Source organism: Vigna unguiculata, chromosome 1, assembly GCF_037176805.1.
Source record: "Vigna unguiculata cultivar grain cowpea cultivar isolate G323 ecotype 2 chromosome 1, ASM3717680v1, whole genome shotgun sequence".
NCBI lineage: Eukaryota > Viridiplantae > Streptophyta > Magnoliopsida > Fabales > Fabaceae > Vigna > Vigna unguiculata.
In genome coordinates this window covers 31,281,041-31,353,129 of record NC_140792.1, presented here as the reverse complement: position 1 = coordinate 31,353,129, position 72,089 = coordinate 31,281,041, and the positions used below count along the sequence as shown (strand labels likewise).

Sequence of the window (72,089 nt, the reverse complement as noted above, 5' to 3'; positions counted from 1 at the left end):
TTTACAAAATTTACATATCACTATTTAATATTATATCAAGAATCTAGAGACATTTTTATGTACACTTCTTTATAAATGTCATCATGCAAGAAGACTTGATAAACATATGATAATCATCTTTGTCACAAAAAATGAATGTATATGTATATTCTAGTTAAACTTTTAAGGTTAAACTACTTTTTTAGTCCTTCTATTTGTCAAGTAATGTCAATTTAGTCCTCAAGTTTTTTTTTTGTCTCAATTTGGTCCTCATTTTCTTAAAAATGATTCAATTTGATCATTACCATTAGTTTGACCAGACAATGTTAAAGTCAACGCCACATGTCAATTTATGGTTTTTTGAATTTTTTAAATTTTGTACACGTGTCACTTCACAGTTTTGCCATGTGTCAAAATGATTCAATTTGGTCTCTATATTTGCTTTTAGTTTCAATTTAGTCCCAATTTTGGTAAAAATAAAGCAATATTGTCCATCCTTAAATTGTCACTCAATTTACTTTTTGTATAAATATTGTGATTATATTCTTACTAAAATTGACATTTTTATTAAATATTTGTAGAAATATTTAAAATTAACTTTAAATTCTATACAAAACATTAAACTTTGATTTTTTTTTTGAACTTGAAATTTAGTTCCTAAACTTATGTGTGACAAGTTATTTGATTTTCAATCTTCACTAAGTTTGTATAATATGGTACACTTGATGCTTTTATATATGATGACAAAATTGTTAACTATTGAATTTAAGTTTGGGATTTAACTTTGTTTAATAATAAAACTAAAAAAAAAACTTGTTTAAAAATATTTTTACAAATATTTAATACAAATGTCAACTTTAGTAAAAATATCATCATAAAATGTATACAAAAAGTAAATTGAGTATCAATTTAAGGAGGGACAATATTGCTTCATTTTTACAAAAATTGGGACTAAATTGAAACTAAAAATAAATATATGGACCAAATTGAATCATTTTGACTCATGGAGCAACTGTAAAGTGACTCGTGTAAAAAATAAAAATAAAATTCAAAAAATTTAAAAAAACAATATATTAACACATGGCGTTGACTTTAACCCCTTTTGGTCAAAATTAATGGTAAAGACCAAATTGAATCATTTTTACAAAAACAAGAACCAAATTGAGACAGTGAAAAATTGAAGGACCAATTTGACACTACTTGACAAATACAATGACCAAAAGAGTAATTTAACCAAAATACAAAGTTATCAATAAAAGTAATATTTATCATATTTTGAATCTACTAGAAAATAAATAAAATTAAAAATATGAAAGAGGAAGAATGTCAAATGTAAGTCATAGTTTCAACCTTACAAGAAAAAAATAATTTCCATATTTCAATAATTTCTTATTTATATTATTATTTGGGAAAAAAATTGTTATGAATTGATTTTGATATTAATTATAAGAATAGAAAAAAAAAACACCAAGTATTTTTCTTTCTTATATTCTTATGATTTTTCTTTTTCCACTTTCACTAGTGCATTTTAGAATTTTTACATCACAATATATGTCTTAGTTCTCGAGCAACCAAAGCATATAAATATATGGTGGCATTTTTGAAATTAAAGTCAACTTTTATGTCTTGGTTGTATTTTAACCGAGGCATATAGCTTCAAAAATTTTTACGATTCCTGTTGTTTTGAATTTGAAAATTATAAGATAGCTTTATGCCTCGGGTACTCTTCAATCGCGGCAAAATACGTTTTCCGCTTCAGTCACTCTTCACTCGATGTAGTTAAGTTGTAGTATTTTAATATTTTTTTCATTTACCTCACTGAATATGCCTCGGTTCTAATTGAACCAAGGCAGTAAAGCCTTTACGCTTCGGTCAAGCTGCCAACCAAGGCATATCAGCTTCCTAATAATAAAAAAAATTAACAAGGCAATATGTAGTAGGGCTTCGTAGGGTTAAAAAACCCCAAACCATTTCACTCTACAACATTGTCCCTTCTTCTTCTTTGAGAATTCAGCCACTGTGCGTCGTCCCATTCTGCCTACATCTTTGTTGCACCGCTGTCGCACCATTGTTGCACCGTCGAAGAGGCATTTCCAGCGCCAGGTGCTGAAGATCTGGGTCGAAGTCGAGGTTGTTGCACACAATGTGGTGCGCGTTGTGGTGCCAGAAAGGATCTGCGCGGCGTGGTTGAGGCGACGGTTGAGCATGATGTTGTAGTGGCCAGAGTCATGGCCAATCCAGCCGCTCTGAATCCAGAGGAAGCCGATAATGGCATCAGAGAGCAAGTGAACGAACATGCTGTGGAGAATACAGGGAGGAGGGCCGCAGCGAACTATAACCACGTCTTCCTGCATCTTGCTGCTCCAACAATGGATGCACCAGCCTTTATTATTTCTTATCTATTGTTGTCTGCACAAATTGAAGGGCCTTAGGTTGATGCCTCGTCATCCTTGTCGAGCTCGAGCTTCTGCTGGAGGAGGGACTCGAGAGCGGCGAGAGCGGAAGGGATTAGGGTTTACACATATTTAATTTTTTTTTTCTTTCTGATACGCAATAGGCCTCGGTTTGACAGAAACCGAGGCAGTAACAACTTAATATGTCTCAGGTTCATAACCGAGGCATAAAGAACTAGCTTTTTACCTCGGCAGTATATGTCTTGGTTGTTCACCCGAAGCCAAAAGGTGAAAATAATCGCATTCATTTCCATTTCCTACACTAGTGTTTCTAACATATTATTCCTAATTCAAAACCTCGTTTCCTATTTTCAATTATGCTAAAATATAATAATTTTGTAGATTAATCTTCCTAATATATTATAGAATATGTCAAAATACAACAACTTCCCATATCAACATGTATGTTAAATTTAGCATTAATTACTCTTTTGGTCTATGTTTTTGTTCAAAAATATCAAGTTGCTCCTCCTATTTTTTTCAAGTCTCAATTTAGTTCTATTTTTTCAAACATTGATGCAATTTGGTCAATTTTGTTAAATTTATTGAAGCGACTGAGGATTTTTCATCAAAATGTGCATTAGGATTATGTTAATAATACTAACAAAGCAAACAATCCTAAAATATAACTTCAATTTTAACAAAAAATTCTTTATCTGTTTTAAAAAAATTAAGAAAAATGACTCAATTGCATCAACTTTTAAAAAATCGGGACCAAATTAAAATTAAAAGAACTGGAATACCAACTTAATATTTTTTAAACGAAATCAAGCACCAAAAGAGCAATTAAATCTTAAATTTATATTAGTGTTAATGTAATTCAATTTAAATTTATTTTTGTAGATTTTATCAATACCAATATTCTTAACATAACATAATGACTTATAATAAATATTTAATTACAATAAAATAAAATAGATTCATAATTTATATAAACTAAAATTAGTAGAATTTAACTCAAATTCATTTTCTAAACAAGTTTGAGAAAGATTCAATAAACATTTATATTTTATATTATACTACAATAATTTCTAAATATAATAGTAATATATTGTAAATAGAATATAAAAATATATTAATATTTAACTTTTTGGGAAAGTAAAAGGACAAAAAGTAGGTCTGATTTTGTTTTTTCATTAAAATTTAATAGTGGCATAAGTGGTGTGACTTCGGACTCCTATTAGGCAATTTGGTTTTAATAAAATCAATCAAACATGACTAATTAGTTGCTATTTAAAAAATTGGTTAAATCCATATATTTCCATTTTTGTAGCGAAATCTCAAGTAGGTCCCCCCATTTTTATTTAACTCAATTGAGTCTTTATTTTCGAAAATTCGTTGCAATTGGTTCCTTTCTGTTAGTTGACCAGTAAGGGTGCTAGTTATGTGCCACGTGTCAGCACGTGGTTTTTTTTACTTTTTATTTTATTTTATTTTATTTTTTTAATTTTTAATTTTTTTTTAAATTTTTTAAAAAAAATTAAAATTGCCACGTGTCAATCTGACATTGTGCCACGTGACAGAGACAGTGTGATGTGGCAGTGACAGTGCCACGTGTCAATATTGGATGTGAAAAGTCTCAATGTAGTCCCTGTATTTATTATTTTGTCTCAATTTGGTCCCAATTTTTTTAAAACTGAATCAATTTTATCCCTATATCATATTTAATTTTTATATAAATTTACAATGGTATTTTTATTATAATTGATATTTTTAACAAAATTAAGTTTATTTAAATGTATATTTTGCATTGAACTTTATTTAAATATTGTTTCAAATATTTATATATCAATAATTTATAGACAAATGTTAGAATTGTTATAATTTTTTTTTAAAATTTTATATTTGAATTTATAAAGTTTTTATTTTTAAAACAACTCTAACATTTATCTATAAATTATGGATATATAAATATTCAAAATAAAATTTAAATAAATATTAGTGCAAAATATACATTTAAATAAATTTAATTTTGTTAAAAATATCAACTATAATAAAAATACCATTTTGAAATTTATATAAAATTTAAATTTGATACAGGATGAAATTGATTCAGTTTTAATAAAATTGGGACCAAATTGAGACAAAATAACAAATATAGGGACTACATTGAGACTTTTCACATCTAATAGTGACACGTGGCACTGTCACTGCCACATCACATTGTCTTTGCCACGTGGCACAATGTCAGATTGACACGTGACAATTTTAATTTTTTTTAAAAAAATTATAAAAAGAAAATTAAAAATTAAAAAAAAAGTCAAAAAAACCATGTGCTGACACGTGACACATAATTAGCACCGTTACTGGTCAACTAACGGAAAGGAATTAATTGCAACGAATTTTTGAAAATAGGGACTCAATTGAGTCAAATAAAAATCGGGGGACCTACTTGAGATTTCGCTACAAAAATGGGGACCTATGGAATGATTTAACCTAAAAAATTCTAAACTAGGTTACACATATGAAATCTTTGCCTACGAAGGACAAAAGTAGGGGATAAATTCGGACCGATCAGGCGGGTGGGTAAGGGGATAAATTTGTTGGCCCGTACAAATTTACCCCTCACATCTTGTACAAGCTAAAGACAGGGTGGGACGGGCTGGCCCGCTGGCCTATTTACAAAATTAAATATTCTTTTTTTAATTTTTTTATCATTCATCATATTGTTTCTGTAAATTTCTTTTATTATTATTATTGTTATTATTATTATAATAATTGTATATAAGATAATGATTTTAGTTTTCAAATATGAAATATTTTTTTATGCATTTTTAAATTAACAAATTTGTACATGTCTTGTAAGGTGACATGCTATTGTATTTTAACTATTATCTCCATTGCTATTGTTTATTATTTTTAATTAGTTAGACTAATTGAAATTATTTTGATAGGAAATGAATATCAATTATTATGAAAAAATAAAAAAAGTTTTTATTTTACTTATCACAAAAAAAAATTTATTTTGCGTCACAAATGTGGACCAACCTGCGAACTCGCGGGATGGGGTGGGTAAGTAAAGTAAACCCATTTTTGACCTACGTGATGGACCAACCTAACATGCACTTTGCAGGGCAAAATGGGCTGAGTTGGTCCAATTTGTCATCCCTAGACAAAAGTATATAAATATGGAAAATGCTAACCAGTGCCCTTATGGCACTTGTTAAGGAATAATAATTGTACTTTGGTATCATCAATTTTACATTGAAGCTGAAAGAATTAAATACACTAATTAAAATAGTATAAATGCACATAATAAATTTTATACAGACAAAAATACCCTTTTAAATTTTTAGACAATAACTTACTGTTGTTACATATCAAGGACTTTGGAATTTTTAAGATCTCTACTAAAAAAGAAAAAAAATTCAGTTAAGTTTCAAATTGACACTTTAATTGTTTTCTTTTTGTAATATTTTTAGATGTTTAACACTAATTTTTTTGTTGGTTTTTCTGTTAATTTAAATTTTCTTATATTTCATTATATTTAATTTTTACAAACATTAAATATAGTTATTTTATTATTTAATTAGTTTTTAAATTTTATTTGTGAACATTAAATAAAATATTAAATACATACACATGTACAATATTTATGGGTATTTTGGTCTCTTAAAGAAAATAAAGTTGAATTAATAATTATTACGTCAGATTTTATTTAATATTACACTTATCTATATACTTTTGTAGGATCCAATGTATACTAATTATCCTTAACCAGTGCTCTAGGGGCACTGGTTAGCAAGTTATTGTCTAAAAATTAAAAGGATATTTTTGTTTGTATAAAATTTATATGTGCATTTATACTATTTTAATTATTGTATTTAATTCTTTCAGTTTCAATGTAAAAATGATGATACCAAAATACAATTATTATTCTTTAACGAGTGCTCTCAGAGCACTGATTAACATTCTCCATAAATATAATATAAATAAATATAATATAAATAGATAACATTATTCATTAGATCCAATTATTATAGGATTTGTTGACTATTATATATTTTTGACTTGAGTGTTAAGAATAATTTTTGTGAGAAAAATAATATATTTCAATCTTGTAAGTACAAATATATATATATATATTATTTTTCAGATAACTTCAAAATTTTTGAAAACGTATACTATAATTCATAAAGTATAATAATGCATAACTCCAAATTTAATTAGATAATGATATTATATACGTTACTAAAGTTTTGTGGGCTTTAAAAAACGGGTAAATGATGAGATGGCTTTTTTTACATTAGAAAGAGGGATCGGAATGCGAGTTTACGCGTCGAAGGAGAATGACGCGGCTTGACCGTCAACCGTTACGTTTCAACACTCTCCTCTCCCATGCCCAACCACCACATGCAACCTCTCACACCCTTTTCCGTTTTCCGTTATCTTCTTTTCTTTAAACAATGCGTTACTCTACCCCTAATTTCTCACTCTTCTTTTACACCAATTTAGAACACAAAAAACTACCAACAATTTCTGTCACTGCACTCAGATTGACCATAGTTTCACTTCATTCATTCAATCTCATTGGGTCTTTCTCGTCAATGTACTTCATTAAATACTCTATTTTTCAACTCAAAAGAGTAAATAAAATCTTTAAACGGTTTAGTATCTGACGGTTTATTTCATGTAAAATTAATATGTGATAATTTCATTAATGAAGGAAGACAGTTATTGGCAGTAGTAATGAGAAAAAAACATTAATAAAAGAATTGATTAAAAACATTATTAATTGTTGATAGATGAATTTAAATTAGATTGTAATGATTAATTATTGTAGTAGAAGGAGTGATAAAGTAAAGGAAGCGAAGAAAAGAAGAGGGTTAAGTTACGTGGGGGAGTGGAGTGAAGTGGAGTGAAGTGAAATAAACCATGGTTAGTGAGTGGCTAAGTTTAGCAATAGTATGAGCATAAGCTTAGGTCACAGTGGCGTACGGACAAGGTGACGCGTGTGATCTCATCCCCCGAACAACGCGCTTTCCCACTCCACTTCTCCAAAATACCCTCCACCGCCCTATTTATCATTCAATTCCCTTCCTCCATTTCACTTCCTCCTTCTCTTCACTCACTTCTTCTTCTTCCTCTGCAAGCCAAACCAAACCTAACCAAACCATTCTTCACTCTTACTCTTCCCTTTTTATCCTTTTCACCCTTTTCATGGCATCATCTCAGAACGTCGCTAGCATTGAGCCCTGGATGATGTTTCGTCCATCCGTCTCCGATTCCTTGCTGGCTGAGTTCTTCAACCGCGACACCGATTCCATCACCAGGGCCCTTCAGAAGTCTCTCTCCGCCGCCGCCGTCTTCCCGGAAGACAACGACTTTACTCCCTTTGTCGCCACTCCCGACACTGCCGCCGCCGCCGCCACTCCCACCGTCTCCAGCCTCTCCGGCTCCGACCAGGACTCTGCTCCCCGACGCCGAGGCCCGCAGCCCACAGGCAAGATCTCCAAGCGGAAGTCGCGCGCCTCCAAGCGCTCCCAGACCACCTTCATCACGGCGGACCCGGCCAACTTCCGCCAGATGGTGCAGCAGGTCACCGGCGTCAGATTCGGCGCTGCCGCGCCGATTGCGCCCTCGGTTCTGAAACCCGAGCCGCAGCGTCCGGCGGGGAACCTGGCGAGGTTTTCCGGCGGCGCAGGTTGTCTGCCGACGCTGGACACCTCGGCGTTTCTGTTGGACCATCATCAGCAGGTGGTGGGTCCCACCTCGGCAGGATCCGGGCCTGCCAGCGGGCTTTCTGGGCCCGGTCAACTCCCTTTCGCCCCGCCCCTGGCAGGCTTAGATTCTCACGCTGCCTCCTTCGGTTCCGCAGGCTTAGATTTTGACACCTTCTCCTCCTTTCCCACTCTGGAGTCGTGGAAAGTGATGTGAGGCAAAAAATTCAGATTCTCAGAAAAATTTTCACTTTCCCCCTTTTTGCCCCTCTCGCGGGTTAATCAATCGGGCCGGGTAGCCAGCTAGCTAGCTAGGATGACGATGACGATCTTGTGTAAATTTGGGATGGGAATGAATGGATATCAGGATATGCATGTAGTATTTTTTCTCTTTCTCTCTCTGTAATTTGTCACATAGTTCCTTTATTATTACTGTTATTAAGGAGGTGTAATGGAGATATGGTAGCCATGTTTAGTTTAATTAACCTTAATCAATTAAATTCCAAGTTTATGTATGAACAATGTGGTGGCCCTGGACCACATTATGTTATTGGTATACATATTTTTTGGCTTGATTTGTTCTCGGAAACCGCCATAACTAATGTCGGAAATTACTTGGTGTTTATTGTTTTGGAAAAAGAGAGATGAATTATGAAAGAATATAGATAGATTAGGTGTGGTAGGAGACAGCATGGATGCGCATGTGCAGCGTGTCAACCTTGTTATGCTGCTTGTCTAAGGATCTAGTGGTTCGGTCTAAGAACTCTGACTTGGTCTTGGAAAGTTATGGTACGCTTATTTGTTTTGAGTGTGTGGGTTTGGCTGAATTTGGGTGCTGAAGTAACTCTCTTGCATTGTGGGTTTTCATGTGCATTCAAGGGTACGTGACTAGGTGGTGGTCCTGGTTAAAAAAGCACAGAAGCGCGCTTTTATGGTTTGAGTTTAGATAGCTAATTATACGCATATCTTTCACTTTCGTTGAAACAGAGCCCGGGCCACTGTTCATTTTGGGGGTTTATGTTCATTTGCATTTTCGACACCCATGTCCGTTTCTTCTTAATCATTTCCGTAGCTTTCATATCACCGAATCCTTTAGTCAAAATCAATTTAAAAAACCAAAGTTTCTCCATCAACATCTCCACTATAAACCAAAATCACATGAATGTGTTACCACTGTGAATAATAATAATGTGCGTGATTAGGTGCCAAATTTTAATCACTAAACTTATCCACTTCTTTCACTTTTGACTCTTTCTTTTCCCATTTTTTGCAAGAAACTCAGAAGAAGGAACTCAGCAACTTGGGCATCAAGTCACGAAAAGTGTTGTTAACATGAAGTTGTGGACTCACTGTACGGTGTTTGACTATTTCGATTTGTCTGGGCGAACATATCCATGTGACCATGTGATCACTTCATTACTTCATTAACGCTTAGGCTCTAAAACATTTACCTGTTAACGTGTTCCTATTTAATAATAATATTCCGCATAGAAATCTAGAACATGAACGACCAAGTCCGAGAATGCAAGGGGTGCTTTTTATTTAATTTAACATGATATGTATAAAAATAATAAGAATGTAATGAACCAGTTGGTATTAAGTTAATCGAAAGCATGTTGGGTTTACTCGAGTCAAGGGGTTTAATATAAGATTCAAATATCTGTTAGGTAGGAGAATAGTCTGACTTGGGGTCTTGAGGTGTCTCTACAACCATTTTCTATCACACATTTCACAGAACTTGGATCCTTTCTTCTCTCAAGAATGTCAAGTGTGTCAATCCACTAGGCATATAAAAATGCAAAAAATATACATTTGACTCTCATGGCTGTGGATATGTTTATCTAGGTATGTGTGAGAAACTTGAAACAGTGATTAGGGTTTTGTGATTAGGGTTTTGGAAGGTATAAAAGAAAACTAGGCCAGGTTTTTCTTCTACAAAACACATATCCTAAAATTATATGCTTAAATTATTGAATCAATGCAAATCATGTCTTCCATCTCCCATTGTGTTGTTAAAACAATTTTTCTCTGAATTTCAGTCATTCATCAAAATGACATATTTCTCCACAGCATTCCAATCAGAAAGAAAACTACAATCATATGGTCCTACTTCTAAACAAGTCAAATTGATAGAGGTTAATTGTGTTTTTTATTTCTTGTTTTTATTTATTTATTACAAAATTGACATATTGTTTTGACTTGTTTCAAAATATTTGTACAGAAAATACTAAAGACATTTTTATTCAAATATTTAAAAAAGTGAGAATCAATTGAAAATTTAACGCGACAATTTTTGTAGTTAAAAAGGTGAAAATGAAAATAAAATACATAAGTAAACACCCCTAAAGAGATATGAATTTATGCGAATATAAAATCACCTTAAATTTTACATTTTAACGTATATTAATTATAATATATTTTTTCTTATCTTTTTTTGCAAGCCTTTCGTGGATTCGAACTTAGTTTAATTAGGCTTTTTGTGTGAGTCCTTGAATCTAAGTACATGAAGATTACTTTGGTCTTACTTACATGACGAGAGACAAGGGATTTTTATCCAATTAAGTATCTAGGATTTTTAACTTTGGATGTTTTAAGGAAAGTAATCAAACAAGGATCTCAAATGTATTAATTTGTTTGACGGAGAGCCACCTAACACATCACGTTCTATATCTTGATTGGTTTCAAAGATAATCTGATCATACAAGCAAGCAAGAACCAACTATAGGACTTCACTTTTGGGTGTTGTTCTATAAAGATGAATAATCAAGTAGAGATCCAGAATAATGTTTTATTACTTACATATGTAGTTAACAACATAAATTTTGTCGCAATAATAATATAAGTTTTACAATATGATTATTTTGTTTTTATATATACTATTTGTTCTTACAGAGACAATATACAGGAACAATATATATTATGCGAAATCTCCTAAGTGATCTTCTCATGTTCTAAGGTCTTCACTTCAAAGGTATCTCATCCTCAACTTCCGAATACAGGATGAGAGGGTACTTACAAAAGACACTCTGATACTAAAGTCACTTTGAGATACTTGGGTCAATTGCCAAAATAATATCGTAAACATATACTTTGTACAATGTGCCTTTTACAATAGGGTTTATGGTTCTTACATGGTTGGGCTTGAATTTGGTAGTCTAAATTACCTGCTAATCTTGATTAACGACGTAATCCAGGGTTATTTTCCTTTGAGATGATTAGGTACTTAACTAGTTTGAGTACATGTCGTCCTACTGGGCTGACATATACCCGACCAAACTATATACTTGGATGATATCTCTGGACAGATAAGCTGGGCATATGAGTTTCAATGACTCTCCTGAGTTTTAGTGTCCCAGGAGGGGCGAGGACGAGTAGTCCCTTGTGCAGGTTGAGAACCACTAGTCCCTTGTCTGAGAGGAGGATAATAGTCTCTTACATTTTGCTTCTTAGGACTAAGTACCTTAAAGGGCGATGATAGGTAGTCCATTGGCTTTGCAATCTTGATGTGTTTGCACATTAAAGACTGCCAAGCGATTGTATAGGTCTCGAATGCTGACTCTTAGGCTTGTGTATCCTAGAATATGAGTAGAGGAAGCCAACTGTTATTTTAGTATTACATATTTAAACTATTTTATGTTACTCACAAAATCTTTAATCTTTAAACCAAAAAGAATAATCAATCATAAATGTATTTTTATAAGAAAAAATATATATTAATAAACATTCAATATATCACTTTTCTATATTTTTAACAAAATCTTTATGTTATTACGAAAATAATGTTTAACATGAACTCATACAATATATCAATTTTCATCTTTTATATTTGTTACCTAAATTTTTTAACTAAGTTTAAGTTAACACATTTTAACAATAAATAAATAAAAATTCATCTTTTAAAATATTTTTGTTTAAATACCTTCTATTAAAGATTGTCTATAGATATTTTGTCCTATTTGAAAAGCTTTTTCATTTATCATGTTAAAGACTACTCTCTCAATCCCTAATACAATACAGAATCTAGAAGGCATCGATAATCTTTTAATAAGGGTATAAAAAATATGGATATATCGGAAATATTATTTTAAAAATTGAGTTAATAATTTGTACATGTTATATATTAATAATTAATAATATGGAGAGTATCATTCATTTATTTATTTATTCTTTAGTCCACGATCTTACGTGTATAATTGTGAGACTATTATCGGTGAATCAAAAGCATTGGTGACTTCCTCTCCAAAATCAAAACTCCACAATCCACTCGTAAAGCAACAAAAAAAATCATTGATTGTTCAGATTGACTCATGGATTTTGATATTACTGGTTAATGGTTAATAGATGATGAAAAGAACTACTTCATCCTATTTTTTACCTGTCCCATTATTGATGTTTAAAAAATAAAGTGGGCTAGTTTTCAGTATGATAGAGCGGGTTGAAAATTTTAATCTCTCTTACCAAAAGAATAATAAGGTGGATAAGGTGAATTAACATACTGATCTGACAATTTTTTTCTAATTTCTTTAAAACAATTGTTATTTTTTAATTATTTTATTTTAAAGTGTTATATATATATATATATATATATATATATATATATATATATATTAAAACCAAATTTAAGTATTTTTGAAGTTTTAATTGGTTAATTAATGTCTCTAATTAAATAAATTAAAATAATCATTAATTTTATATGTTAAGTTATTTTAATATAATTAATAAATGAAACTTAATTTGTAAATATTAATTATTTAAGTTACAAGTATAATTGTATCATTAAAGTAATATAACACAAAAGAAATCAATTTTTTAAATTATTTTTTATAAATCATGTCGCATTCTATCCTAAATCTATCAAATTGATATGTAAATCTGAACAAATCAAAAGAATCTAGAAGTTAAAAACTTCAATATAACCTGCTAAATTTTAGAGCATGATGAGACTCGTTTTGTCATCTCTATTTATTAACAAAAATCATTTTAATAAGTTGATTAATAATAAAACTAGTGTTTGATCTTGAAGTGCCATGATTAGAATTGGAAGTAAGTTTGATTAGTTAGAGGTAGAAAATGATGCCTCCACATAAATAGATAAGATTTTGGGGAAGGAAGATTACTACATGCATAAAAGAATGTATTGAAACCCTTGAAAGACGCATAATAATTGCGAAGGAGAGAGGAAAGAAGCAATGAAAGAGAAAAGAGATGACGAATGCAATAACGCAAGAGTTTGAAAGGTAAGTTGTGATGAAAAGGAGATGAAGATGCCATTGTGCCCCACAGCTCGGCAACTTTATCACAAAAAAAATGTTTTTCGTCCAATGCGAGAGAAGAGAAGATTGGAAAAGGAAAGAAGTAAGTTGTGTATAGGTAGGATACACCCACTCATACGCCATTTCTTTCTTTTCGATCATCACCAAAATTCTTTGCACTAATCATGCAATTTTTTTGAGTTCAAGATCAATTCAACAAGATTAAAACCTATCTAGGGTTAGGGTTTGGGGTAGATGGTATAAGATAAGGCAAAGTTCTACTCCTAGGTTATATCACAATGATTTGGCCTAAGCTACTTTGTAGTTATGTGGTTATGTGGCATCACAACTCAATCCTATTTCAATATTAGTTATTATTTTATGTTGTGTAACATCATGGAACTTTACCATCAACACTATAATGGCAACAACCAGTTATAGACTAAACCAAAAGTTTTGTGGTGACCATCTAAATGGTGGAGTCTATTATTTCTATTATATTTATTTATTAACGAATTAAATTTAAGATGGATATTGTGGCTTAGTAGTTCCAAATTAGTATATTAGGGTTATGTGGCTTTATTTATTTGTTATTTAAATATACTAAACAAAATAAGAAAAATATTTATTCACTCCTTTTGATTTAGCATCGTTGTGTTTTGGAATTAAGTTTGCTCTTCTTCTTCTCCGAAAAAATATTCTAATAAAATATGTTGTTAACAAAATCATAATTATATATTAATGACCAAAGTTCAAAATGAAAGGGGTTTTAAATTAGAAGCACTTAATAATTAGAACAAACATTACCCTAAAAAGATTTTTATCCTTAGTAAATTATATCTATTCTAAGAAATCAAATTTTGTTTAAGTGAATTTTTTGTATTATTGATGCCAACGTTTTAGATATGTTAGCTTATTACTAATTTAGAAAATATTTTGAAGATTAATTTCTAAGGCAACTAATCTATAAAATTTTTGGTACATTAATCATTTAGTAACCAATTTGAAATCTTCATGAATTTGGTATATTTCCAACTTTCTCAGTAGAAAAGTAAATTGGTTCCGCTACAATTAAAGAAGAAAACACATTCTAAATTAATTTGAAGTACGATGTTTAATATACATTGTTTTAACATGGTTAAATAAAGTGTTTTTTTTTATATAAAAACTCATTTTAAAAAAAAAAGTATGTTAGAAACTACTATACATTTTGACTTCCAAAATATTATAGCATGAAAATTTGTAAAAAAGAAGAAAAACAGATATAAAAATATGAGGGATTAAACCAAACTCATGTTAAAAAAAAAAAATACACTCCAACAAAAACAACTAAACAAAATCAAAATTAGAAAGTTGATACATATTACTAATAAACTCTAAACTGATAACTGAAGGTTGACCATTTAAAACCACTCAAAATTCAGTATATTATCAATCTTAAAATTTTTAAAAAAAAAAAAACTGTCAACGCAGTTTATAAGTTACACTAGACACAATTATACTAATTAGCACTTCTTTTAAGAAAACAAAAAAAAAAAGGTAAACCTACATGTTTATTTAGATGTTATCAACAAGATCAAATAAAGAAACATAATTTTCTCAAATATAATTTTAAACTCACGTTAAAATAATTACAAGTAAAATTTTTATACATACCCGTTAACCTAAGTATACCAAATTTTATCTTATCATAGACATAAAATAATAATATAATTTAAAATTTGAATTTTGCTTGTTGATATATGAATCCTATATTTCCAAATTGAAAAAACATTATCACTTTAGTCATTTATCTTCTTATATTTCCAAATTACTGTATATTTCGTCAAGAGGTACATACATTAAAAAAAAAAACATGAGAATGAAGATTACATATATTGAAGATAAAAACATTACTTTGTAAACACAATAATATGTGGAGGAATTAGAATTTATCTATTTTTATTCACACATCAATTTGTATTAATTTCGTATATGAAATAACATGCCAACTCTAGAAGCGTGAGGTTGAATCAGCTTAAGAATATATTCATAAAGTTTTTAGAAAGTAGATGTAGTTCATTAAGCAACATCTACTTGTTCGAAAATGTTGCACAAATATTTTGTAAAGACCGGACAAAGAAAAACAAAGATTATAGTATATATGTCTAATAGATGGTTAATAAATACTTTATATTAGTTCACTACATGTAAGTTAATTACATGCAAGTTTGCGTCAAGAACTCCTGGAAAGGTTATATTATAACATGAACATTATACAAGTACTTTCATTGTCAATTGTGACTTGTGATAAAAAAAATAAAAAAAAACTCTTAAATATCCATTTCATTTTTTTCTAAAATGAAACGCAAACACTCTTTAACATTGAGTCACTTTTGTCTTTCCAAAATATCGTTCCAGTGTCACTCGTGACTATACAAACAAATAAAATGTTTGAAGTATAAAGGAGTAACTCTCTAAGAGAGAATATGTGAACTAACATTTTTCATCGAGATAATTTTGCAAAGATGAAGATTTTAAAATGTAGTTTTCTTAACTAACATCTAATAAGGCAGCCTAATAACTTTAACTCATATTTGCACTTAGGATCATCTAGTAATTTTGCTTCCAAGAATAACTCATTAAGACATTTAGTCTAGGCCGACTCTTCACGATCTTCGACCAGGTCAAATTTGCTCGACCTTTGGTATAATCTAAACTCGCTCGACCTTTGACCCGGACTAAATTGGAACAACCTTCATTGCGGGCCAAATCGGCTCAGCTCAACCATTATCGCACTTTGACTCGAATCAACCTTCATCTCAGATCAATTCGACTCGAGCTTCATTTCGGACTGAATCAACTCGACCTTCATTTTGGGATAAATCGGTTGGATGTTTTTTCTAGGTCGAATCAATTCAAGCTTCAACCCAGTTCAAACCTAATCTACCTTTGGCCTAAGTCGAATCTACTCAACCTTTGACTTGAATCGAATCCATTCAACCACCAGCCCAAGTTGATCTTGTTCGACCTTTGCCTCAGGCCGATTTTTTATCAAAATGCTTTATCCAAACAAGTCATTTTAATGTAAAGAATTTTAAATTCCTTAATAATTTAATTACCCTTTTAAATTACCTTATCCAAACACAACATAAGATGGTCTATAAATATCATCATTTCTTCAATCCACCGGTGTGCTTGCTAATGAAAAAAATATGATAAAAGAAACAAGCTTTGAAACAGACAATACTTAAATTGGTGATTGATTTTAATGATGCTAATTTGGTATACTTGTGATTAAAACATTTACTTCATTGTTCGAGAAAAAGAAAAGGGATTCAAGTCTTTCTTACCTTCTTAACTTTTTACTAGGGGGTTAATTCTAGTATGCCCAAAAGTTGTACATTCCTAATAGGTTAAAATTAAAGGTAGTTTATAAACACCATTCTCTTTCAACCACTAAGATATATTTTAAAGAAAAAACTCATATGAAAATTTTAAACTTCAAAGTGAACAGTAGGAGGGATGAGAATATCAGGACTAGGTGTTAGATTGAGACAGTAGGAGGGAAAAAGAAAGGAAGACTATATGGGGCTGGTCAACTTGTTTCAAAATATACAGGTCCAAATGAAAGTCTGAACTAACTATCAGCTTCTTCTTCTTTTAATACTGAGGACCTCACTAATATTAGGAAGCAACTTACACGCAGCCTGGAGGAAAATGAGCAATTGAGGTTTGAGTTTCGATCCTTTCAATCACTAGTTCTACAATATCTTCCTCCTGATGCTCAGGCTCGTCTTCAGCAGCCACAGCCACAGCCACAGCCATAACAGTCAAACCCTACTCAACAAAACTCTGAAATCCCTCATCCCCATTCTCAACAACAAAATAATGAAGAGGACGATAATCTAAATGAAGAATCTTCTCCTGATTATGAAGATTATTAGTTTTTCATGTTCTTAAGACAAACTTTCTTTAGCATGTACTTAATAAACCTGTGTACTATTATTCCTTCTTGGTACTGATCATGCTTATGTAATATTTGGCAAACATTCATGTGCTACATATTATTTTCTCTGTTTTATAAACAATTTAGTGTGTCATCTGATATATATTGTGATGGAGTTTGATAATGATATAATATTTGATATAATGGAATGTTGGAACGTTGGACTGTTGGATTTGTCTGTGTTGGAATTTTCTATATGCAGGTATTGTGGAATGTCTAAAAAACAAATAAACTCAAACCAAATTTTTACTCTTATCGACGGGTTACCGACAACTTCATCCGTTGGTAAATCCATTCGTGAAGTCCATGTCATTACCGACAGACATATCTGTCGGTAATTTCTAACGGATGCTTCCCTTAGTAATTACCGACGGACATATCCGTTGGTAATGGCATGGACTTCACGAATGTATTTACCGACGGATGAAGCCGTCGGTAATAACCGACAGATAGAACGACAAATGTTTTCGTCGTTAATTACCGACAGACTTGAATAATTCGTCAATAAATGATTACCAACGAGAGATTTATCGACGGATATTTTGTCGTCGAAAGTCCATCGGTAAAACATTATTATCGACAGATTATACGCATTATCGACAGATTCTGACCGTCAATAATTAGCGTTTTTCTGATAGTGAAATAATATATGAGGTCAAGATATTAATTATATTTATGGACATAAAAAAGAGGATTTTAGGTCACTACTACTCCTTAACCCTTTACTAGGGTGTTTCTTTCAACATGTACAATAATTATATTAACACTAAGGATAGTTTATAAACACTCTCCTCTCCTAACCTGTTGAAGTGTTTTCTAAGTGCATTAACATATAGAAATATGAAACTCCAAAGCAAAAATACCTCACATATGACAATTGTCAAAAATTGTCTAGGAGATATGTAGATGAAAAAATTCACCACCAATAAAATATGAATTGCATGTAAGATATCATGACACAGTTCAACTCCAAACCTTAATATTTAATGTTTATTAAATGTCAGACTTTCAATAATATTTGTACCGATAATTAATCATAAATCAAATACCATTTTGGGAAAATAAAAATTTTAGTTTCACAATTGGTATCACAACTTTGTTATTTTCTGCTATTTTGTGGTGTGAATTCTCTTTCTCTAACTTTCATCTCGAGTTTTGTTTTGTTTTATTCAATATGAAATTTCAATTGAATACAAACACTGCATCACTAATTATTGAACACAAAATAATAAAAATAACAAAAAACAAACTTAGTCTTAAAACATACAATAGAAAATAATATTTAAAGTCATCTTCTTTTAGATTGAAAATTAATTATGTACGAAGTGGACTTGAAATTATATATCTTTTATCAATAATCACAATAGTTATTAAGATCCAAAATAAATAAAAGGAAACATATTATAAATATAAAGTGATAACTCAATATGAATCAAAAGCCATAAAACATATACTTTTCCAAATTCAGTTACAAGCCAAATTAATTATCTTATTCGGTAACAAAGAAAGATGGTCAATGTCATAAGTTTTTTCTTCTAAAGTAACTTCCATCGGAACTTGCATTCCAAAATAAAAATCTTAATTACATTAATTTAGTTACATCTTAAATATTCTAAAACAAGTTTTTTAACCTATGCAAACACTTCTATTCTATCATCCAACCAAACAACCAGATTGTTGAAAGGGCGATGAAGTTTTTTCAAACACGAAAACATTGACTATTATATTAATCAATCAAAGCGACATTGGTTGTTGAAAGTAATATAAGGTGGGCTGTACTTGATGGTACAGTGGTGTTGTCTTTTCTTTTTGACTCCCCCAACGGTGACTCACCCTCACGCTCACCATTCACACTATGCCACGCCCACACACAGCCCCATGCCATGCGTCATGCATCTCACACCGTCCAACTTCACTCTCATCGATCTACGGGTCAATGGACGGTGCTGCTTCATTCATTACAAACACTGACCCACAATGTGACGTTGTTTGTTTCCTCCCTAAATTCGTACACACCATGGGCCACACAAAACAAAACAGCCCACGGTTTCATCAAACACTGCCTTACGTTTAATCAAACCCCCATTAATTATCTCTCTTTTAATCAAACACCCCTTTTATGATTTTTATTTACATAAATCAAATTTAAATTTAACAATCCAAAAAAATAATTCTCAATACAAATAACTAACGGGAGAGAATTTTTTATGTATAAAACAAGACTTAGGAGTAAAGGGAATTTTCCTAAAACATATTCTCAATTTTTAATAAATTCAAATCTCCGTCGATGGACACAGCTTCTGGAAGCTTTTATCTTTTTATTTTTTTATTACACTTCTAGATTCTTTAAAGTTGAATTTGATAATTCCAAAAGCAAACAAAAAAAGATGTGTGTGTGTGTGAGAGAGAAAACGAACCTAACTACATGATTAATCTGTATTCATTTCAACATCAATGGCATACTTTAATTAAATGTGCAAAAGTAGGATAAAGAAATTTAATGAAAAGGTAATTAGATTAAGATAAAGAAAAACTAGAATGGTTAATGACAAAATGTGTTTGATAAAGTAGGAATTTAGATGAACGAAGAAACAAAACTTGCAAAAGAAGATTAATAAGGGGAGAGAAAGAGAAAGAGGAAGAGAGTGTTCCTTGTTGACCAAAGTAGTTGTAGAAATGTAAGGTTGCAATAGTTGATGATGTGTTATGACTTTTAAGGGTCAGTGTCAAATGTATGTGTCTGAGTAAGTTGAAGACATCTTTTGTTTTGTCTCTTCATAAATGGTGTGTGACAGGTGTGCCTCCATGTCCATCACCTCATGCTTCCATCACCATTACGTTATCAACACAATTCGATCAACTTTAGGAAACTTCTCGGACTGTGCTCAATCGTTTTTTTTTTTTTTTCTTTTATGTCTCAGTGGGAATACTAAAACTAAATTTAATGTTTTCGGATCACTTTAATGGTCTTTATTAAATAGAGGATAGTACAATGAAATATTTAATGATTAAAGATGAAAATATTTATTAGAATGTAATAATTTATTGGCATTGAATATCAAAATATTAATACAGAAAAAAAACATTTATTTCTTATTTTATTGCTATTATAAAACTGCATAATTAAAAGGTATTGAATATGAAACTATTAATTTAAACCAAATAGTCAATGCCATATTATATTATAGTATTTTATTGTCATTAAGAATTAATCGTTAAAAATTTTGATAATACAATTTTGGTTTTTATTATAATTCTAATTCCTAATATATCATAATGATATAATTTTATTCCCCTTTCAATGGTGGAATAGGTTCTTTGAGTATTCCTACACTTTTTTTCCTTCATTAATCTTTATTATGTTTTGAGCTGATTCAGTAACATTAGATAGTAATAAATTAATTAGGTGTGTGGTTGTTAATTAAATAATAGGTATCCGATAATATGACTTAATAATGATTTTTCTCATGTCTAAAGGTTTGTTTTCCGTTATTAAAAAATAGGATTAATTAGTCAGATGTACACACTTGAATTTAGATGTGTTAGTTTAGTACCTGTTTTTAAAAAGTATTAATTAAGTCTCAATTTTTAAAAATGTGTCTTAATTAAGTATCTTTTAGACAAAAATTATTAAAATCGTTAACAGTATTGATATTTAAAATTACTTACAAAATTAAGTACTGATATTTATATTAAAATTTAGTGGTAAAAGTCATGAATTAAGTTAACGGTTTTAGTAATTTTTGTTTTTCAAAAGTTGGGACTAGATTGACATATTTTTAAAAATAGACACCAAATTAACACGTATAAATGAAAATAAATATCATCTGACTAATTAAACATAAAAAATAATGGAATATGATTAGTTTATTATTTTATTCCACTTTAATAAATCATTGGTTGTATTGATATAATATTATTATTTTTATCTGTATAATATATTTAAGAGAAAAGTTGAACAAGCATGATAAAATAATTGTCCTTCAAATCACTCTATCTTCCTTATTATAATCGTAATAATCCTATTACTTTTATCACTATTATTATATTATTTTTATTTTTATTTTATTTATTGTTAATCGTCGTTATCACTTTTATTATTTTTATTACTGGTGCCACGTATATCATTTTAATATTGTTATTTATTAGGTTAAAATACTCCGTTGGTCCTCGTTTTTGTTGCAGAATCTCAATTTGATCCTCGTATTTTTATTAGTCTCAATTAAGTCCTCATTTTTGTAAATTAGTATTAATTAGGTCCTTTCCGTTAGTAGAGAACTAACACCGTTAAGTAGGTGTCACGTGTCAACTCCTCGTTTTTTTGAATTTTTTAATTTTTTTTTAATTTTTTTTTAATTTTTTTAATTTTTTTTTAATTGTTTTTAAAAAAATATTTATGCCACGTGTCAATCTAATATAGTGACACGTGTCAAATTAATGTATGAATCTCAATTTGGTCCTCATATTTGTTAAATTGATTTGATTTGAGTCCTAACTTTTTTAAAAAAATTTCAATTTCGAGCAATCCAAATTTAGACCAAATTTTACTTTTATATAATGTTATGATTATTTTTATTAAAATTGATATTTTTATTAAATATTTTAATAATATTAATTATATTTAATATTAAAATTTTAAATATATTTATTTTAATTTTTTATAAAATTATTTTAAAATTTTAAATTTGAATTTATAAAATTGTTATTTTTAAGCCAACTCTAAAATATTGTTGATATTGAATATTATACAAATATTTCGAATATAAATTTATTAATTTATATATTTATAATTTTAAAATAAAATTTAAATAAAGTTTAATGTAAAATATAAATTTAAATAAATTAAATGTTGTTAAAAATATGTAATAGAAATATCACTTGTAATAAAAGTATCATCATTACATTTATAAAAAAATTAAATTTGTTATAAATTTGGAGCATATGAAATTAAAATTATTTTAAAAAAATTTGGGACTGAAATCAAATCAAATTAACAAATATGGGGACCAAATTGAGATTCATACATTAATTTGACACGTGTCACCATATTAGATTGACACGTGGCACATTACAGAAGTGACATGTGACATAAATATTTTTAAAAAAAATTTAAAAAAAAAATTCAAAAAAATTCAAAAAAATTCAAAAAAAATGAGAAGCTGACACGTGGCACCTACTTAACGGTGTTAGTGCTCTATTAACGGAAAGGACCTAATTGATACTAATTTACAAAAATGAGGACCTAATTGAGACCAATAAAAATACGATAACCAAATTGAGATTTTGCTACAAAAACGAGGACCAACGGAGTATTTTAACCTATTTATTATTTTTATGATAACAATTATTGATGTGAACATTACTATGTCGTCACACATATAAATTGTGTAAAATTTTTATTACTTTTATTGTTATCATAATTCATTTGTGAAAAAAAAATTAATGACGATTTATGATGATTGGTGTAATCTATATGTTATTAATGATGGATATTGACAAAAAAATTTGAAGGAGTCAAAATAATATACTTGAAATATTTATATATTTAATTATTTTTATTAATATAATAAAAGTATATATAATTTAGTATTGAAATCTCCTTGTATGTTTCTCTTTCAAAAAATGATAGTTTTAAAGTTGTACTTGATATAAAATTCATCTTAAATAAATTTTTCTAATTTCATCTTTTATAATGATCAGATATTCTCATATTTCATAAGGTTTTCCTGAAAAAAATTTCAAAGAATTGATATTCTCATATTTCATTCGTTTCCTACCACCAATTCTTTTAAAATTATCAGGTTATCAAGATACTTGCAAAAAGTTGCAAAAAGTACTCCAATGCTCAAATAAGTATTTGGTTTTAATCAATTTAATAAAAGCAGCTGATGAAAAATACCAACTACCTTAATTACATTATTTATTTATATTGGCATATGCTTTTACATTTTGGAAGACCTAATCAATGTCCAGTGACATCATATCATTATTTATGAAGATAACTCATAACATTACTCATGAAGATAACTCATGAATTACGTTTTTAACCTTGTTCTATTATTAGCTTCTTAATCATCATATTCGATAATCGATAATGTCTTCAGTCAGACGGATACATGTCTTTAAAATCAATCACTTATGAGTTACCGATTTCAATTTTTCCAACATTCAGTTGTAACTTCGGACCTGATGTGTGCAATGTAATTAATTTTTATTATTTTTATAATTGTAATATAATGTTCACCGTCGTAAATAAAAAGATGAAGTTCATAATAATAAATAACGTGTCACATGATATCATACTTTTTAGAAACGTGTACCTTTAACTAATCCCACGTAGAAATAATATGTTTATGACTAGCAACATGAATTTTGAACACATTCTAAAGTTAAAAGTATTCAATAAAATAAGTTGAATGATTAATATGACGAAAACTTTTTATGAAAAATCGTTACATATTTACTTTGAAAAGGGTTAGTTTTAGGTCGTGTCCCAGGAAAATTTTTGTATGTAACCATCATGATTGATTACTTTTCAATTGATAAAAGCTGCTAAGAAAATTCCAGTACTTGTACAATAATTGGCACTTATTTAAATAATATAAAAAATTATAGCCACACTTGAAGGGAAATTAAAACAAAAACCTTTTTGCAATATTAATTTTTCGGGTTTACTTATAAAGGTGGAAAAACTTTATTGTCTTTATTCTTCAGTAGTTACTTACACGAGTTGCATTAACTCAAGTTCTCAGATTTTATTTTGAACTTATGTAAGGTACTGATAGCAACAAGGTTAACGTCTACTTCCAATTATAAAAAATTCCTCTGAGACAAACAAGGAAAATATTAAACAGCTTCAAAAGAAAGATTGACATGGGTTAATTTTATTTATTTATTTTTTTTTTTGAGCATGTTATAGATATAAAATCTTCTTCAATTTGTTAAATTTAAAATATCATTCAAATATAATGTTCTTTTTATCTTGAGTATTATATTGCTTATTAAATGAGAAACTAATCTTATTTATTAACTTAATTTTCTTGATTTGACAAGTTTTTAAACTAAAAGTTAAATATAAGGTAATTACTAATGTAAGCTATATTATGAACACAATAATTAAGTTAAGTCATAATCGAGTTATAAATTAGAAATTATATAGTTGATTAAGATGTAATATTATGTTTTGTGGTTCAGTGTTGTTGATTTATTCCCACGAGAGTTGTTGAAAGTGTTAGAAAAATGATTATTCAAATAATATTATTAATAATAAAAATATAAAATAATATAATAATAATAATTAGAGCAATAATAATAATAATATGTATATAAATAAATGAATCAAAGAATATTAATCAGAGACTTGATAATTCTTATAACAATAATAAATAATAGATAAAAAATAAATGAATATTAATAAGAGATCAACAATTATAATAACAATAAAAGAAAAAAAGTAGATGAGAAAAGGAGTAGAAATAGTCTGAATTGAGGCACGCATAGCGCTATTCTTAGAGAGAAAACATCCATACTGCACGGGACTAAACAAATACATAATCATATGCGTTTCTCTCCCAAGATACAATAACCCGTCAGATCGGTCGAGTGCAACGAAGGATCTCCGAACCTTATGAACACCAATGTCTTAAAGATAATATAAAGAAAAAAAAAACACTTATGAGAAAACTCTAGTGTTTGTGGTTGTTTTGTTGTTGTCTCTTTACCCATGCACCTAGGTGGTATTTATAGGTAGAAAAGGGAGACAAAAAAGTGAATAGTAATAAGAATATAGCCGTTAGCCATAAAAAACATTAACACATACATTAAAGATTTACAAACACACGAGTAACAGTAAGTTTTATTATTTTTATTATTTATTTTTTAAATTATATTAAAATATTTCTAACAATCTCCCACACAATTTAAAAAAAAATAAAAATATATTATCTTTTAAAACAAAATATTGTAGTTCAGTGTAAGAAACCTTTCGGGTCTGACCCTTACACCTAGTGCTTATAAACTTCCATCCGAGAAAATGCAAAGACTTAATTGCATTGAGCTAGATCCCCTGTGACCGGGTTTTAGTAAATAACACATACAATATCGGTGTTCATTATAGGTTCTAATCAGTGGGTGCACTTTACGGCCTTGTGCATGTATCTTGTTTCATGAGTGTCATTTAGAGACTTGCCCATGTCTCACAATGGCGTCCCACCATCACACTCACTAGGTAAACCCTCAAAGGGTGGTTTGTGACTCAGACCCCTACAATAATTGTCATTGGGTTTATTAAGAGGTATTTTATAAAATAATGCACATACCTCAACCATTAGGTTTATTAAGAGGTATTTTATAAAATAAGCATACTAATGCACATACCTCAACCTAATTATTGTCACAATTTATAGTACACCTCGCCATAGGAATGAGACATAAAATTTAATCAAATTATTTGGTGTACTTTAGTCAACAACAACTTCGTTGTTACCCATTGAACTTCATTCCATGAGATCACCATTCATGTGGAGATGGGTGTCCATTGTTGCAACTAATTTATGGGCTATAGTCTCATTCCCCTCGACGACTCAAATACTTGTTGTTGATGCATCAACCCTTTGATAAGCAGATCTGCAATATTTCTTTCTAACCTCACAAAGTCAAGATAGATAACCATGAGTAATTAAGTTTCTAATACATTTGTCTTTCATTCTCATATGTCAAATTTCATTGACATTTTTACTAGAAACATTGATGTTTTTACTAGAAACTTTAAATATAACAATTTGATTGTCAGGATGCATTGAACAAATGGAATAATTTATGCTTGCACAGTAGATCATGATAGAACAACAACTTTTTAACATATTTCCATGATAGGACACCTTCATCCAAGGTTAAAACATAACCATAACCAATAGGTAATTTTGTCACCAAAAACAATATCCAATTTACATTATCCTTCAATCATCTCAAGAAATTTATCAGATTAAATAACCAAAGATTTTTTTTTTCATTAAAATGTATATTAACCTTTACAAGACACCCCCATACTTTGAAATATTTTAAATGTGGTTCTTTTTTCTTTCATAACTCATAAAAATTTTTATCACAATCTTTTGTGTTCAAAATATAGTAAGCAGGATATAAAATTTCACTAATATAATGTTAAGCAAGCTAGAACTTGTAGAATAACATTTACCATATTAGAACATCTTTATCAATGGTAATAATAGACAATATTAAAGCATAAATTAATATAACAACATTAACATTAGTTATAGATATCAATAAAAATTATTCAATGAGCAGGAATTTCATTTATCCATAATTTCATTTAGTGTTACCAATAGAAATAAAAACAATTATACACATAAATTTTTAGGCTTAGTTGAAACTGATTTAATTATAACCATAAGAAACACCTTAGTTCATAAAATATGTTTTCAGTCTTCAACTTTATATTGTTTTTAATTTTAGAAAAGAATACAGATGAGTAATAAAAAATATAAATAACAAGATAATTTTTCTCTCTAAGAATATTAGAAAAATGATTACTCAAATAATACTATTAATAATAAAAATATAAAATATAATAATAATAATAATAATTAGAGCAATAATAATACTAACATGTATATAAATAAATGAATCAAAGAATATTATAAATAATAGATAAAAGACAAATGAATATTAATAAGAGATAAGCAATTATAATAACAATAAGAGAAAAAAAGTAGATGAGGAAATGAGTAGAAATAGTCTGGGTTGAGGCACACATAGCGTTGTCCTTAGAGAGAAAACTCTCCTATTGCACAGGGCTAAACAAATACATAATCATATGCGTTTCTCTTCCAAGATACAACAACCCGTCAGATCGATCGAGTTCAACGAAGGATCTCCGAACCTTATGAACACCAATGTCTTAAAGATAATATAAAGAAGAAAAAAAAACACTTATGAGAAAACTCTAGTGTTTGTGGTTGTTTTGTTGTTGTCTCTTTTTATTGTGTCCATACTCATGCACCTATGTGATATTTATAGGTAGAAAAGGGAGACAAAGAAGTGAATAGTAATAAGAATATAGCCGTTAGCCATAAAAAACATTAACCCATAAATTAAAGGTTTACAAATATATGAGTAACATTAAATTTTTTATTTTAATTATTTATTTTTTAAATTATATTAAAATATTTTAACATAAAGGACGATTCTTTTATATTAAGACTTATGTAGTTGAATAAATAGTTTGCAAATTTTGTACAACTTTGTTTTTTCACTTCTTATATATAGTTTGAAACATTTTGAATGTTAATTTCTTAGAAATAAACAAAATTTAAGTCTAAATCTCATCTTAAATAAAAATAACAAAGTTAAACATTATATAAAAAAAAAAATCACAAATTTAATGTTTTCAGATTTTAGATTAAAAGTTGTGAAAATCTTTTATGTGAGTTGGACTTAAGTCACGTATATATAAATTCTCCGTGATGAATCATCCCGGAAAAAAACTCATTAAATTTAATATACCTGTAATTTATTGATAAAAAAAGTCATACTTTAAATATTAACTATAAATTGTTTTTAAAAATTAAACTAACTATTAAGCATATGAAAATAATTAGAAGTTTAAATCTCAAATTAAATAGAAATAACAAAGTTGAGCACAATGTAAAAAAAATTCAAAAATTCAATGTCTTGAAATTTTGGATTAAAAATTATGAGAATCTCAAAAACAGGATTAATTAAGGCTATTCAAATAAGGTCAGGTCAAGTAAATGGTATTCCTGTAACAATTAGTATTATGGATTTTAAGTTTATGGGAGGTAGCATGGGATTCGTAGTAAGTGAGAAAATCACCCGTATGGTAGAATATGTTACTAATCAACTTTTACCTCTTATTCTTGTATGTTCGTCTGGAGGAGCGCGTATGCAAAAAAGAAGTTAAGCTTGATGGAAATGGCTAAAATTTCTTTTGCTTTATATTATTATCAAACAATTGATTATAATCTCTCCCTAATAAATCATCTTGAAAAAAAAAAACTCATTAAATTCAATATACCCTTATTTAATTGATAAAAAAATCATAAAAAATATACTTTAAATGTTATCTATAAATTTTTTTTAAATTAAGCTTTTTTAACTATTAAGTATATATGGTTTCGTAACCTAATAGCTGACCATAAATGAAATAATTAATATCCAAATCAAATCAGGACCATGAATTCAATGAAGCAAAAGATATATATTGTTATTAAATTGCATCAATTATGGAGACATGTTTAAACGATACTGTTACCCTGCTCTTAAATATAAATAATTGTGTCAGTGCATTATTTTAGAAGATTTTTCTTTTAGCAGAGTTAGGGATTCTTGTTTCGAAGCATTACATATATAGGATATTGTTCAAAGTCTTCCCACATAAGTTGCCTAACAAGTAACAAATTCAAATTTTGACCAATCTTTTTTCACATATTAATAATGCTTTGCAATGAATGTCCCACGGTTCAGGTGGACAAATATGGTTCACGTACCACAAAATCAAAAAGTTTTAAGAAAGAAGTTGAATTTAGAGAATTTTCTACGTCATGGTTCAATCACTTTGCTGAGTTGAAGTTATAATTAAGGAACATTACAAATCGTATTTGAACTCAATAATGCATTTGAATCAGACATAACAAAATCATGATCTCACTGTTTCAAACATAGCACACCATTGTTGTTATCTGCCTAATGTGTACTGAATTCTTCTTTTTTTTAAACATGTTTAAAAAGCTTAAATTAGAATAATATGTCATGGATGATTTTCAAGCTAAGGAAATCCATGAAACATGTTTTGAAAATTATTAGAGGACTAAAGTCAACACATTTTCCCTACATGCATATCAAAATGATTACTTGTATGACAATACCTTTTTAATTATGATGTGTTTATATAGTAATCATTTCTTTAAGACAACAGTTAAAAAAAATTACGAAATATAGTATTTAATATTGTTAATATTTTTTTCATTAGTGGGAATTACAAACAGCAAAAGGAGATGATTACTAATTAATATATCACTATAACATGTTTAAACTCTCTTATGATATCCTGTTTTTTCGTTGGTAAGTGATGTTTTTTATATTTTTAAGACAATTCAATTTTTTTATTTAACACTTTTCTGCAAAGTAATAGAAAAATGTGGAGAATGATTATATTATTTGAGCACTCACACAACAGTAGCAAGAAGGGACGTGTTTGAGGGAAAGTTAAGAAAAGTGGAGGCTAAACTTCAAAAGTGGTGCTTCTCTGTATATATTTTTGAGTCTTTACGATTTGTTGAAACTTGCAAGCAAAACAAAACACTTTTCCTAATGCTGCCAGAGTTTTTAGGTTATACTTAAGATGTTAAAATTAAATCACGATACTTACACAACTTTTTTTATATATGTTTTGTGTGTTAGAAAAACATTTAATTTTAGTGGCTTATAACCCTTACTTTGTATTTGGATAAATAATTTCAACAATTTCAAAAAAATTGAAATATTTAATAATTAAATTATTTGCAGTTGAATTTTCTTTCATTCTTAAATAATTAATTTGAAAGAAATTATTGAAATATTTTAAATTTCAATTTTTTGAATAAAATAATTTAATTTTTTGTTTGGAGAAAAAATTAAATTATGCGATTCAAAAATTATTTTTAACTTTTAAATTATGTGATCTAAAATATTATTTTATTTTTAGATTGTAAATTATATAATTGAGAAGTTTCTTTTAAAGTGTACAATCTGAAATTGATTTATAAAAAAATAAATTTTAAATTATATTCTTAATCATATAACACATAAATTAGGATAATAACAAGGGGAAGACACACAAGGATGAAAAGAGGTGACAATGACAAGGTAATGGGCAAGAAAGTAACAGCAGCAAAGGGACAGTTAGGTCATTAACCACTTTCACATAGAAAGTATATGTTGCAAAAACGAGTGGGCCCAAATGCGCCATTCAAGCCCATGTTTCTTGAAGAGTTCAAAATAGACTAGGAATACGCTGTCACAATGCTTATGAATGTGTAGAGGTAATTGGTTCGTGCACCCCTCAAATTTCTTCCTGCACCCATCAAATATGTGACATACTAAGTTTTATTTTTTTCAAAATTCGTACTGAATTGGCCTTTCAGGAAAACACTTTTCTTTCCGAATCCACACTATTGCCAGAAAGAATCATGAGTTGCATGTAAACATTGGAGTGCACGAAGCAATTGCGGACTGTGTAACTGCTAGTTCTTTTTGGCAGGACTCTTTCACTTTATTTATATGAAAGTTTGAGGTAAAAAAAGGAGTATTCTCAAATTTCTATGTATGTTTTAAGTATTCTCCACCTCTTCAAGTCTGCATTCGAATTTTCTCACATCTTGAAGATCAGTAAAACCATTCTGCATGTTTTTCAACAACTAATCTAACCTTTGCAGGTCCTTCAACTAGTATTCTAACCTCTACAGAATTCAACAACCAATATTCTAACTTTTGCAGGTTCACTTAACCTAAGTATTCTCTAACAAAGCCTCTTCAAGCTTCACCCTATAGCATCATTACTACCAAATCACATCACTGACTCAGTTGTGGTCACGAAATACACCGCAGAAGTGATTGTAGTTTGTAAAAAGTGATTTCACTAATATAAATATATATATATATATATATATATATATATATATACATATATATATATATATGTTGACTTGAAGTGATGAACTCACTTAAGAATCGCTAACAACAATATTGAGATCCATAAACATTTATCAACTCGTCGGGTGTACTCTCTTAAATAAATTTAGTACGTATAAGATTGAATTGGTCATCAAAATGGAAGTTATTAGGTTATTCAATTTTATCAACTGGCATTTACTTTCACTTCGTCAATTGAATTTAGAAAGGGTGGTTTAATTATGACTAGCAATACAAATGGAACAATTTTTTTGAGCAAATGTGGAGAACGACTAAAATGATAACTATACCTGGAAACCTAACCTCTTAAGAAAATGTTTGAAGAACTTATAAAAGAAGAAATCTGGTCCAAAGGATAACGTCACACGAGCCCTTCAAATTTAAGTTTCCTATAACAAATACAGCAGAAAAGACAACTGAACATCATTAATTTATAATCCTTTAATTCTACAAGTTTGAGTTAGTATAGCAACCAAAGACAACACATGCAGTAAAGATAACACAGCTTTAACCCAAAGGAGCTTATTTGTCCACCATTGTAGTATGTTTCATCTAGCGACCACATGAAAAATCAATCGAGATCAGTAGTATCCAAATGAAACACTGCTCAAGGAAATAGAAGCCAAAGGCAATGAACTCCAAAAACCTGAAACCATTTTCACAATCTCTTCAAATATCCTGCATCTGCTACCTTTACACACAGCATCAAGGGGATCTATTCTCCTCACAGTTCTCCAAGAAAGGAATCACTCAATCTCATTGTCTTTCACCTTCCTCATTCACTTCACAGACTACAACACTACTCTCTTCCTTTGCCGCAGCACCAGCCAACAATTTTCTGGTTTTCCTATACCCTAACAGCACAAGATCCAACATATTCCTACGCGCCTCATACACGGGATTCGATTCAATCAAACCCCCATTACGATATGCTTCCTTAAGAAAAACAGTTAGAGTCTTCCCTTTAGCTGATATGTAAAATATACCAGGGTGCCTTAGCAACAATTCACGCACATTAACTCCAATACCTACGTCTCTACGAAAAGGAGCCAGTTGATCAACCTCAACAATTTTCTCCATAGTAAAGCTCAATAGCTCATGAAGAACAGACACAACCCTCTTCTCATACCGTTCCACATGTCCTCACCCTAACAACCTCCTTCCGCTCATAAGGCTTACTGTCAACCTTTCTCTAAATTATATATATATATATATATATATATATATATATATATATATATATATATATATATATATATATATATTCATTAGAATCAATAGAATCATATGATCTAAACAACAAAAAAAAGTACATGAAAATAACGCCAACCTAACAAACCACACAATCTCCAAATCCAAATTATAATAGCTGCGTGAAAAAAAGATGGATAAACCATTGTAAATGCATAATAGAAACACGCAAAACAACCACCAAACTAAGCCATTACCACTTGAATAGAGAACATAAAAAAATATCAAACAAACCACAACCGACCGCTTCAACAAAGTAAAATTCAATATTTGGTGTCACTAGAATAACCTGTGGAAGCAGGGATATCGTCTTACAATTTAAGAAAATTTAATATACCATCACTAAAACTTGATTCCATCTCAAAATCCTAAATCGAAATTCAACAACACTCCAATCGTACACAAAAAAACTTTGGTTAACACACCATTTAGTCTCCCTTCTTCCTAAATGAGCAACCTTCAGTTAACCTTGCACGTCCACCTGTTGGTTGGCACAACACAGTCTGACAGTTACCGCATACCACAACTGTCTGGGAGTGGCTAAACACAGTTGTTCTGCACCCACGAAAATAAATCACATAAACTATTTAACCACGACAATCAATTATAATACTAACAAAACAAATAAAGATTCTACCGACATGTTGAAACAGCCCTGGCACTTGACATCCTGTAACAAATGATCAAAACATCAAAAAAGCTTCAAATAAATTATTTTTCTTAAATAAAATACAGAGTCGATTTCATTTAAGTGCACAGAAAAGATTTTTTTAAGATAATATTGTATACCATGAAAAAGGAATTTGGTGACTGAACAAGACGCTTGAGCTTGTGCTTTCTCTTCTCCAACTCAGCTGGAGGGTTCAGCAAATCGATATCGTTCTGAAGAACCTACTCACACGTAAAGCAGACAAACCATCCATTCTCACTTAGCATATAATTCGCATATAAACGATGTCTCATTGATGACTCTCTTAAACAATAATAACAGAACGATTCTCGCACACCATAAAAATACATGAAAAAAAAAATGTATGAACAGTGTTCTCGAACAAAATTTTCAGTATCGATTATGTTTTCTTCATCTTCAAAGGAACGAAAACACATAGTCAAATATTGGAGAAAAAATTTCATATCTAAAGCGACAAGAACTATAATGCTCACCATTGTGAGAAAATGGCCGGAAAACACAGAAAAATGCTCAACCCTAGGTTTAACACTAGCCGCGCAGCAACAAGGAGGAATGAGGGGGAATTGGTAGGTTTATAAAACCTTTTTTATGGGCCGACCCACATCATATTGCTAGGCCCTTAATGAAGTGAAAATATCACAAACTAAATAAAAAAAATTCAATTTGTTCGACCTTAAACAAAGAAAATATTTTTAATAAACACTATTCTCCTATTTTGATTTTCACATACATTTTGTAAGCATGTTAAAGATTTATAAAGTTTAAAATAATCTATAAGCAACCTTCAATCAAATATTTTTGATACCGACAAAAAAGTCTCAACGTCAATCAAGTATATCTATATCTATCTATCTATTTTATTTATAACAATATATAAAGGTGATTTTCCTTCTTGTGTCCACATTTCAAAATATCAATTTTACCCTTTAAATATAATAATTTATTAAACTTTTAAAAATTGACTGTTATTTTTACAAGTTTTTGATAAAATCAGCTATCTCTGTTTCTTTTCTTCTTCTTTATTTATCAATGGTTATTCTTTCATCTGTTCAGATATATTTCACTTACTTATATATTAACTTAATAACATTACAATATTATCACCTACTTATATAATATCACGCATATTTAAAAAATACATACACACAGGCGCGATAGCGTCTGTATTTATGCTAGTAACAATAATGAAGATTCTCTTTTTTGTGTCCACATTTCATAATATCAATTCTACCCTTTACAATATAATTATATATTAAATTTTTTAAAATTAATGATTATTTTTACCTATTTTCTATAAAACTTTTTTTCTTTTTTTCTTTTTTTTTATTCCTCAATAATTATCTTTTCTATTCATTTCACTTTATTTTTAATATTATAATATTATCACCTACTAAGATACTATCATTCATATTTAAAAAATGCGTATAAACAGGCGCTTAAGAACAAAAATCAAATATAAAAGAGAAAAAATGACGAAAACAAATCGAAGGACCTATCATATCCTTCCAAACATTTTTAATATTTTCTTAACCAATTTTTTTTCTATAATCGCTGAATTATACAAATGTAAAATTAGAACAATTATGTATCAAATTACTTAAGAAAGTTCAATCCAATCTTTATTTCAAATTATAAAATCAAATAACTTATGCCTTAAATATTTCCATCACTTACTACATATCTCCGTTGTATCCCCATTTATTAACATCACATGAAACATGATTAACTGTGACAAAGTTATTTATGTTAATCTTTCACTTAGTGAATACTCACTCTCAATCGCTCATCAATAAGACATTCATCGAAACAAACAATATTTAGGATGTGTTTTGAGGGAGAGATGATTGACTTAGGTTGATTAGAGGATGATGCTTATGTTGTTCTTTTTTATGAATTTGGATGTGATAGTGGGGTGGATTTGAGGTAATTTTTATGAAAGTTTGTGAATGATTTGACTGATATGAATAAAAAAATTAAATTTAATAGATGAAAATGTAGGATGACCTAGTTGTCCTTTATATTAAAAAAGTATAATAAAATTATATTTAGATAAATTGTAATTAATTTTGAATTTTTTTATGACAAAAAAAATATTAATAATATTTATTATTTGAAAAAAAATAAATATTATAATATAATTGATTTAAAAAATTAATTATTTTAATGGTAGGGATTTCACAAATGGATTAGGTTTCATGAAAGCTAACTTGTTAAAATGAACTATGCGTGAAAGGTTAATGAAGTTGGAATTGATTCCATGTAAAACATAACCCGTTCCATTTGTCTTCTTGAATAGCATATCCGCAGTGGCAGATCTTAACAAAAAATATTGGAGGGGCCAAAATAATATAATTTTAAAATCATTAAATTTGACCATTAGTATAATGCTTCAAAGAATCACTTCTCTACTAAACAATTTGATCATTAGTATAATGCTTCAGTAGAATTTATATTGTTTTCATTAATAGTTTATTTTTTATCACTCTTAAACGATGAATTTATTCTTTTCTTCTTTATCAATATACTTTTCTTTGTAAATAATATTAAAAAATAATTTATCATAATCTAATAAACAATTGAGACACGTAATTATTAAAAGAAAAATATATTATAATTAAGTTACAATTAAAAATCGATTATGAAAAAATATGTGTTACATTTTTTTTTCTATATTCATACAAAAGTGAACAAAAAGCTGATGAGATAAAAAATAATGTTTTCATTATCAAGTGAGACAAGAGACAAGGAAGGAAGAGCATAAATGAGAAATGAAAGCAAAAAAAAAAGTTTGTGTCTAACTTTTTTTTCTTCAAGAAAAAAAAAAAAGAAAACATATGAGAGTGAGAGATAATTACAATTTGTGAAAAAATTAAAAAACACAATAAGAATGAAAATAAAAATTATCTTAATAAATATTTGGTTTAATTACTCTTTTGATTCATGATTTTGTTTAAAAATGTTAAGTTGGTCCTCCAATTTATTTTAGTCTCAATTTTATCTAGATTTTTTAAAAAACTAATGCAATTTGGTCTTTTATCAATTTCTTTAAATCTCTTAAAACGGATTAATGATTCTTTCATTAAAATTGAAACTTTTAATATGGATGATTTGCTTTGTTGATGTAATTAATATAATCCTAATCTCATTTTTTTTTGACAAAAACAATGACTAAAAGAGAAATTAAACCTAAATATTTTATTCTTTATTATCTATTAACATTAAATTTTGTGTTTTATAAAATAAATAAAAAATACACAATTTAATTTTGATCAATTCTTAAAATATAATACTTACAATTAAAAATTTTAATAAATTTCCAAAAGAAATAATATATAAATAAAAAATTTTCAAAATTTGGGGGGTAGGGAGGGGCCCTGCCCCCAAAATCATCCGCCGTCGCATATCCAGTTCCAATAAAAACAAATTCAGTTCCATCACCATAAAAAATTACTCTTCATTACAGACCTTGAGCAACGCTATATCTTGGATTCTTTATTATAATAAAATAATGAGGGTATAATAGTAAAATGCTAACAATCACTCTCTAATCTCATGTGGGAAGCGAGATGCAAAATGGAGCATGATCCTACAAATCAACGACTTACCTCGCTCTCTATTCTGCGAAAAAGAACACGGGAAGCATTTTAAATCATCACTTCCTATCATGTTTGAATAGTAATTAACTTCAAGAGAACACAATCTTAGTCTTGTCCATCCACCAGCTAGCTGACACAACATACTTTGACAATTCCCACATACAATAATAGTTTGGAGTGGCTAAACACAAACATTATGTAGTAAATTAAATTAAGTATATTTTTATTTCTTTAAAAAAACATAAATTATAATGTTAATAAATAATATAAATAACATTAAATATAATAAAAAATGAAATATCTAGTAATATATACTCTTTTTTTATTTTTTGTTGTTTTTTGAGTTTTTCATCTATTATACTCATTTTTAACTTACACCTCTCTTTTTTTATGAGAAAAAAAGTTAGATACAAAGTCATATTTTTTTTCTCTCATTTCTCACATGTTTTATCTTATTCTTAAAAAAAAAATTCTCTCTTTTGTCTCATTTAATAGTGAAATATTGGTTCAATAATTAGTACTTTTTATTTTATTTTATGAGTTTTTGTATATTATTTTTTTAATATAGAAGAAAAAATAATATATTTCATGTGTTTTTTCATAATTAGTTCTTAATTATGATTTGATTATCAGAGGTTGTTTTAGTAATTCTTTTTCCAAATTTTAAATTAGATTATGATAAATTACTTTTAAATTTTATTTAAAAAAAATTATATTGATCTAGAATAAAATAATAACTTTATCTTTATAAAAGTAATAGAAAGGAAGTTATAGGTGAAATGAAAACAAACAAATTCAACTTCCTTACATCTTCCTAAGCATGATACTAAATATTCAATTAGAAAAGTGAGAGGTGGAGAGTTTGATACAAGAAACATTCTTAAATATGAGAATATCCAATGAATGAAAATGATCAAATTAGCAAAACTTATTTAAGATGGAGTCCATATCAAATACAACTTAAAAATTATTAATTTTGGGTATATTATTTTAATCCCCTAAAACTATTGGTCAAAATCCATCACTGAGTATAAGGAACTAACTCTAAGATAAAGGTGGCAAAAGTGCAGTGCATTCTTTTATAGTGTTCAAAATGTATAGGAGTAACTAATACCCTTATTCATGGGATTAAACGTAATGTATCTTAACTCTATGTGATTTTTACTATTCAATATACTTCTTTTTTTCACTTGTTTTCTATTTTTGTTCTTAATTGTATGATAATAGATTGCATATTTGTTAGTACCTAATTATTGGAACATAATTTTGAAATCATGATTAGATTGAGGATGTCAACATGGCGGGTAGAGTACAAGTAGTAACTCCTTTGTACCCTATCCGCTGAATAAATATTTGTCCTATACCCGTATCCATATTCATGCGGGTATCCGTTATGCAGGTACCTGCATATTTTTTTTAGTATCCATTGATATCTACGGGTACATGCAAGTATATATATACAAAAGAAAATTTTAATATTTAATAACAAATTTTAACCATTTCAAATAAAAATACAATACATAATATTTATAAATTTCAAACAAAGTGAAAATGACCCATTTAAATAGTGTTAAATGACAATTTACAAATAAATGGAGATTTTTTAAAACCAATTGATAAAAAATAACCCATTCAAAATCATTGTGTTAATGTTTTAATAATTTTTTCTTAATTTAAATTATAATATAATTGGTACAAATATCCACTGGTACGAATACTATGATACCCGTCCGCGCACCGTTAACAAGCGGATATAAAAAATACTCATATCTATTACCCGCAAGTATCCATTTTCAATATCTATTTCCTACCCTTTACGGATTTTATCCACGAATACTTGCAGGTACGAATTTTTTTAACATCCCTAATTAGGATAAAACAACTAATATAATTTGCCTCTAAACATAAAGTCTGATCAATTTGTAATTCAGAACATCCAAACTTAGCGTAAATTTGTAGTAAAAAGATATAAGGAACTCAAGTTTTTATTAGTAAGGTTTACAGTTGTTTCTAAGAAATTAGGACTACTTGTTAACTTATGGTGTGAAAGATAGAGTACAAATTTGAGGTATATTGTTTGATGTTTTTATATTGAGTTTGAATCATGAGATCCAACCTGATAAAATCTCTACTTTATATTTCATTTAATTGTTTTCTATAAATTAGATTTATTTTATTGAAAAATCAATATTTTTCATTATTTCAAAGTTTTTCACCTGAATTAGTAAAAAACAAATTTAAATTTTTTATTTGTTTGTTATTATTCAATTTATATATATATATATATATATTATTTATTAAAAAAAATAAAATCTATAGTTTTCTTTAAAAAAATTATTTATCCGGACAAATTTGGTGTGGACAAGATTATTTAAAAAATCAAGTTTGTTTCTCATAAAATTTTGGTTGAAATTGTCTACTCATTAGGTATTTGAGAAACAATATTGTGATTATTATAATTTTTTTAAAAAATATTTTTGCAAAACACAATTCAATTCTGTGGCACAAAAACGTACTTTTAGAATGTTCATTTTATCATTTCAAATGTACTTTTGGTTACATACTTTACTTTTTAAGATTTTGGAAATTACTTTCTAAAATGCTTTTTTTTCCTTTTCATGTTTTATAAATTATTTTCTCAAATGTAAATAAATAAATAAATATATAGTTAGATATACTTTCCATAATAATGTTTAATAAAATGTGTTTATATAATAAGATTTCTATATGAATAAATTTTCAAAATATTTTCTGTCATATAACTAAAATTCTTGAAAGTACTTTATAACACTATTTCTAAAGTCAAGATGACAAAAACTATGTGCAAGTTATGCAAGATGAGCATGAACAATTAAAAAATACATTTAAAACCTCGTGGAACTGCTAAAAGACAAGATCATTGTTGAAGTAAAGTGGATGTTAAAAACAAACTCAATAAAGTAAGATTGCAAGAAATAATACTAGATTAGTGATCAAAAGTTATTCGTAGCTGGGAAGGATAGATTGCACAAGACTTATGCACCAAAGTCATAAGACTACAGAAAATATGTATAGAGTAAGCTCTTAGAGCTTGACATAAAAAATAAGTCTGTTTATGTTGGAAAATGACTTTTAAAGGAAAAGTAGATATCACACTATGTTTCACAAAAACTTCAAGCATAACTTTCTTAATGTTCAAATTTACATAAATGACAAAATTATGATGCCAGTAACAAATTCTTTGCAAGGAGACTCTAATGATGATCTAATGATGATGTAGAAAAAAAAATTGAAATGAGTATTGATGAGTACCTTTTTATGCACTCATACATGGCTTAATCTTAGTTTTCTTGAACTTTAATTGTCCGTAAATTCATTGCTTTAACTGTGATTTATTCAAATGGGGTAAAATACGCTTTGAATGAATTTGTGTGCTAAATTCAACGAAACCGGTGAATTGTAAACATTGAAATGAAATTAGTTTATTTTTTGTGATACTTTTTTCCTTGTCTGTTTTGATGATAAAAGAGATTGGTCTGTTGCAATCCACAAATAATTTTAAAGTCAGGTTTTTATGATGATGGCAAAAAATTGTCATGCATGTCTGCAATGAAGTTAAACGTGTAGCCTATCATACAATATATTGAAATCATACAGTTTATTGTACATTACTTAAAAACCTGTTTATCATTAAAGGTCTAGCCATAAACAAAGTCTTTTCAGATAAAATTTCTGTCAAACTTTAAGAGGGTCATTGTGAGATCTTGGGAGGAAGGGAAATACCATGTGTTTATGCTTGGAAAATAGCTTAAGCTGACTTAAAGTACACTATAAAGAAAGAAACACCACTATCTATTTTATAAGGAGTAAGAATAATTGGCTTATGTGGAGAAGGTTGCATACCTCAAAGAACACTCCATGAAAACTTTGAGGAATTCGCTTAGCATTCTCCTTATCAAAGGAAGCATTTACAACCAGTGTTGAGTTCGCATCAGCACAACAATGTTGAAACAAAAGAAAATGTATCAGGAGGGAATAGAGCACACCAAACCAAGGCTTGAGAGAACAAAACACCATTTTGGACAAGGTTTGGATGACAAATTTTCTGGTGGTGAAGATATTTGTCTAACAAATCACATTATATAGGGAATGAACATTCCTAACAAATGTGCTCCTCCATACTTTTTAGTAATGTTCTTGATTGATTTTGTTTTGAACCCCCTTCAGGTTCATCTCTGTCACATTTTCACATGAGACATACTGTTTGTCTTATACCAGAGTTTTACAGGTAAAACATCTCTATAAAAAACCTGTATTGCATGTATAGTAGTTTATAATCCTTTAATTCTACAAGTTTGAGTTAGTACAACAACCAAAGACAACATATGCGGTCCAGATATTGCTGTAAGGGTTCATGTTGCATAACCTGTTCTGCACTGAAATGGTAAAAAGAATGTCTGTAATCTGTCCCCCCTTTCAACTTGAGTAGACTTTCATCATAATTGTCCTTCCAGATGTTCTTAGCATCTTGTGCAAGGAACTGTCAATATAAAGGCTCTAGAGCTCTTCAACACATGATTCACTGTTTGAAATTTGAAAAGTTGAAAAGAAAAGGAGGATGCAAAAAGAGTAGAGTATAAGAATCAATTGTAGCTACTACATGTTTAACACAAAGGAGCTGATTTGTCCACCATTGTCGTATGTTTCATCTAGCTACCACATGAAAAATCAATCGAGATTAGTAGAATGCAAATGGAAGCACTGCTCAAGGAAATAGAAGCCAGAGGCAATGAACTCCAAAATCCTGAAACCATTTTCACAATCTCTTCAAATATCCTGCATCTGCTACCTTTACACACAACATCAAGGGGATCTATATTCTCCTCACAGTTCTCCAAGAAAGGAATCACCCAATCTCATTGTCTTTCACCTTCCTTGTTCACTTCACACACCGCAACATTACTCTCTTCCTTTGCCTCATCACCAGCCAACAATTTTCTGGTTTTCCTATACCCTAACAGTACAAGATCCAAAATATTCCTACGCGCCTCATACACGGGATTCGGTTCAATCAAACCCCCTTACGATATGCTTCCCTAAGAAAAACAGTTAGTGTCTTCCCTTTAGTTGATATGTAAAATATACCAGGGTGCCTTAGCAGCAATTCGCGCACATTAACTTCAATACCTAAGTCTCTACGAAAATGAGCCAGTTGATCAACCTCAACCATTTTCTCCACAGTCAAGCTCAATAGCTCATGAAGAACAGCCAGAACCCTCTTCTCATACCGTTCAATCCCTCCACAAGTCCTCACCCTAACAACCTCCTTCCGCCCATAAGGCTTAGTGTATGAAAGCCTGCCAATTCTTCAACCTCTCTCAATCTTAAACCCAGTTGGGAAACCAATGGGAAATGCAAACTTGGTCTCAAACTCACTAAACCACTTCTCTGTGTACTCTCTCTCCCTCCATTTTCCAACCTCGCCAATCCCAAGTCTGCATCCCAATCAACCAATTCCACGACCTCCAAACCAACCAATTTAAAATCCCCACTGAATTTCCCAAGAATGCAGTCTCTGAAATCCTCAGGGAGACCCAGTTCTCTCCTGATCATCCTCAAAGCGTGCAAACGAAGAGTGACACTCACAGACATCATCAGCAACTTCTTCACCCTCTTCACAGCCTCCATCTCCTGCTGCCTCACCACCACCCCTTCAAGCAAGATCAACTCTTCCATTCTTTTCGTGACTCTGCAGCACGTGTTCCTCCCGCTGGACGAACACGTAGAACACGGAGGGTATTTGTGGAGGAAGGAGCCCACAGGGACATTGAGTCCAAGGATGTTTCTCCAGCGGGACATGAGGGTGAGGGACACGAAGGGAGCGCGCTTGCGGTTGGACATGAGTTGGTGGATTTCGTGGACATGGTAGAGTCTTTTGAGGTGAGTCATGAGTTTGTCGAAGTGGGGGTCTCGTACTCTGTCCTCCAAACGGGTTTGGGCAGAAATGGTGGGTTTCTTCCATCGGCGTTGGGTGAAGAAGGTAAAGGGTGAGAGGAGCTTGTGCCTAAGACTATGAAAGAATTCATTGCATTGAACTCAGGTTACGGTTCTGATAGAACCAATTGGAATATTTTTGTGCAGTACTGAAAGGAAAAATCACTGTTATTCTTAAAGAGGAAAAAGGGTAACAATATCATTAATAATAAAAATGAAGTTTTTAATACTTAATTAAAAATTAATACAATAATTTATTGTATATCATCTTAAGAGAAGAAGAAAGCGGGAAAACAAAGGTGAATCAAAGCTAAAACCCTACTTTCTCTGTAACAGGAACCAAACATGGCTTCCTTTCCTCCTCCCGGTTCACTCACTCTCTGCGAACTCAATCGTGACCTGAGTAACTCTCTCTTTCTCTCTCACACTCTCCCATTGATTCGCTTTTCTAACTGAAAATTTTCTCTGCAGTCACAGTGGACGCTCTGTCCGATGATCAAGCCAACCAAACCTACGGAAAAATCCTCGTAACCAATCTCATTATACACCTTTCCAAGTTCCCTCGATTCTCCTCTTCCCGATGTTGTTTCCCCATTTAATTCGTTATCATTATTTCGGATTTTTATATTAGGGATCGGTGTTCAGTCCCGTACCCTTTCACTCTCTGGAGAGCGAGGCTTCCGATCAGGAAGGAGCAACGACGACCGCTGGAGAAACCGTTCAGAGGAAAGGTCCGGTGGCACTCTTGCAAGGGCTCGTGAACACATATCTCGGACGCCTCTTTTACCCTAACGATGTATGATGTGCTTGATTCGTCTCACTCTTTGCATTACGGTGTAATTTAACGTGATTTGATAGTGTGGTGTTATTTGAATGTTAATTGTTGGGCCAGGTGCATTTGTTGCCGGAGGTTGATCTCCAAGGAGTAAGCTGGCACCCTAATAAGCATGTAATTGCTTTTATTTCTGCCCCAACACAAGTTTTGGTTCGTGATTACCAAGAGTCTGGTACGTAACTTGTTATGATGATGAGAGGTGTTATTGGTAGCTTGTTTAGGTCTTGTTTGGATAAAATTATCAATAGAAGAAAATAATAAGAAGATAAAATAAACACGGGTTATTCCTACAAGTTAAAATTAGCTTATTCACAAGTTAAAATAAGCTTTTTGAAAATCTATACCGTGGATCTTCTGTAATTTGACATGTGGGTGAAGCTTATTCCATTTTATCTTTTTTTTTTCTTCTATTAGTGTTTAATTGAAAAGTTTATCCAAACAAGGTCTTAGTTATTGTTATTTTTGTTTAGTAACTGCTGATTGATATTCTGACATTGTGAATAGAGGGGAAGGATCCGAGCATTTTGGCGAATGAGTCTCACAGAGACGTTAGGGTACTGGAGTGGAGGCCCAATGGTGGGAAAATGCTGGCTGTGGGTTGCAAGTGAGGTTTTGTCTCTGCGTGGTTGTTATGGTGAATGCAACGTCAATTGGTCGAGTATGCTTTCTTGTTTACTGGAATTGTGTTTAATGTTGCAGGGGTGGAATTTGCATCTGGGCTGCTTCTTATCCTGGAAATGCTGCATCTGTTAGATCTGGTGCTGCTTCCTTTTTAGGAAGTTTGTCTAGAAGCTCAGGAAATCGGTATATCTTGGTTGATTTTCTTCGTAGTCCATATGATGAGCATGTTAGTGCTCTCACTTGGAGCCCAGATGGAAGATATCCTTATAAATTTTAGAAGTAATTATTTTTGGGTTCTTCTATGTGTTTCCAGTGCAAGAATATATGTATTATATATATATATATATATATATATATATATATATATATATTATGTACTCAACCATACTTTTCTTAACCTATTTTTACATACTTAGCATCTGGTTCATATGAAAGCTCCTCATTCACCGTGTGGGATTTTGCTCAAGGTATGATGAAGATCCTTGCTTGCTTAAGTGTTTACACTTTACTTTTAAACGTCCTTGCTGTTCAGTGATGTTACCAATATGCTGAGTACGCTTATAAATCATTCTGGATTTTTTATTTTGTGCTTGAGTTGTTCTCCCTCAATTTAGAGGGGACATAAAAAGCACCCTTATGTTTACAACCTAGACTGATGAACTAAACAAACACATTAGCATACGGAAGATAGAATCTGATGGACCATAGAACAAGGTTGTTTCTACTAATAAATATAGAGAATACACCCTTTTTTTGACTCTTAAATTTAATTTTCTTGTGTGAACTTAACTTTTGAGTTGACGTAATTTGATCTTACCGATTGATCAATGCTGTCAATGAGGATAGGCTCAATTGGTAAGATAAAATTACATCAACTCTAAAGGTCCTTGGTTCCATTCTTACTAGTGGTTAATGGTAATTTGTTCACAAGGTCATGCACAGTGATGATGACTATCTTATCTCACTAGCTGAGGTCCGTTACTTTCAAATGGTGTTTTTGGGCTCAGTAGAAGTCAAAGTCTAAGATATCTTAGTTACCATGAAATCTCTTTTAACAATTTCCTATCTGTCATGAGTAATTTATGTCCAGGATATCAACATGTTTTTACATTGGCTGTCTTTACTTCAATTTTGGATTGCCTATGAGACCACTAAAGTTTATGTTGTCATATAAAAAGATCTTAAGCTCTAACGATTGTCTCTAATTTCTGAATCTCTGGTTATTTTCTATATTATATATAGGTGTGGGGACACCCATTCGACGTGGATTGGGAGGCATATCAATGCTGAAGTGGTCACCTACTGGAGATTACTTCTTTGCTTCAAAATTGTAATGCAAAATGTGAAACATGATTATTGATTGAATATGCACTGTTTATGATTCACACTCTCATCATTATTTTCTCGTTCAGTGATGGAACATTTTATCTCTGGGAGACAAATACGTGGACTTCAGAGCAATGGTCATCAACAAGTGGTTTCGTCAAGGTATATGAAATTTACATTCATGTTTTGATGCTCTATGATGACATGTTTATAGCAAATGGCATTTACTCCTTAACCATCTCCGGTGTGTTGATATGTTTGACAATATGTTGATAGTATAAATAGAATTATCTTCAATAGTATTCAGTGTAAAAATTGAGTTATGCTTATATATTTTTAATTTAGGGTGATGGACAATGTTGCTTTTGTAATAAAAGATGAATTTATTATCAAGAAAGAATGTCCATGGTAGGATGATATATCTTAGAAAAAATCATAGAAGAGATCAAGAATTAATTAAGTGTTTAAGGAGCTGGATTAACATAGAGGCTAAAAAGAATCTTTTATTACTTATTCCAATCTAACCCTTCTTTGGAGCAAAAAAGAATTAATATATTTTTGGCTGTTTTTGATAACTCCACAAATCAGAAATAACAGTGACTCCCTTGGACAAACCTCAGTAGAACACTGAAAAGAAGCCTTGAACCTAATTTTATGCCAAAAGAAAATTTAGGGCCCTAGACACACCCATAAAATTGGGAACATTTTTCTCCAGCCAAACACTATATAACCTGCCCACTGCACCTCGATTTTGTCCTCTGTTCTACCAGAACCTCTATAATGAGCCATAAAAAACAGCTCCTTAATTATTATTGAAATGAACATATAATACACATGCTTCATCATTCCTATTCTTTTAGAAGAAAAGCTATGTGTTTTACCTAATACATACTATAGTCACTCATGTACTTTCCCTTCTGTTTGACTAGGAGTTAATTAGTGTTCATATATCTTGAGTGCAACAAGGTACGGTGATATCTATTAAAAAAAGATTCAATGGTAGAAGAACTTAGCATTTTTGTACAATTGAAGTGGTTGGCATTGGCACAGTTTTATTCTAGTGATAGCTATCAGATAATGCTCATTTATTTAGTTTCTACTTTCAATGATGTGTTATCAGGGTGCAACATGGGATCCAGATGGGCGCATGATACTTCTTGCATTTTCTGAATCGTCAACTTTGGGATCTGTTCACTTTGCATCAAAGCCTCCCTCATTAGGTATATGACCTTTTTTCACTTTTTGTATCTTGTCTATATTAATACTGGACTAATGAAAGTGTGGCGTTGAAAAGGGAAAAGTTAGTGAGGGAAATGGAATATATTAAAAATAGCTGGGATAAATGTGATACATTCTGACCTATAAAGTCTATTTATAGTGAGACACTGCCATAAAAAGGCTGACAACAAAGACCATGACAAACAGTACCACACTTTCCCATAATAAAATTTGTTAGTTGGATGGAAAAGTGAAAAGTGATTGAGTTGGAACAATGTAAAATCTATTTCCCAAATACACTGCATGATTGTAACCCAGAATCTCCAAGCCAAAACTATGGCCATGAAAAAACACATGACGTCTGCTTTGGGTGCAGTTGAAGTAATACATTCTCATGCAAAAATTTGCATGCAACACATTATATTCATCAGTAGAAACTATTCAAGTTTATTAGATTAGTAGACTGTTGATTTTTGAGATGTGTGACTTTTGGTGAACATGTGTTAGGTGAGTGAAACTAAATGTTATGTCAAGTGTTATCCCTGATGGAAGAGGGAAAGTTTTAATTGTTCATGGTCCTACCACTGAAAAGTGCTCATAAAGGAGTTGCAGGAATTAGGAAATTCATTTGTAAGTTGAAAGTATATTTGGGAGTTTGCATTTAATCTTGCTCTGCTGAATCAATAGAGGCATGCAATCAAATTTTGAGCCAGTTATTCTTAAAAGTCTTAGTTTAACCTCAATTCATTTTAATATTAATGTATGTGGTTGTTCTAGCATTCATGATTTGCAATTTTTCAAAGTATTTTGGTTTTCGTTTTTTCTTTCTGAAATGTCATATATAGATAATTTCTCATCCGTGACTTTCCAGATGCTCATCTGTTACCTGTTGATTTGCCGGAAATATTATCATTGACCGGAAGGTAAAGATGAATTTATGTTTTTATGTTAAATAATTCCTTTATGTGCTCCTAAAGTCTTGTCATTATATTAAATTCCTTCTGAATCAGCTCTTAAGACTGTGTCACTTGGATGACATTGCTTAAATTCTAGTGACAGTCTTTGCTTACAAAAGCAGGGTGGCATACATCTACCCTGCCCAAACATATTTGATAGGATGTTATGGGGAGAAATTTTAATGTGAATTATGTTATGTCATGCCTTAAATGCAACGCAATTTTTGCAGAGAAAACCCATCATACCAGACATAATGTCTTTTTAAATAATGTTTGGTTATCTTGTTTGTTTTGTTAGAAACTGTGGGCTTTGATTATCTTATATCATTTCATTCAGTCAGGGAATTGAAAAGATAGCATGGGATAATTCGGGGGAGCGATTGGCTATTTCTTTTAAAGGTGGAGATGACATGTACAGGGGACTGATCGCCATATATGATACAAGAAGGACACCTCTTATATCTACATCTTTAATGTGAGTTCATGTTTGAATTGAAAATGCTTCAATTACTGATCTCTGTCATTATTGATTTTTTTAATGCTGGATTTTATGTCATTTGACATTTTTTTCCCTTCCAATTATGTGTTTTAGTGGATTTATAAGAGGGCCTGGAGACAGTCCGAAGCCAATCACGTTTTCATTTCATGGAAAATTTAAGCAGGGACCATTGCTTTCTGTGGTATTTTCTTTTCAAATAACTTTTCTATAGCAAGATATGCTGATATCATTATTCATTGTAGATGCTGTATCACATTTTTCCACTGCCCTTAAAAATAGAAGAAAAATCTAAAGAAAATATCATCATTTGTACTCTTCGTAGATAATTTGGTGCACACACATCTAAGTTCTGTATTTGTTTTCCTGCAGTGCTGGAGCAGTGGGTTTTGTTGCACTTACCCCCTCTTGTTTCGTTCCCATATGCTTCCGTGACGAAGATTTCTGTGAAATTTGGAGAAATTGGAAGTTAATATCATTAATTCACTTTTTTTTTTATTACTCGAGTTGTTTTACCTTCAAATTATAGGGATGGTAATTGGTTCTAACATCTATAAAAATTATCCATAATTGACTGGGTAATTATTCATCATATGGCTCTGGCTCTGAGTGTAGTTAATGTATTTACAAATTTTGATACATGATTATTACCATCCAACTCCATCTATATTTGCAAATATATTATCTTTCATAATTAAAATTTAAAGTCTTTTGAATAAGTGTTTCATTTATGATTCATTATGGAGAACATGAATGGGAATTTCTCGTGATAGTGTATGCAAATTATTTTTAATCAAATAAAATATTTCTTTAAGTACTTATATTTACTTTTAATCATTTTTCTTTCCTTATTCATCTTATACAACTAATATTTTTAAAGAAGCTGCTATTGATGTTGTATTAACATATTAAGCACATTAAGCACATTAAGCACTAACACTTGTCATGAGCTTTTCTATTACTGATTCCACAATTCTTATTGTGATTTTTTTTCCTAATTTAATTTAGACATAAAAGTAATCTGTTCATATTTATCTTACCATGCATCTAGTTGGAAATGGTAGTTATAAATATTGATAAAATAGTTTCAATAAATGACATGATAATTTGTGACTTTTCTCTTTCATTTCATTACATGTGAGGAGAATAAACATTTCCTTTTTCCCATTCCATAATGAAGAATAATGACAATAGCATTATAATGTTATGAATTAATTTTGGTAAATAAATTTGTATACCATTTGTAAGAATGAAAGTATATTTTATCCTTTTTCATTATTTGTCCACTATTTACAATCAGTCACGATAAATTATTCCATAATATCAAATACTTTCGTATCCATGTCCTCAACAATTTTCGTGTGGGATATATTACTAAAATTTTTAACTTAAAAAACTAGCTTATTTATTATTTTCCTAGTTAAAATAACTCCGAAGATCAAAGAGCCCTTCATTTTCAGAACAAAAGTAGCTTCAATTCAAAAGTTTTATTTTTAAGTTATGATTATTAAAAAAAAAAAATCTAAACAGTAAAAACCGTGTTTATTTATGATCAGCGAAAACACGTTCGTTTAATAGTTTTTTTTTTTAAATATAATTTTTTTAATTCTATAATCTTTATTTATTTAGAGTGGTGTTCACATTTCTATTTTTAATTTTATCTCTTAATAAGTATTTTTTTTAAAATAAAATAAATATTTATCATTTTTATTTTTAAAATAACAGTTTTGTTGGATTAAACCATTTCATTTATTTGATTTTTCTTTTATATTAGTCTTTTTTAAACTAAAATAATCATCATTAATAACACAAAAATATCTACAAAAAAAAAGAATAAAATTTAAAAAACTATTTATAGTTAGTTTAAAATTAAAAAAAAAAGTGAATACACATGCACATGTGTTTTCATTAATTATATATAAAGAGGTCTTTATGTTCTCTTTTGTTTTTTCATTTTTACAAACTTAGTTATTACTTTCTCAATTTAAATAATAATTTATAATAAAAATTATTTTTCAATTTAATTATTTTAGTAAATAATTTTTTAAATTCAAATAATTATTTACTCTTTTATCATTTTAGTAACTAATTTTTTGAATTTAAATAATTGTTCATAATGGATTTTATTTCGATAACTAAATTTATTTTATCTACAGCTATATGTTTACACTATTATTTATTAAAAAAATTATTAACGTTACAAAAGCCGATTAAACGTGAATACTACTTTTTAAGAAATGATATTATTTCAAATATAATAATTATACATATTTTATTATTATTATTTATATACATAATTAATTATGCAAAAAAATATGATTGGGATAATAATTTCATTCTACCATAAAAGATTTCTTACTTAATAAAAACATATCTTATTTTTCATGTTTTAATTTTCATTTTTATCTATTACTTATGTTAAACAACATGTAAAACCCTATAAAATGGTGTTTTTAAAGTGATAATAGGTTAAAAATAGTGAGACGATTATTTTAATATTAAAAAAGTTTTAGTATAAATAGAATTGTTATAAAAAAAATTCAATATTTTAAGAAATTATCTCTCTATAAAATGTTTTTTCTAACATTTCCTGACTTCTCTCTTAGGGTTCTCCTCCTTTGTACGCCGCATGATTGAAGATCTGATATCGTATGCATGATTCCCGTGGTGAGCACTTCAATGACGAGCTCTTCAATTTGAACCGATCAGTTTCTTCATTCGCGTAAATTAAATTTCAGGCGTTTTTCTTGGTCTTCTTTTATTTTTGTTGCATGTGAGTTTTTCATTTTCTATATGAGTCTCTAATAACTAATGATCATAACGGTATGTCCTGATCGTTGTTGTAATATTTCTACGTGTAGATAGATCATTCTTTGGAGTTAGAAGCATTTCGGCAGTTGGTTGGGTTTGTGTAACCACTTTGACAGGTAAGGGAAGCTAGGTTTCTGTTGAATTGATAATCTTTTTAGTTAATTGTGATAGTTTATTTAATTGATGAGTTGTATGTTGAACTATATAATATTTGATTTGTGTTTTGTCTTGATTTGGGGAAAAGTTTGGATATGTGTTTTGAGTGATTGGGTATCAGTTTTAAACTCTCCAAAACCATTTGAAATAAAAAAAACATTAAAAGAAAGGTGCCCAATTAGTCAATTGCACATGATCAACTTTTCCCAAATTGTCGTTTCTTATACACCTTTGGGCGTCATTACAGTTCCATTGGGTGCTAGGCCATTGACTTGGTGTCGTTATACACCATTTTTGCCATTTTTGGATTGTCAGGCACTAGAAGTCAATGGGTTCCAAGGGCTGGGCGCATGCTAATTTTCCAACGTTGGACGCCAACTTGTTTTTTTGGTTTGTGTCCTCTTGGTAAAATGAAGATTCCTGCTTCATTAACTGTCAGATCAACCTATAATTTCAACAACTAATCCTAGACACACGACTCTTTACTTTGACCGGTGAGATCTTTGTTTTGAAGTTTGTTGTTACAGAAATGATTTTTACCGTTTTGATGTGCTATATGTATAGTGTCCTTTATTATGTTTTTTTCTCTTTCTCCTGTTGGGTTGTTTTGAATGTTCTGTGCAAGATGCTAAACATGCTTTATAAATTTTATCATTATAATTTAAGGTAAAAATGTTATTGTGGGTATATAAGATGGTAATTAGTATGAGATGCTGTGGGAGCATGTGGAGTTATGATGTTTAAAGAATTTCAAGGACAATTTCCTGGTGGTGATGATTGTGGTAGTAATGTTAGTGTATGCCTTGATATGGGAGAATGACAAGGGAAGATGTATCATGAACTCTAATAATTATTCATATTCATATTCAGGTAGAGTAGAATGAGTTATGTAGTGGGAATAATAGGAGATGCTAGTCTTGGAACTTATTGGGCCCTAGGCATAAATGAAATTAACCTTGTGTGTGATTGAATAATGACCCCTTGTGGCTAGACTCTGCAGAGTTTAGCAACCATCACAGGTGCACACCTTTTGTGATAAAGATATTATATATCTTCTACTATTATTTATATTGATAGAGATATCATATATTTGATTCTCTTTTACTATTATCAAATATTCTGTTTTATTAGGTTTTACTTTTCCTTTTATATGATGAGACATTGTACTCTATATATTAAACAAGGTTCTAATAAATCAGTAAACAAGCTCTCATTGAGTTGTTTTTATCAAATACCTCTTGTTAATATTTTTCTTTCTCATGGCTTATACATATCTAATATTTTGTGTACCCTATATAAAAAACATGTATCCGGATAATTGAGTTTAGTGTCAACTGCTTGTGTGATCCTTTTGTACACTAGCTTACCATGTTGTGTGTTTTGTGTCTTTTTGTATTCATCTCTTCTTTTGCGATGATCACTTATTTGGTGGGAGCATATGAAGTTGCAGGTTTAGAGACACCTCCTAGAGGATGAAAAGTTATCAGTTAGAGTAAGTAAAGGTTTCGGAGAACTTTAGTAGTGGTTAATTTATGTATAGAGCTTGTTTGTTTAGTTGATTTGTATAAATAATATATTTTTATAGTTATATCTTTTGTAATAGTGTATTAATATACTTTATATACTGAATTGCTTCTTTATACATTGAATTACCTATATTGAATATTATAATAGAAAGTCCTATTTTATTATTTTTAAAATGCTAAAATGTGATGTTACAACAAATCACGATAAGCAAATACACCATTGGAGGTTTACAATTTATATTTATTAAATAAAATAATAAGATATACAAATCTGTATTTAAATAAATATGAATCTTTAACTTAATTAAAATAAAATAGCATACCAAAATAAAAAACGCAATAAATATATTTAAGTTAGTTTGTTTAATATATTTTCTTCATTTTTATTCATTTTAGGTTATAATGATATAATAAATTATTCAAAGATACACTTCATTGTTTGCTATAAAAAGTAGAGCTAATTAATTTATTTCAAGTATATATAACATTTGTATTTATAATATTATTATTATTTAACATATTTTAAAAGGAAAAAAAAAAACTCACATGTGCGAGATTCAAATAATATCTTCAAGTAAGGAATATTAATGAAAGAGATGATGATATTTTATGTCATGCATACAGAGTCCATTCATGATTAAGAGAATTCATTTATCATATTTGTTAGGAAAACGATTCTTTGACAAAGAAAATGTGACAAAGTTTTTGACAAACTGTCGTGGCGTATATTAAATGAATTTTTTGAATTAAAAAATACTGAACTGCACGTGTGAGAGAGAAATTGAAGAAAAGGGAGGTGGTTCACGAAACGGGGTTCTCTTTCACAGAAGCTGCTCCCGCGCTGGTCTTCTCGGTGGTGTAGATTCAATTTCTTCAATCCCACCATCTCTTAACCTTTTCTTCCCCATGGTGAGAGAGAACGATTATGCAAAAAAGCATTTTCGTGCCTGATTAGAATTTCCGATGCATTTACCCAAACCCCATTGTCGTTGCACATCGAGTCCCACCCACACGAAAGCAGTTCGCCCCAACGGTGGTAGACGAAATTACAGTGGAATGTTTCCGACGGTGGTTGACGGAAAGCATTGAAGTTGCAGGCTAGGTTTTTCGATTTTAAATCAATTTGGGGTTTAGGGTTTCGATAGGAAACCATAGCTTCTTGGATTCGAATGCATTTTTGGGTTTAGTGTTTTGATCGAAAACTGTCGTTGTCTTTGTGATATGTGTCACAGCATCGTACCATTGTCGAAGCTAGGTCGAAAATTGAAGTGTGGTGTTTATGGAGCTCGCTGAGATCGGGCCTTGGGCCGGCGACGGTGTTGTCCCACAAGTGGTCGAGGAGACTCACTTATTTGCAGGTTAGTTCAATTTTGTTGTTGTAAGTGTCATTTGAAACTAGCCTCCTTTATTTTGAGTTTTGTTCTTTACGATTTAATTTGTGAATCCCCTACTTGTTTTGAAATGGTTTGTTGTGTTCTGGTGTTTGATGAAAGTATTATTGGATGGCTTAGTGAATGAATTGTATTAGTTGGAAGCTTTATATTATTTGCATGCTAAAAGTTGCAATGCATTTGCCACATAAACAATTACAGTTTGATGTTTAATAATTTGGTCCATGTTTAAGTGATGTATTCTCCATTTATCATCTTCTTCATCTTTTCATTTTCATTTGGTTACAGTTCTTATTATATCCTTACATTGTCACGTTGTTTCTTTTCATTCTCAACTCATGTTAATTTGTATCTTAGTAATTGATTTCATATTATTTTTTTGAATGAACCTATGAAACAAAGTTTTACCCGAATCATATATGCTACATATGTTTTATGACAAAAAATGAGATTAAATTTTGTAGTTCTGATCCTGTAAGAATATTTGAACTTTTGAAAACTCCCCTTGCCTATTTTGTATCACTTCGCTACTAGTGTCAATGGTGAATAACATGAACCTAGTTAACACCATTTAAGAATTTAGATTGGAACTCTATTTCCAAGCACATTCTAATGTGCTAATTATTTGGTTAAAATTTTTCGTATTTTTTATATTATTTGAATTCTAAAAGTTGCAATGCGTTTGCCACATAAACAATTACAATTTGTTGTTTAATACTTTGTTCCTTGTTTTATTAGTTTGATTACTTAATTTAATCATGTTGTGTTGTGTGTTTTATCCGTGTTGGTGATGTGCTTTTTTGGTTTTTATGATTGGTTTTTTGTGTGGTCATTTTTAGGTTTTAGGCATTGGTGAGTGTTTGTTGATATCTCTACTAAGTATGGATATGCAACAAGGTAATGACTCCATTGAAAATAAGGTATGAATAGCGTTACCATACATTTGATTTGTGTTTGACATTTTAATAAGTCCCATTAGTGTAGCTGTTTAATTTTCTTTGCAGATACATTTGAGGCATTTTGGTGGAACAAAATATGTTGCATCTATTAACAACCAGTTAACAGCAGAGCAAAAGTTATTTATTGAAGGGACATGTTTCGGATGGTTAACAATGTTGAAGGAGTCTACGAAATTGTCTAGAAACCTTCTTAGTAAATTATGTTCTAAATGGGATGAAAAGAGTGGATGTTTTCAAATTAGATCCCAATCAGTTGGATTTACTTTGTTAGATTTTTGTCAAGGTCTTGATCTTAATCGAAGTGAAGAGTAATTGTAGGAAAATGTTTCAAAGTAAGAACGTCGACTTAAGCATGTTGTATGAATTCCTAATGCGAAATAGGAAAGAAATTTATGTACCTGACTTTTATAGAGTTTACATATTGTTGGGCATTTGTGAATTTTTATTGCCAAATCGTATTGGTAGGGTTTTCCCAATTATGTTTAAGCTGGTAAATGATATTGAAGGTCTTGGAAAAGCAGCAAAGTTTGATAATGAAGACACAAATGAATGTGAAGAAAGCAATATGTATGATCGAATGAAGCATCAACCACGATTACGTTTGAAGAGTGCAAGAATTCGAACTTCATTTGCCACAAATCAAAGACGAAAGTTTCGTAAATAGATGTGTGTACTTTTTTTTTTGAAATTTTTGGAGAGAAAATAATTGATGTATTTATGTTATTATGACATTGGAATACCTTGTTATGGGACATAAGTTAGAGCTTTTGCTACAATATTATGTTGAAGTACTTACTATGTATAAAACAGTTACTTTGTGTTGACCAAATTATTGATCCAAAAAGACTAACTGCATTTGCCATTTAAGTTGTCAATGTCCTCCACTCTAACCTCCAACTAAAATTTTAAATTATTTTTCCAAAATGTGTAAAGGACATACCCAAGAACACAAATTATGCACTAATATTTGGATGAGAAAGTTAGGCATGTATCCCTGGTTAAATTTTGTTCCAATTCAAATGGGCACCTGTCTGTGAGAACATTTTGTGCAAAACCCTTTACGGCGTTTGCCATTTAAGTACTTGGTGATTGACATTTAAAGTTGCAGCCTTAGTCTTCGCAAATTATTTTTGAACTTTATGTGCTTCTCATATCTTGCTTACACAAAATAAGTTGTACTGATTTTTTAATAATAAAGATTGGTGAAAAGAAAATGCAAATGAAGTTGTCACCTGTCCGTGAAAACTTGTTGTGCAAAACCCTTTACTGCATTTGCCATTTAAGTAGTTGGTAATTGCCATTTAAAGCTGCAGCGTTAGTCAAACCAAATTATTTTGGAAGTTTATGTTCTTGCCATATATTGGTGACACCAAATAAGTTGTACTGATTTTTTAATAATAAAGATTGGTGAAAAAAAATGTAAATGAAGTTGCCACATGTTCGTGAAAACCTATTGTGCAAAACATTTATCTGCGTTTGCCATTTAAGTAGTTGGTGATTGTCATTTATAGCTGTAGCCTTAGTCAAACCAAATTATTTTGGAAGTTTATGTGCTTGCCATATATTGGTGACACCAAAAAAGATGTACTGATTTTTTAATAAGAAAGTTTAGTAAAAAGAAAATGCAAATAAAGTTGCCACCGATTCGTGAAAACTGTTTGTGCAAAACCCTTTAAAGTGTTTGCCATATAGGTAGTTAGTGATTGCCATTTAAAGTTGCAGCCTTAGTCTTCGCAAATTCTTCTGCAACTTCAATGCTTTCCGTCAATCACCGTCGAGAACGTTTCACTGTAATTTCGTCTACCACCGTCGGGACGAACTGCTTTCGTGTGGGTGGGATTCAAAATGCAACGACAATGGGGTTTGGGTAAATGCAGCGGAAATTCTAATCAGGTGCCGAGATGCTTTTTTTGCATAATCGTTCTCTCTCACCGTGGGGAAGAAAAGGTTAAGAGGAGGTGGGATTGAAGAAATTGAATCTGTACCACCAAGAAGACCAGCGCGGGAGCAACTTCTGTGAAAGAGAACCCTGTTTCATGAACCACCTCCCTTTCCTTCACATTTCTCTCTCACACGTGCAGTCCAGTATTTTTTAACTCAAAAAATTCATTTAATATATGCCAGATCAGTTTGTCAAAAATTTTGTCACATTTTCTTTGTCAAACAATCATTTTCCTATTTGTTATTATGCTTTATATATCAACAAATCTAAAAAACTTATAAACACATGTTATTAGAGGGTCAAATCCGGTAATAAAAGATTAGTTTCATTTAACTATATAAATAACCAACGTAAGTTTTAATTAATTAGGAACTATAATTTTTTTACATTGGTATATATTATATTTTTTTTTCTTTTTTTATTTAGAAACTCATAGGAAAAGTCTTTAATCATGCAATTCTTTACCTTCATGATAACCATATGAATGACAAATCATTCACATGAGTCTAGACTATAAAACTATTGATTATTATTGAGAGTTGATCTATTATTTTTTTAGTGGTAGATCTTAATAAATATAAATTATTTAATTTATAACCGTATATGTTTGTTATATATTATATTATATTTATTAATTTACTTTTATAATTGTAACTACATATACTTCATTTAATTATAAGTTTTTTAATTTATTATTTGAATATTATAGTTTGTTTTCAATATACATTTTTATTTTATTTTGTATTATTATATTTAATATTAACAAAAAATAATTAACAACCTTTTTATATGATAAGAAAATTGTGACAAAAGCTGAAATAAAAATCAAAGAATAAATGAATTAAAATTTTAAAAGTTTTATTTTTAATTTTTGATTATTTTTAAAAAAATTAGCAAACCGTAGATATTATTAATGTTAGAGTAAAATATGCTTGTTCTGTTTTTTAAGATTAAAAGTAAATATAAATATATTTTTTATTTATTTTATAAGATAATTTTTTTTATTAAAATTATTTATTTTAATTTAAGATTAATTAATTTGAAAAAATTAAATAAATAAGATATTTATTTTAACAATATTATTATATAAAAATATTAAACAATTATTTAAATAAAAATATATATTATTTATTAGAAGGTAAAAATTGTAAATAGAAATATGATTATCAAAATGGGATTAACTTCTCCTACTCCCATTCTTTCTTTTTTCTTTTCCTTAACTTGTTCTCTACTCTATTTATTCATTATTTAGTCATAGGAAAAAACTAATAACAAACAAAATTAAGTATTTATATAGACTTATGCAGATTTTTGAATATTTAGAACCTATTTATTAAACGGTCCTTTATTGTATTTGATTATTGACACATTCCTTATTCAAAGTTCATTGGGAATAATATTAAGTTTGGATATAATATATATATATATATATATATATATATATATATATTATAATAATAATATAATAAAATATTAATAACAATATATTATAATAATAATAATATATTATATATATATACATTAATAACAAATAATAATAATAATATATTAATTTTTACAATAAAGATAAAATAATAATTTTATATTTTAATTTATTAAAAAAAAAATTCTTTATTTATCATATCAATCAAATCACTCACAAATTCTCATAAATTTTATTTTCAAATTTATCCATTTTCACTTTTAATTCTCCAACCATTGCTTAACAATCGTTCTAACAGTTTCAAGATGCATTTCATGTTATAACAAGTTTATTTCAATATTCAATTCTAAATAAAGAAACTTAAATTTCCCCCATCAATGTTACACCCCCAATGTCTTTTCTCTCACTGAAAAATAGACGTCGGGAGAAAGGGTTGGAAAGTCTCGTAATTTGAAAAATCTGTCTTATTGATTTATATATAAAATGTAAAACTAAAGAATGCATGCTAATATCTTAGCAAAAGCAATTAAGTACTTAAAGAAGGATAAATCAGATAAAATATCCTAATAGTATCAAAAAATGACAAGGCCAGTTGAAGGGAATAAAATTTAACATGAAAGAAAGCTACCACCACCGGTTACTAACTACAAAGAACAAATTAGATTAGCACCAAATAATTACTGGATGAAAGATACGATAACACAGTCAGCACTCACAGAATCATCTGGATTGAGAGAAAGTTCACTCATGGCTTTTATTGCATGAATCTATGTGTTAACAAGTTGTTTCTTGTTGTCATCAACCATCACCAATGAATTTGACGGAATAAACATATACATAAGAAGTGACCTGATTATCTTTTTCTGATGTGCCTTCCCTGATTTTCATAGCATAAGCTAGTGCTATCATTAGAATGATGCAGAAGAGAGCAAAGAAAACTACACATGCCAATCCCAATGCAAAAGATAATTAAAAATGTCTGTTAACTTAAGTCGTTTTGAAGAGTTAAACAAAACCCAAATTATCTTCCATTAAGATGACTCAAGATCGAATCCAAGAAAATGGTGTGTGTTAAGTTTAGCTTGCGCTAAAAAGAAAATAAAACTAAAACAAAGGGGTAAAAAGAAATACAATAAAGAAAAAAAACTAAAAGAAAGTGCTGAATTTTTATTCAATTAAAAACTAAACTATCTAAATGCATGATGAAACTAATTTAAGATATGAGTGAATGCAATGCATGAGATGCAAGGAACCTAGAATGGAATCCAAGATGGAATGAAGATGAACCTAAAAGATAAGGCATGCAGTGCAGATCTCAGATACCACATGCTGCTGTATTAGACCATGAACAATGCAAAATGAGCTTGACACAAGAACAAGATGATGTGCGTGAATCCCTATTGGCAGCAGAACTTAAATTGTGCACCTGAATGCAATGCAGATTTGTTCAGAGAGATGAATGGAAAATGAATTTCTGGAAAAGCAATGGCCAGCGGTTATAATGTATAATGACTAAGATGGATGAATGAATGGCAATAAGAAAATGATGCCGAACTGGGTGAGATTCTGTGAATTATGTGAGCACTAAACCAGAATAAAACAACAGCAAACCGGCTTAAAACTGATCTGTGACAGCGTTAAAGTAGCACATAATAACAGCAAGATCAATTCAATGTGCATGAACCCAGGTGGCCACATTAAGCCAGCACGTAACAGCAACTACTCAACCAATTTCACCTCAGAAATCAGGAAACTTTTTTATGCAGAATGAGTGCAGAATTTTGGATTTGGAAACAACAACACAAGGCAAATCAGTTTCCAGGTGCAGTAAGTTTACTAAAACCAGAGCAGATTTGTTTAGAATAAGATGAGCACTTGAAAAACCAATTGGCAGCAGAATTTTATCTATGACAGTAGAGAATCAAAGTTCAAGTTCAGTAGCATAAATCCCAATCAACAATGCAGAACAAATTTCATATTTGAACAGTTTTAGGATTCACTCATCACAGCCACATACCCAATCAATTATGCTAGGTTGGTACTTGGATGCCATGCTAAGCTGCCAAATGAAAGAATGCAGGAAGATCTTATGACAACATTAAACCAGCACATGGCAGTGGCAGATCAACATAGAACTTTAGAAACAGAACACGTTGCAGTGGACTATGAATGCAAAGATGCTCTAAATTGAGTTAAGTCAAAGATGAATGAATAGATATGAGATGGTGACGAAGGAATTAAGATTCAAGTAGAATGTCAAGTTGGAATGGAATCTGCACTGCATGAAATACAATTGAGCTGCAGTATTTTAGATCTTGGCAGCAGATTTGGGTCAGCATTATCAACCAATAGGAAAAACTACTGCAGATTCAGAGTGCATGAAGCCTAATGGTAATATGCAGTGCAGATTTCTCAGCAGGAAGTTGTGAATGCAAAATGGGTGCAGCGCTGAAAACTAATGCAGAATGGTAAAATCATGATTAACACAATGCAAATGCAAGATGCAACTTGATGGCAGCAATAATCATCCTGTGACAGCATCAAGATTGCTACTCAAATGCAAAGAAACTGAAAAAACGCATGGAAGAAGGAATTCAACCAAAACAAAAATAGAAACCTGAATCAAACTATTTACTGCAGAAAATTAAAGCAAGATACATATGAATTGAGAGTTCAACTATCTTCCAATGCATATGAATTGAAACAAAAGCACACATAACAACTAAGGACCATTATTCTTCTAAAGACAGAGTGATGGAGGGAGAACATTCCAATAACAGACACTTTGCAATAGCTATCCACAACTCTTCTCCTTACAACATTTAGCTCATCACTACGAGGTATCGAGTCTCAATATCTGAAATAAAAACAGCCTCAACTAAAACCAAGCATTTCCCCTTCCACGCATTCATCAAAATTTCTCAACAATAATTGAAAAGAAAGTAAGCTGCATCGCCAGTCAGCTCCTCCAATGGACAATAACAATCCATGACAAATCTTAGAAAGCAATAATTTTCCAATTACAAACAATTTATAACCGTAAGAAATACGTTATTAGTGCAATTATACCCTCAGAAAAACTCTCCCTAACGATTTCATTCATCATTGAAAGGAATCATCATCGCAGCACACCAAATCAACATCATCACATGTCTAATTTCTAACATCAGTTAGCTACTAGCCATAGCTCCCTCCCTATCCCAACCTCTCTCTCACACAAACACACGAACAATGTCAATTAAAAAGATTAGAATTCAACAGAAAAATAGACATAATTTAAAAAAATAAACTAAATTAGAATCAATTGTCACCGCAGGAATTGAAGAAAAAACTAGTCGCAGTGAAGTGAAGAGTGTATTTACCTTTAGGTAGTGTGAGCAAAGGAATCGCCAACTCCGACATGGAACTCAAAAAAGAGAAATGTCATACGTAGAATGCACTCGAAAGCCTAGCCGCAGAGCCAGAGTCTGCACTCATGAAGCATGGACAGGAGGACGCCAATGCCTACGACGACAAAGGCAATGAACTCCAAAATCCTGAAACCATTTTCACAATCTCTTCAAATTTCCTGCATCTGCTACCTTTACACACAACATCAAGGGGATCTACTCTCCTCACAGTTCTCCAAGAAAGGAATCACCCAATCTCCTTGTCTTTCACCTTCCTCATTCACTTCACAGACTACAACATTACTCTCTTCCTTAGCCTCATCACCAGCCAACAATGTTCTGGTTTTCCTACATCCTAAGAGTACAAGATTCAAAATATTCCTTCGCGCTTCATACATGGGATTCGGTTCAATCAATCCCCCTTTACGATATGCTTCCCTAAGGAAAACAGTTAGTGTCTTCCCTTTAGTTGATATGTAAAATATACCAGGGTGTCTTAGCAGCAATTCCCGCACATTAACTTCAATGCCTAAGTCTCTACGAAAATGAGCCAGTTGATCAACCTCAACCATTTTCTCCACAGTCAAGCTCAATAGCTCGTGAAGAATAGCCACAGCCCTCTTCTCATACCGTTCAATCCCTCCACAAGTCCTCACCCTAACAACCTCCTTCCGCTCATAAGGTTTAGTGTATGAAAGCCTCTGCCAATTCTTCAATCTCTCTCTAAACCCTCTCTCAATCTTAAACCCAGTTGGGAAACCAATGGGAAATGCAAACTTTATCTCAAACTCACTCAACCACTTCTCTGTGTACTCTCTCTCCCTCCATTTCTCGACCTCAGCCAATCCCAATTCTGCATCCCAATCAACCAATTCCACAACCTCCAAACCAACCAATTTAAAATCCCCACTGAACTTCCCAAGAATGGAATCTCTGAAATCCTCAGGGAGACCCAGTTCCCTCCTGATCATCCTCAAAGCGTGCAAACGAAGAGAGCCACTCACAGACATCATCAGCAACTTCTTCACCCTCTTCACAGCCTCCATCTCCTGCTGCCTCACCACCATCCCTTCAAGCAAGATCAACTCTTTCATCTTTTTTGTGACCCTGCAGCACGTGTTCTTCCTGAATGGATGGACGAACACGTGGAACACATGAGGGTATTTGTGGAGGAAGGAGCCCACAGGGACATTGAGTCCAAGGATATTTCTCCAGCGGGACATGAGTGTGAGGGACACGAAGGGAGCGCGTTTGCGGGTGGACATGAGTTGGTAGATTTCGAGGACCTGGTAGAGTCTTTTGAGGTGAGTCATAAGTTTGTCGAAGTGGGGGTCTCGTACTCTGTCCTCCAAACGGGTTTGGGCGGAAACGGTGGGTTTCTTCCATCGGCGTTGGGTGAAGAGGGTAAAGGGTGAGAGGAACCTGTGTCTAGGACTATGCAAGAAATTCATTGCATTGAACTCAGGTTTCGGTTCTGATAGAACCAATTACAGTATTTTTTTTTTTGCAGTGTTCAAAGGAAAACTCACTTCTATTCCTAGAGAAGGGAAAAGTTAACAATATCATTAATAATAAAAAAGAAGTTTTTAATACTAATTGAAAATTACTTCAATAATTTATTGTATATCATCCTGATGGAAGAAGAAAGCGGGAAAACAATGGTGAATCAAACTAAAACCCTACTTTTTCTCTAACGGGAACCAAACAAGGCTATCTCCTCCCGGTTCACTCACTCTCTGCGAACTCAATCGTGACCTAAGTAACTCTCCTTTTCTCTCTCACATTCTCTCACTTCCTGTTGTTTCGCTTCTCTAACTGAAAATTTTCTCTGCAGTCACAGTGGACGCCCTGTCCGACGGTCAAGCCAACCAAACCTACGGAAAAATCCTCGTAACTAATCGCATCATACACTCTTCCCAATTCCCTCGATTTTCTTCGTCTCGAGTATCACTATTTGCTATTTCTGTATTAGGGGTTGGTGTTCAGTCCCGTGCCATTTCACTCTCTGTAGAGCAAGGCTTCCGATCAGGAAGGAGCAATGACCACGGCAAACGCCGCGGGAGAAAACGTTCAGAGGAAGTCCGGTGGCTCTTTTGTAAGGGCTCGTGATCACCTATCTAGGACCCCTCTTCTACCATAACGATGTATGATGTGCTTGATTCTTCTAACTCTTGCATTACTTGTGATTTAAAGTGGGTTGATAAGTGTGGTGTAGTTTGAATATTAATTGCTGTAAATAATAATAATATTTCATAGACATGATCACTACTAATGAAAATAACTTACTAATATTATAAGATTTTAATTTTTTTCATAGACAGGATCTACACAATATTTTAAAGTTAATAATAATAATAATCAAAACTAGTTTGTGTAGAAATCGTAGGTCAACCCCGATATCCCAAGATAATCCTTACTCCTAATAGTACAAGGAGTTCGATTATTCTAAAATTTTATTTTATTTTTAAATAACCCGACTACATATTTATTTACATTAATTATTTTGAACATTATATTTATTCTTTTTAGTTCACTTAATTTTATTTTTGTTGCGATTGTTGATTATGTTATGCATTTGACTAATTTCAAATATTATGATAAGACTCGAATGACTGCAAGCAACAAGTAATTAATAAACCTGAAAGGACACAACTTGACATATATCTGGATGAACTCACTTTAGAATTTGACTTTTTAGAACAAATGAATTTCTTACAATGGTGGAAAAATAATAGTCTAAGATTTTTTGATCTATCTTTAATGGCTAGAGATGTATTAAGCATTCCAATAACCATTCTGGCATTTGAATCTTCATATAGCATTGGATCTCAGATCCTTAACAAATATAGAAATCGACTTTTGTCTGAGAATGTGAAAGCAATTATCTGCAATTCTAGTTGGAAGCATGGATTTGTTGAGGGTAATTATTTTTGTTATTGTATTTTTTTCAATCTATTGTTTTTATTCAATATCATATACTTATTGTCTTGTTTGAATGTATGCATAAGAGGGAGAAGATATTAACTTCCAAAATGTGCTACATGAAGGTTCATCCAAAGTTGCATCCAATGTTATTAACATGGAAGATGAAGAATGATTTCCATATTTAGTTGTGTACTTTGTTAATTGGAAACTTTAAATTTGTTTCTTGAACTTAAGGATTATGAGCTTGTGTATTTTGTTAATTAGGAGCTTTGAATTTTTCGGTTGAACTTAAAGATTATGAGCTTTGATTTGGTTATATTTTGTTTAAGGATTTTGTTGCTTTGATTTGGAATGATGTGGTTGTATTTTATTTATGTTAGCAAAGAATTATATTTTGTTATCGGCATTGCTTATTAACTCTTGTAACAAATCTATAATATTATTTAATTACTTGGCAGAGAATGATTTATGTTTGTTTAAATAAGCGGACCATGCAACGGGGCAGTGAGGGCCACATAAACAAACCCGATTTCAATTTGTGGGGCAGGCCAATCCGGTCCACATTTCATAGCCAAAACACGGGATGGGCCAAAACGGACCGAGCTGCCCGCTTTGCCATCCAAGCCGCCCACTTTGTCATCCCTATGTAAATTCCACTAAAATAGAAACTAAAATTTCATATTAGAGAAATCCCATCCATTTAAAATATTAGTTTCTTAAAAACCAATGTTAAGATGAAAATGCCGTTGCAATAAGGATGGCAATGGCGGCAATGGCAGCAATGGTGACAAACATTGTGTGACGCAGTATGAAGGGTATTTTAATCTTTTCACTATAAGTATAAGGTGCAATTAGTAATCTGTAAGTTTCTTCCTGTTCTTCCTTTTCTCTTTCTCATCCTCATAAATTCTAAAATTCCAATTTTACTCTTATTAAAATGTATTAAAAAAAACTCTAATTTGAGAAGTGTACACATTTTCTGTTTCTTCTTCTTGTGTTATCCAATTCAAAATATATTTTTAATGTATTTTAAAATATATACTCCAAAAAATTTCTGGATACAAAATTATATTGTAAAATACATTAAAAAAATAGAAGTGCAGATGTAACTTTTATATTTTTATTATAATTTTGATGAAAAGAAATTTCGAGTTTGAGTTTTATGGGAGTGCGGGAAAAAAAATGAGGTCCAGGAAGAAACAGTCTAATGATCATCATAACGGTGCACAAAGGAAAACCAATTATAATATTTCCTATTTGAACCGTAAACATAACGCGGATGAAACACTTCAAAAAATTACAATTTCTACTAAATATAAGGCTTCCAAACTTTTACAATGATTTTATATTCTAAATTCATCATAACCCTACAAACATTTGGATAAAAGATTAAAAATTTGAATATTTTTGATAAAAGTAAATAATGGAATGGTCAAATATAAAAATAGAAAAAACTTAAAAACCTAAGCAATCAATATTTAGCATAGACTAAAACATAGTTAAAAAAATACAGTGAAAACAAACAAGAAACTTTTTTATGACCAAAACAACAATTCCACGAGTTTATACAAGTGCAAGTCTTCATATTCAAGTAAATTACCAAAACATTTAAAACTAACATATAGCTCATGCCGCTTCCTTTCAACCTCTGTCTGAAGAATGACCAACGGACATAAAACTGATTAATATTGTCAACTATTATGCAGTTACAACAGCATTGTGCACGCTCTACCAAGCTGTAAAATAAACAGATTGAAAGTACAAAGTCAGCATTATATATCCATAATAATAGGATTTTGTAGTACATCACCCGATTACAACATGATTTTTGTTAGACAATACATTGAATCACTCAGAATAAATATTCTGTTTTTTTTTTCAAATGTCCTAATTATTCTTTGTTGAAGGTGAACTGTTAGATATTTTAAAATTGCCAATGGTCATTAAAAGAATATTTTATTTCACTTTTAATTACAGAATCACCACCTTTACAACTACTTAATGATGAAGCTATTCTTAGGAAAGATCCTAGGAATTTCTTCTTGCCTCAGGTTCGTGTATATTTCAATTCCTAAGGTCAAAAGGCTAGTTACTAAAAACTAGGTCTTGTGCATTCAAGGAACATAAAGCTTACCTATTTTGGAAGAACCTCTTTGTGTGCCTTAAATGAGAGAATGACATTCCAAGCCAAAGCAATAACATTAGCAGCAAGGACCTGAAATTATGTCCATTTACTTTAAACTCAACAATAACATTAATAAAATGGAGAAGAAAATCTAAGAACATTGAAGAAAGCATTAGATTCTATGGCCAAGGAATACTATCAACAGCAAATACAATCTGGTAGGGTAAGTTGAAAAATATCCATCTGAAATGTCAGCAAGCATAAACAAAGATAGCTCCATTCCACTGACTTTAGGCATTTGAGAACTTCTCAATGTAATTAAAGATCAACTTTGAGTAAAGAGTATATGCGTGTGAATGTAAATGTTTGCTTTACATAAAAAAATGGAACAATGAACTGCGAACAACTGGGAAGCCTTGTCAACCGACTAAGAAAGCCAAACGGCATCCCATTTTCATATGATATAATACTTGAAAACAAGGGACCAAAAAGATGCATCCCAGATATCCAAACATGTTGCAAGATGAAGATGGAAATGTTAATAAAAAGTTCCTTCATTATGTTCATTTTCCGTTTTTGTTCAGCTAAAAAAGGATTACAAGGTAGTATGACAGAGTATCTATTGAAAGATCAATAGAAATTTCTTTTTTCAAGAACTATGAATTTCCATGAGGAGCAATCGACTAAATAAAATCCTGGTTCGTTTAAATGAATTTCAAGAAAGAAAATTAAGCATTGGTGAAGTCAAATTAAACATTGATCTTTAATATTAAAATGCCAACATGTATCAGAGTGGTGAACAGATTTATGTTGAAGTAAAATCCCCAGTGTGTGTGCATGAGTCTACCAGTCTAACCTGAAATTGTTGTGGAACAAATCTGAAATTGAGAAATTGAAAAGGTATCCATAGTTTCCAGTTTGCTTGAACTGCAGAGAACCACTCCTACAAAATGAAATTTGTCGATGAATACACACACTAATAAACACGACAACAATGATAACCTCTCTTTGAACACGTTTTAACAAATGCGTACAAGTTAAACACCCACCTGTTTTAGCTTGGGTACAGCTTGTGATGGATTTCCCTCAAGGGTCACTAATGTAGCTAAGAAAACTCCGATGAATATGGGAGAAAATAAGAACTGTGAAAAGATTCCATAACATTCAAAATTAAACTATCACACACAAGCACAAAATTAATTAATAACTGACACAATGTGGTGACGGGCAGTGTATTGGAGGACCAATAGAAATATCCCACCTGATCAAGTCCAAGCCGCAAAAGTGCGCCTGATGCTCCAGGAAGTGTAACCAATTTACTCAGATACAAATACCTACAAATTAAAAAAAAAAAAAAAAATTCAGGAAAAACAATGGAATGAGACAGACTTGACAAATCGTTGAGCCTTCATCCAAACTCATTGGACCATGGCGGAAAATTTCATAAAGATAGACACCACAAATATCAGAAATCAATCTTCATGGATTCTTCTAATAAAATTCATTAGGGTAATGAATAAATATTATCAACATTATTAAAAAAACCTACACCAAGGACCAAACAACATATTGCACTTATTACTACTGTTGTTGGGTTGGGATGTCATTATATTATTTAAAGTAAGGTCACAAATTCAGACTTATTAGGCTATACATCCAAACTCATTGGACCACGGCGGAAAATTTCCTAAAGATAGACACCACAAATATCAGAAATCAATCTTCATGGATTCTTCTAATAAAATTCATTAGGGTAATGAATAAATATTATCAACATTATTAAAAAAACCTACACCAAGGACCTAACAACATATTGCACTTATTACTACTGTTGTTGGGTTGGGATATCATTATATTATTTAAAGTAAGGTCACAAATTCATACTTATTAGGCTATACAAAGAGTCTACTTTGAGGCATACCAACATAGATTCAGGGAATTACCAAAAATGTAGTGTTGGACCCACTAAAGCAAAACCGAGAAAACTGAAGACAAATGTCCTCTTCAAGTCCAGTGACTGCACTTGATCTATTGCAAGCTGTAGAAAATAAGATTCAATTTATTAAAAAAATTAACATATATGAATGAAAGCATAGGCACGCAATGCTACAAAAAGTAAATTAAGGATTGACCGAAAAAGTAATCCTTTTAGAATCCATATTAAGAGTAATGACAAATAAAGCTTGATACCATTAGCAATGATAGACCCAAAATGCCTCGGAAGGCAAGAGATAAATTTCAGAAACAAAATAAAATAAAAAAATCAATTTACTTCTAAGAATTCAGAGCATAACATATTGAAACTTGCAAGCATATAGCATCTCAAGGACTCTATCAATCTGTGTGACAGTAGAGTAGCAGTTTGTCACCTCTGTTAATAAATTTATACCAGTCTTGAGCAAATGACATATTTGGTCTAACCATGTTTGCTTTTAATTGGAAGGTAAATAGTAGTAACATTGCACTACTTAGACTTCATATTTCCCGATGCCTACATCTCTTCCACCCCACCCCCTAATAATTTTCTCAGTCTTCATTTTCCATTTGGAGTCCAAAACAATGGATTAATAACTTAATAGTCCAACCCAGCCATCAAGACATCACTTTCTTGATTGTAGCCTAAACTCAATGTTCAAAATATTTTCTAACTGCCAATTTGAGTTCATGTTAAAATCATCATAAATGTTATAAATAAACTACGCAGATTTGGTGCTGATTGGATTTCTTTATATGCCAGTTCCGTAATCTTCATTCATGTCATCACATCCTTTTTCAAAACAACTCTTGATTCCACGAATTTGAGCATAATTCCATCTCCCTGACCTTTTAAAATTCTCGGAGAAACCTTGCAGGTTTGTCCACAGACAACAAGGTGGCAAATTATCATAAAGCAGAGCAGTTAAACCATGTTCAGATAGCACAAAAGTAAAAACACTACTCTATTCTATGCAAAAAGTGTCTCTATGTATATCATACATTTTGAAACAATAATGAAATATAACCAAAACAATTGAAAGAGAAAGGGGGAAGAATAGTGTAATACCTGGCAAATCAAATCACCACCTAGATTCAAAAGTGCACAAGTTAGAGCTTTCACCGCAACAGGGTATTTTTCAAGAAGAGCCAAGTACCTGTGGTAAAACCATGTTACATTTTCAAAAAGAAAGCTATATTATTCAGACATAAGTTTAAGTGTTTCTCTCACACACACAGCACACAAGTTAGAATCTTCTCGGCAAGCACGTATAAAAGAAAAGTAAATAAATAAATAAAATACACTCTTCTCATAAATATGATTATTATCATTTTATTGTTTTGCATGTGCTTATTATCCAAACAAGACATCAGTAACCTTAAACAAAAACAAAGGACACATGATACATAAGGTTGCATGCTGATATTTGTTTACCATGACAACAAGGACCACTTTTCTCCTCCATCGCTGCTGCCGCCGCCGCCGAAATTCGAACCACCAGGGCCACCGGAATTCGGACCGTTGGAGCCCCCGCCCCCACGAGCACCGTTTCCGCCTGAGCCGCCCTCGGAGAGGGAAAAGAGGCGGGAATTGCGGATGCGGATGAGAGAGGGTTTGAAGGGGGTGGCGGACTGATTGAAGTTGGAAAGGTGAGAAAGGAGCAAAGAGCGAGTGTGGAAGTGAAGGCGCGTGGCATGTTGACGACAGAGGTTGAGGTTAAGGGCACGGTAAGCGAGTGGGAATTTGTGCGCATGGGCGCACAATGCTCCATACACCATTTTCTTTTCAAACCGAGTTTGCGCTCTGAAACGATGGATACCCAAACGCTGCTTTCTCGCTCCCTCACCACTTTAGTGGCAGGGTTGAACAAGTTCTATGTTAAGGGAAACGACAAACCCAATGCTCTGCAAAGAAAAATTAAAAATATTACGGTGTATTCCTCTTCAATTACTACTCACATATAATTATTACAAAAATTAATAACTTTTAAATAATAAAAAAAACTCTCACTTTATTTTGATGAACAGTCAAATTTTTATTATTATTTTAAAATACTTATCATGTTTATTTTCTAGAAACTATACTTGCTCAAATTCTAAGTTATTCATACGGAACAAAATTGAAGGTAAATCATGTTGATAATTAAATTGATACACATCTGACAAAGTTTTATATATATATATATATATATATATATATATATATATATATATATATATATATATATATATATTTTTTTTTTTTTTTAATTTTTTTTTAATTTTTTTTTTAATGTTTTCAACTTTCCGTCAGTCCATTATCATTTGTCACACAAGTTCACGTTTACTTTCACCACACATTTTTAATGTGACCCTTCAAAGGAGAAGTACCGTTTTTCACTACCAATGATATATCTTTGGTTACAGCCATTACATCTACCCTTCTCCTTTCCGTCATCCTCAATCCCAGTCCTAATAAAAAGTTATTGACTAGTCCTTTAGTAAGTTGAATACTCTCTTTATCAATGTCATCTTCAACCAACCTCATTTTGAGTTACATCATCTCTTTGTCATTGACATCAACATTCGAAAGAGAATTAATAATATACTCATCCATCGATATAACTTATAAGTTACTAACCACCATATTTACTAAATCTTAATCAAATAAAAAATGAATCTAATCCTAATAAGTAATAATAACAGTATCACATAGCAGATAGAAAACATTGAAAAGTAGTAATGCGCGTTCAACTTGCAGCAAGATATAAATTTGATCAGTTTAAATGTAAAATGAGAAATAGCAAATGACAAATGTTAATAACATCTCGTACTATTATACAACACAAATCAATGCAAGAAATTCTCTGAACTCTAAAAGACCGCAATGCAATACCTTCGACAGATAATATCCAAACAATCATGGCCAAAATGGCACATGGTCAATTAGGGCAAATCGCAAAAGAAAGGGACCTGTTCCCCGCCGGTCTCCCTTGCGTGGCGTCTGACTGGTGATGGCGGCTCGATCGTAGTCGTGGCTCGCGGCTGACTCGTCGTCGACGAGGTTGAGTTGTTCGCGGTGCTTGAGCTTGGTTCGTCGACGAGGTGAATGGATGAGAAAAAACAACGAGGCAGAAGCTTTATAAAGGAGAGGAGAATGAAAAACCCCCGTGCTCAGATGGATGAACGAAAAACCTGTGCACACTTACTTTTGAGTCAAATCTGTATTAAAAGCTTAGTTTTGCATATGCATGCTTACTTAATCAAGTATAAATGGGTAAACCTATGTTATTTGTTAACCCATTTAACTTTACAGACACTAATGTTGGTGGCACCATGACAGCCGTGGAGGAAGGGCATTCTGGATTTTTTGCCAACTACAGGCGGTTTTCACATACAGAGTTCACATTACAGTTTACAGTAAAAGGGATATTATCTTAATAAATTACAAATAAGGAAGAAAGAAGTCTGAGTTGATAATCTA

At 30.7% G+C, this 72,089-nt stretch overlaps 5 protein-coding genes and 1 pseudogene across 7 annotated transcripts; 2 read left to right on the top strand and 4 right to left on the bottom strand.

The window, feature by feature from the left end:
• The first annotated feature begins 7,467 nt into the window (after nucleotides 1–7,467).
• Nucleotides 7,468–8,573, top strand: LOC114162586 (VQ motif-containing protein). Its single transcript, XM_028046521.2, has one exon. It carries the CDS (start codon nucleotides 7,593–7,595, stop codon nucleotides 8,307–8,309), a length of 717 nt encoding a protein of 238 aa, XP_027902322.1. The 5' UTR covers nucleotides 7,468–7,592; the 3' UTR covers nucleotides 8,310–8,573.
• Nucleotides 8,574–31,237: 22,664 nt separating this feature from the next.
• LOC114177372 (small ribosomal subunit protein eS27y) lies at nucleotides 31,238–33,615 on the bottom strand. 2 transcript variants are annotated; one of them, XM_085671371.1, is made up of 5 exons: nucleotides 33,458–33,615; nucleotides 33,083–33,184; nucleotides 32,935–32,963; nucleotides 32,719–32,848; nucleotides 31,238–31,431 (listed from the first exon to the last, which is right to left on the bottom strand). In XM_085671371.1, exons 1-4 carry the CDS (start codon nucleotides 33,458–33,460, stop codon nucleotides 32,722–32,724), a joined length of 261 nt encoding a protein of 86 aa, XP_085527497.1. In that variant the 5' UTR covers nucleotides 33,461–33,615; the 3' UTR covers nucleotides 31,238–31,431; nucleotides 32,719–32,721. The 2 variants fall into 2 exon arrangements, with proteins under 2 accessions (XP_085527497.1, XP_027918494.1); XM_028062693.2 differs by lacking the exon at nucleotides 31,238–31,431 and having other exon boundaries at nucleotides 32,541–32,848.
• Nucleotides 33,616–41,189: 7,574 nt separating this feature from the next.
• LOC114180047 (protein ROOT PRIMORDIUM DEFECTIVE 1-like) lies at nucleotides 41,190–42,900 on the bottom strand (annotated as a pseudogene).
• LOC114173230 (Transducin/WD40 repeat-like superfamily protein) lies at nucleotides 42,817–48,711 on the top strand. The gene is made up of 14 exons (XM_085671368.1): nucleotides 42,817–42,956; nucleotides 43,025–43,080; nucleotides 43,185–43,349; nucleotides 43,446–43,560; nucleotides 43,893–43,992; nucleotides 44,088–44,270; nucleotides 44,421–44,476; nucleotides 45,252–45,339; nucleotides 45,422–45,497; nucleotides 46,456–46,555; nucleotides 47,425–47,476; nucleotides 47,847–47,984; nucleotides 48,102–48,189; nucleotides 48,378–48,711. The coding sequence occupies exons 1-14, from the start codon at nucleotides 42,899–42,901 to the stop codon at nucleotides 48,438–48,440; spliced, it is 1,338 nt and encodes a 445-aa protein (XP_085527494.1). The 5' UTR covers nucleotides 42,817–42,898; the 3' UTR covers nucleotides 48,441–48,711.
• A 10,227-nt stretch (nucleotides 48,712–58,938) lies between these two features.
• Nucleotides 58,939–63,442, bottom strand: LOC114195031 (protein ROOT PRIMORDIUM DEFECTIVE 1-like). 2 transcript variants are annotated; one of them, XM_028085430.2, is made up of 2 exons: nucleotides 61,576–63,442; nucleotides 58,939–61,179 (listed from the first exon to the last, which is right to left on the bottom strand). In XM_028085430.2, the coding sequence occupies exon 1, from the start codon at nucleotides 63,051–63,053 to the stop codon at nucleotides 61,809–61,811; it is 1,245 nt and encodes a 414-aa protein (XP_027941231.1). In that variant the 5' UTR covers nucleotides 63,054–63,442; the 3' UTR covers nucleotides 58,939–61,179; nucleotides 61,576–61,808. The 2 variants fall into 2 exon arrangements, with proteins under 2 accessions (XP_027941231.1, XP_027941234.1); XM_028085433.2 differs by having other exon boundaries at nucleotides 58,939–61,070.
• A 2,598-nt stretch (nucleotides 63,443–66,040) lies between these two features.
• Nucleotides 66,041–71,772, bottom strand: LOC114195053 (Peroxisomal membrane 22 kDa (Mpv17/PMP22) family protein). Its single transcript, XM_028085451.2, has 9 exons — nucleotides 71,502–71,772; nucleotides 70,062–70,531; nucleotides 69,696–69,783; nucleotides 68,596–68,690; nucleotides 67,914–67,986; nucleotides 67,702–67,794; nucleotides 67,509–67,595; nucleotides 66,662–66,742; nucleotides 66,041–66,263 (listed from the first exon to the last, which is right to left on the bottom strand). The coding sequence occupies exons 2-8, from the start codon at nucleotides 70,403–70,405 to the stop codon at nucleotides 66,662–66,664; spliced, it is 861 nt and encodes a 286-aa protein (XP_027941252.1). The 5' UTR covers nucleotides 70,406–70,531; nucleotides 71,502–71,772; the 3' UTR covers nucleotides 66,041–66,263.
• Between the last annotated feature and the right edge of the window lie 317 nt (nucleotides 71,773–72,089).

What these genes read in the sequence shown, in the direction of transcription:
- LOC114162586 (XM_028046521.2), top strand. Translation starts at nt 7,593, where the DNA reads ATGGCATCATCTCAGAACGTCGCTAGCATTGAGCCCTGGATGATGTTT.
- LOC114177372 (XM_085671371.1), bottom strand. An exon ending in CACCAAATTCCTTTTTCATG is followed by an intron (nt 32,964 to 33,082) that starts GTATACAATATT and finishes CATTTGTTACAG; the next exon opens with GATGTCAAGTGCCAGGGCTG. An exon ending in TGCCAGGGCTGTTTCAACAT is followed by an intron (nt 32,849 to 32,934) that starts GTCGGTAGAATC and finishes TCGTGGGTGCAG; the next exon opens with AACAACTGTGTTTAGCCACT.
- LOC114173230 (XM_085671368.1), top strand. Translation starts at nt 42,899, where the DNA reads ATGGCTTCCTTTCCTCCTCCCGGTTCACTCACTCTCTGCGAACTCAAT. An exon ending in CAACAAGTGGTTTCGTCAAG is followed by an intron (nt 45,498 to 46,455) that starts GTATATGAAATT and finishes ATGTGTTATCAG; the next exon opens with GGTGCAACATGGGATCCAGA. An exon ending in AGGGACCATTGCTTTCTGTG is followed by an intron (nt 48,190 to 48,377) that starts GTATTTTCTTTT and finishes GTTTTCCTGCAG; the next exon opens with TGCTGGAGCAGTGGGTTTTG.
- LOC114195031 (XM_028085430.2), bottom strand. Translation starts at nt 63,053, where the DNA reads ATGAATTTCTTGCATAGTCCTAGACACAGGTTCCTCTCACCCTTTACC.
- LOC114195053 (XM_028085451.2), bottom strand. Translation starts at nt 70,405, where the DNA reads ATGGTGTATGGAGCATTGTGCGCCCATGCGCACAAATTCCCACTCGCT. An exon ending in AAGTGGTCCTTGTTGTCATG is followed by an intron (nt 69,784 to 70,061) that starts GTAAACAAATAT and finishes GTTTTACCACAG; the next exon opens with GTACTTGGCTCTTCTTGAAA. An exon ending in TGCGGCTTGGACTTGATCAG is followed by an intron (nt 67,795 to 67,913) that starts GTGGGATATTTC and finishes ATCTTTTCACAG; the next exon opens with TTCTTATTTTCTCCCATATT.